Genomic DNA, 72,089 nt, shown 5'->3' with positions numbered 1-72,089 from the left:
CAATGGTATCCAGGCTGCTGGCCATTTCTACTTGGTTCCTCTCTCGGTGGCATTGGCATACCGATATGTCGTTACTTGCACCTCAAAGAGAATAACTGCCTCGACCCCATATACCAGACTGAATGGTGTTTGACCTGTTGCCACTTTGGGGGTGGTTAAATCAGACCACAGTACGAAGGGGAGCTCATCTGCCCAGTTGGCTCCTATCTCCTCCAACCTTCTTTTAAGGTTGTTCATGACTATCTTATTGCTGGATTCTACCTGACCGTTGGACTATGGATTCCTAGGAATAGACTTAAACAGCTTGATGTTCCACCTGGCGCAGTAGTCTTCCGTTCTGTTGGATATGAATTGTGACCCGTTGTCACATATGATTTCTGAAGGGATGTCGTATCTGCTGACTATCTTCCTCTTGATGAAAGATATCACATGCTTCTCCAGGATCTGAGGGAAAGTTTATGCCTCTATCCATTTAGAGAAGTAGTCCGTCATTGCCAGCATGTACATCCTGTTTCCAGAAGCACGGGGTAATGGTCCCCCAATGTCCATTCCTAATTTCATAAAAGGCCAAGGCGAGATGATCAGATGCATATGTTCTGCTGGCTGGTGGCTGACAGTGGCGTGCCTTTGGCATTCTTCACATTTCTTGACGTAATTTATGGCGTCCTTCCTCATGGTAGGCCAGAAGTAACCCTACCTTAGTGTCTTGTTGGACATGCTCCTACCCCTTGTGTGATTTCCACAATCACTACTGTGGATATCACATATAACTGTCTGTGCCTCCTATATGCTCAAGCACCTCAGATAGGATCCTGCCAAGGACTTCCTAAATAGGATACCATCAATGAGTACGAATCTGGAGGATTTCATTTTGAAGCTCCCGGCGTCTTTCTGGTCAGATGCTAATACCTCATCACGTAGCCAACTAATGTAAGGCTTGCACCAATCATCAGTTTATTCCTGAGGTGTGGCAGTACACAGTATCCCTATTTCGTATGTCCACTGGGTGGTTGCAGCCTTACTGGCGTTATGTTGTTCATTCTGGCGTATGGCAGGTTTCATGACATGTATGAATGGTATAGAACCCACTTCCCCTGGAGTGAAGGCTGCTCCTAGGGTGGCGAGAGCATCTACTTCAACATTCTGGTCCCTTGGTATCTCCTGGATGTGGAAGGAGGCAAAGCGGAGTTTGATCTCTTTCTCCACTTCTAAGTAGGCTACCATTTTAGGATCCCTGGTCGTGTACACGTTATTTACGTGGTTGACAATCAGTTGGGAGTCACTATACACCTTGATGTGGTTGATTTGCATTTTTAAGGCTAATTGGAGTCCTAAGATTAGGGCCTCGTATTCAGCCTCGTTATTCATTACTTTGAACTCGCACCGTACTGCCTGTATTATCTGTTCCTCCTGAGGTGATTTCAGGACCAGCCCTACCCCTGCTCCCTTCGTGTTGGATGCCCCATCAACATGTAATTCCCATACCTGCTCCCCTTTAGCCTCACTTAGGGTCAAGATTTCACTGTCGGCTTGTTCTTGAAGGGTGGGACTAAAGTCTGACATAAAGTCAGCTAGGGCTTGGGACTTTATGGCTGTTCAGGTTTCAAATTTCAGGTTGTACCCAATTAGGTGGACAGACCACTAAACCATTCTCCCTGACAGTTCAGATTTCCTCATTATGGTTCTCAGGGGGTAGTTGGTCACGACTGAAATTGTAAGTGACTCAAAATAGAGACGCTATTTGTACGAAGCAGTAACAAGTGCTAAAACGAGTTTTTCTAGAGATGTGTACCTGGTCTCTGTAGGTAACAGAGACTTGCTTATATAGTATACTAGTTTATGCATACCTTCGTGCTCTCGTACCAGTACAACGCTTACAGCTGCCTCTGTTACTGACACATACAAGTACAATGGTTCTCCCTGTTCTGGCTTGGAGAGAAGAGGAGGGGTGCTGAGGTACTGCTTGAGCTCCCCAAATGCCTTTTCATGCTCCTGCGTCCATTCAAACTTCTGGCTCTTCCTCAAGATGTCATAGAACAATCGACACCTGTCTGAGGACCTTGATATGAACCGGTATAGGGCTGCTACCCGTCTTGTGAGCCTCTTTACGTCCTTTGGCTTCTGAGGAGATTCTAACTGGAGTACAGCTTTGATTTGCTCCGTGCTGGCCTCTATCCCTCTTTGCGTCACCAAGTACCCCAGAAATTTCCCCAAGAAGACTCCAAAAGTGCATTTAAGGGGGTTCAGCTTCATATGGTATTTTCTTAGGATCGAGAAGGTATTTTCGAGGTGGGACATGTGTTATTATGCCTTCTTGGATTTGACTACCATATCGTCAATGTAGACTTCCATTGTTCTCCCTATCTCCTCCTTGAACATTCTGTTCACCAGGCGCTGATAGGTGGAACCGGTATTCTTGAGGCCAAAGGGCATCACATTGTAGCAAATACAAGCCCTCCGTCGGATCGAAGGCTATTTTCTCCTGATCCTTAGGGTCCATTTTTATCTGGTTGTACCCGCTCCAGGCGTCAAGGAAGGTAAGTAGCTCATGCCCTGCTGTTACGTCTACCATGGAATCAATGTGCGGCAGGGGGAACGGGTCTTTTGGGCAAGCTTTGTTAAGATATGTGAAATCAACACATACTCTCCACTTGTTGTTCTTCTTGGGTACAACCACAACATTCGAGAGCCATTCTAGGTAGTTAACTTCCCAGATCATGCCTGCTACCAGGAGGTTGTCTACCTCCTGGTTTATCACCTCGTTCCTTTCAGGAGCAAATTTCCGCCTTTTCTGCTGGACTGGAGGAAAGCCTGGGTCTACATTTAACCGGTGTGTAATTACACTTGGATCTATGCCAATCATGTCGCTATGAGACCAGGCAAAACAATCCATATTAGTACGTAGAAATTCAATTATCTACTCACGGATGTTACCTGCACAATCAGCTCCCACCAGCACTGTTCTTGCTGGAAACTGTGGGTCCAGGACTACTTCATCGAGTTCCTCCTGGGGAGGTGCGATAAACTCCCTCTGGACGCATAATTTCTGTAATTGCTATGCTGGACCAGCTGCAGTGGGGTTCAGAGCGTTCTTGTAGCAATCCTGAGCGACATTTTGATCTCCCCGTATCTCATGTACCCCCAGGGTGTAGGGAACTTCAGGCTCTGATGGTACGTTGATGGTACCGCTTTAATTTCATGGATCCAAGGCCTGCCAACTATCACGTTATAAGTTGACGGACCATCAATGACCAAGTACCTTACATGTTTGTTCATACCCCCTACAAAGGTAGGTATCACTATTTCTCCAAGGTATTGTTTAGTTTCTCCGCTGAAGCCTACCAAGGGTACTGCCTTCTGCACCAGGTCTTTCTCGCTGAACCCCATGTTCTTCAAGGTTTCCCGCATTATTAGATTCATAGAGCTTCCTGTATCTACCAATATCTTTTTAACAATGCAATTTCTTATAGAAAGGGTAATTATCAAGGCGTCATGGTGGTGTTCTGCCTCATCGGGTATGTCTGCCTCGTCGAATGAGATTGCTGGTAGATCCTGTCTGCTGACCCTGAGGGAAAACTCTGGTTTATCTCCTTTAGTCTCGGTTGCATGGCTCTTTTCTGCTGAATAAGTGAGACCACATATCTCCGACCCTCCTGTGATGACGCTCACGACCTTTGAGTAAGGTGGACGTGGAGATGGTTGGGCCTAGTCAGCAATATTGACCTCTCCAGATTTTGCTCCCTTGGGGAGCAGGTGATCCAAGCATCCAGCACTGTAGAGGTGCTTCACTTCCTTTCGTAGTACTACACAATCTTCTGTATTATGGCCAATATCGTTGTGGTATTCACACCTTTTGTTGGCATCTCTTTTGTCGTTCTCCATGGGGGTAGGCTTCTTGGGCCACCTGGCCCTCTGCCCTAGTTCCCTGATTGCCTTTAATACCCCAGGAAGTCCAGTGGTGAACCCATACTCGCTGAGCTTAGGTGGAGCCTCGGTGCTCTCTGTTTCTCCTGAGACTTTGTTCACTGTGTTCTTGCTGTAGGGTGTGGCTCTTTCGTTCTTCTTCTCTGTTGTGATTTTTCTGCTGGACGACTTTGTTCTGTACAGGTCCCTTCTATCCTCACCCTCCTCTAGGCGATAAGTAGCCTCTGCCATTTGTTTGATTTCCTCGAAGGTGGCACATGGGTCGCACCTAGGGATATATATTTTTTCCATATTGAATCTGGCGAGATAATCCCTGGTGGACTCCTCGAACCTCTGGACGATCCGGTATAGATCACTGGATAATTTTTCTGGCTTGTGAACATTGGAGTGCGGCTCCTGACAAGGTGGAACCAAATCCTTTGCACATGCATGCCTCCTTTTCAGGCCCTGTTGCTGCAACCACCATCATTTTCTATTTGTACTGGTTGATGTGCTCCAGCGGATCCTCTGTTCCATCATACAACTTCATTGTTGGCGTGGTGAACCCCTTTGGCATGGTGATAAGGGAAATGCTGTCCACAAAGGGGGAATCCGTATAGCACTCCGGGGTTGCCACCTCCATGGGAGATGGTAACCCTGGAACCTTGGTGAGTAGGGACCTGATATCCTGCAACTGTTGTTCTACATGGCTTCCTACCCCCATACCCTTGTTGTGGGGTACTGAGTAGACCCCATATGGATTTGGTGTTCCTCTTGACATGTAATGAGGGACCATGTAGCTTCCAGGTAATGGTGTTAAGTTCACAATAGGCCTGAACTGGCTGTCCTGACTATATGGCATATAGGAACACATCCCGGGATATGCGTTTCTTGCTGACTGTTCCCCTGGATTGCTCCCTTGTACCACTAGCGTACTGATTTTTGTTGGTATAGGATCTGGAGTCAGTGCTCCTAATCCCGCAGGATTGAGTACCATTGGGTACATTTGTGGCATCCTTGGTGGTGGTGGAACCCCTGGTGGTTGGATCGTACCCTGGGTGGCCACCGTTCCTGCTGGATATACTTGCTCGGGTGGTGTAGTTACCCCTGGCGACAGCATATTCTATCGAGCCTGGTTACTAGATTTTGCGGCAGTAGCCTCCCTGAGTACTCCCCTAGCATTCCCCTGGCCGAGTGTTGACCTTGCCATTTGCTGGGTCGTTTCTAGGGGTGACACTGCATCTATCTTTTCCTGCAAGGACTGGCTGTCCCTTTGTAGCCCTATCACCGCCTGCTGCAAGGATGTCATCCCTTGGAGCAACTACTATACCGGATCCGGTTGTGACGCTCCTGGGAGACGGGCTCCTGTCAGGTGTTCTGGTGAGCCTGGGCGCTGCGGACTCCCATTCCTATTAGGCTTGGGTATAGGATTGATAACTGGTGATTTGCCAGCCCTCCCTGCTCCCAGATCTATGATTTTTGGGGAGTAAGGAGGCTTTGCTGATACTTGGGGCTGAGCCTGGCCTGCAGTCACTCTGGTGGTAGGGGCCGCCATTGTTGGAACATCGGAGGTTGCTGGCGCCGCCCCTAGTACTAGAGTTTGCACTGATGTACTCATCGGATCTGATACGTTCTGATTGGATCCTGATATGACCAACTATGGAGATGTTAGGATATTTCGAAAAGCGGTACTTTAACCAAGATTTAACCACAATGCCCCACGGTGGGCGCCAAATTATTTTGGTAAGATTTTACCGACTAAAGATTTGTGAGTCAATGCGGCTATTCCAATTAAAATACGATATTAAATATTTAAGCAGATCAGTAGTAAGAACATAACGAGAACGAAAGTAAACAACTAGTACGAGAGAAAAGCAAACGAAAAAGAGAGAGAGACAAATGACAGCAGCAAAATGGTGACGCGGGAAACCCTAAATGTGGGAAAAACCGCGAGGTGGGGGGGGGGGAGGGGAATTGTATCCCACCAATGATCCACTAGTAATAATAGTATTCGAGGATAAACCTAGCTAGAACAATCAGGATGAACAACATAAAAACTCCAACTGACTAGTACAAATGATATTAATGGTGTATATGATCCTAAGTGTGTTAATTATTGAGTGTTGCAGGTTAGAGAATGATATTTCTTCGAGTGGAGTGAATGAGGAATGAAGAATGCCTTGAATCTGATGTTTGTTGCTCTTTTATAGCCTTTCTTGGGGTGGTTGCACGTGCTCCCTACATATGCTCAACCATATGCTCCACTCCCTACGAAATAGGAAGTGGTTGCTGACTTTGTCAAAGCTTCTGCTGATAATCCGCAATGTTCCTGCTGACCATTTCAATGTTCCTGATGGCTGTTTATTATTTAGTTCAACCGTGGCTTTCATATTACTTGAATGTCCAGGTTCATCCCCCCTTATTCTTCCTTGCGTCTAGTAGCCTACTGCCTTGTCATTAGAATTGATCAAATGGTCCAAGCTCATTGGCCCTACCCGGCCCGACCCGCTTTTTAGAAGGGCTTGGGCCTTTTATTTTAGCCCAAAAAAGCCCATGGACTGGCCCGAAAAACCCAACATATTTTTGGGCCGGGTTTGGGCCAAGCATTCGGCCCAAATTTTGGCCCGACCCATATTTATTAATAAATGAATATTTTTAGCTTATAAAACCTATTAAAATAGTGGTAAAGTTATAAACAACTTTTTAAAAACTCAAGTATATTTTTTTAGATTTATAAACAAGGTGTAAATAACATAAATCATATCACGAATGCATGATTAAACATTCTAAAGTGGCGATGTTTGTCTTTATTTCATTCTGGGGAGCAATTCATAAGCATTTCGTCATACTTTGTACAATTTTATAAACTACGTATGTTTTTAAATTAGTAATTGAAGGTATTATGCTAATTATTTTCTAAGGTAAGTCGTAAATTTTAGGGCCCGAAAGCCTATTTAGGCCCAAAAGCCCGAATTAGCCCATAAGGGTCGGGTTTGGGCTTGCCAAATAAGCCCACATATTTGGCCCTACCCGGCCCGGCCCACACAAATGGGCCATTTTTGTTAGAAAGGCTCGACTTAAGCCCGCACTGGCCCGACCCATGATCACCTCTACTTGTCATTGATCCGTGTGCCTTTGTTTTTCCCAATAGCGAGTTGCCACGTCATGATGAAGATGAGGGGGTATTTTTACCCATACAGGTACCTTTGTCCACAATTGCTAAATTCTTTCGTCAAGAGTAGACTCCCTATGGTGTTAGAAACACTGTAGGATCGCGGAATTCCTCCTCTTGCCTAGACAAGAAGAAGGGTCGTCCCCTCTACACCATGCAACAAAATAGGATCAATGGATAAAAGGGATCAAGATGTTTTGAGTTTCACATTTGTAGTTTGCTTTTTTATTTGTTTTCCCCCCCAATTTCTTGTGGTATTTGACTTTTTGAGAACATTCCTTTTGCCACTTTTGATGTTTGGCATTTTGATACTTGGCAAATTTTTCAATCTTTGCATTTTTTAACATTTTTCAAAGTAACCCCATTTTGTAGCAAGGGTACTTTTATTGAAGCATAGGAGTCTATTTTTGCTCCTCATTTCATTCGATGCATTTTACAAACTTTTTGATTTTGATTTTGGTACTTGAACTCAATTTGGTGATTTTTGTGCCCATTCCCTTTTTGTTGTCAAAATATGATGATAGAAGTGTAAGAACGGTTGCACGGCTTCAAAGGTCACTTTGGAATAAACGGTAGCCAAGAAGTTATCACACCACAAGGTACTCTTGACTATACCTTAGTCCATGGGTCAAAAGATACTAGTATGACACATCCTAGAGTGTCTTGAGGGTATTCTAGCAAACAAATTCTCAAGGAGAAAAATTTTCTTCAAGGGCCTTATATACACACTTGTCAAGCTTCCCAAATAGGCATTTTCACAAAATTTTCTAACCCTGCAACTACATGCCATGATGCAACTAACATATATACAATTCTAATGCATATGCTTCTATTAACTAGTATGCCATGTAATCTAAATGCAACTCCTAACAACACATAGATACACAAACCGCAACAACAAAATACATCACATCCTCCTTGACATGTAAGCCCATCCTCCTCATATGAATAATGAAAATAAATGTTAGGGAAATAAAGATTAGAGCGATCATACCAAACAGTCTTCATATTCCCTTGACAATGCCTCAAATGTAGTGTTGTATCTATGTGAGAAGAGAATAAAAACACAAGTATATATAATTCTACACTACTAAATTAAAGGACATGTTTTTGGATTTTACAATTTTCAAATTTTTATGGATTTTGTTTTTATGAAATTAAAGAACATATTTTTGGGATATTTCGAAATTTTTCAATTTTTTATATATTTTGGAATATAAATTCCCATCTCCCTCTTTATTTTGGACATTGTCCTCAATTTACATGCAGGAGTAAGAATGGAAAAGAAATACATGTTTTTGGATTTTTAAAGTTTTATGGAAATTGAAGTACAAATGCAATGATATGATATGAATGAATGCATGCTTTAATTAAATGCAATTCTATATGACATATATAACAAATGAATGCAATCTACACTACACTAGATGATGCATGTTTTCTAGTAAACTATGGTCACCTATGATCAAACCTCCCCAAACCAATTTAAGCACTATTTCTAGTGTAGAAATAAATAGGTTTGGCCATTAGTGATTATGCATGAATTCTAGTCTATATGCAACTAACTACATGAATCATGTGAGATATACTACAATGCAACTAATCTAATCATGTGAGATATATTACAATGCAACTATACATGAGAGATAGGGAAAGAAAGGGCCTTACAATCACGATCTCAATCAAAGCCTCCATCATTAAGGCTATCATCATCTTCACTTTCTTCTTCTTCCTCTCCTCCTCTTTGATCATCTTTATTCATGCCTTGGTTTGGAAACACAAGGTGAGGTTGCACCCAAGAAGGCATAGGACCATTAGGATCAATAAACCCTTGTTGCGCCATATGGTAGTATTGAGGATAAAGTGCCGAATAGTTGTCTTCTTGCCCTTGGTGGATCCTAAAATCCATTTTGCTCATCGTACCAATCAAGATATTCATGGCCGATGGCGGGGTGCCGGAAGGAGGAGGAGGAGGTGAGTAGGGTCGGTAGACATGGGGGTATGGAGGTATCTCTGCATAAGAGGGTCGAACACCATGAAGAAACGCTGGAAATACAAGGTTTGGTCCTTGGGATGGTGATGGTGCATGGGAAGGAGTAGAAGATGCCTCCTCACGTCTCCTAGGTGGTGGAGCCACAATCCTCTCAATGGGGAGGAGGTAGCTGGGCATAGGTGCAAGGTAGTTCGACCTAGGCATGGTAGGAGGAAGGTCCCAACAAGGAAGGGTGAATGTAGTGCTTCCCTTGGTGTACCAATCAATGCTTCCCAAATCATTATAATTGCACCATTTGTGATGCCTAAAGATAGCCTTCTCATCAATCATAGTGTCTCCGGGTAGAGCCACATACCTCTCATCATTATTAAACCCCGGACATAAAACATTGGCCATCTTAGTTATAAGACCACCCATCACAATTCCCTTTGACTTTGTCATACCCCTTGCTAGATTTCGAAACCTGACAAGTAGTTCAAGTGCGGGATTAAAGTTGTACTTTGGCAAACCTTGGACATTCAAATATGACTCAAGAAAAGTAATGTCAAGTTGACTCATACTTCCCGTGTCACTACTACCATGAATAGTCCCCGCAATAAACTGATGCCACACTCTAATAACCGGATGATGAATGTAGAAAGCATGACACCTCTTAAAACCATTTAATTCTAACCCAGTGATCGCTCTCCACAAGTGTGACTCCGTGAACCCCACGGGTTTCCCAAGGTCGGTCTCGGGTATCAAAAGTCCAAAAATTTCACCAAAGGTACCCAAATGTATTTGGTGGGTCTCATAACACAATCTAAATTACAAAGACACTCCATATCTTTCTCCTTCAAAAACTTTGAGACTACACACGAATTCCAATGTGAGGCTAAGATATGTCTCCTCGTGCATATAAAACAAAGTCTCAAGACCCATTCCTCTAAAGAAAGACTCGGTTTGTCCTTCAATACAAAGTTTATCCAAAATTTGACGACAAATTAAATGAGTAGGCTCAAATTCCTTACCTAGTAGTTTCACAAATCGTCTCCTATGCTCATTTTTGATGAATACTACCTCCAGGAAATCATCAAGTTGTTCTATCACTGGTACTAGCTCCTCTTCTTGCATTTGGAACTCCGGTGGAGCATTAGATTTACTTCCTTTTCTCCTCTTTGATCCCTTAGTAGTAGTAGTAGTCTTACTCTTGCCCCAAAAACTCATTTGTTGTAGTCTTAAAATCCACCAAGTATCACAACTCAAGAATGCTTCAAATCTCCACAAATAAGAGCCAAACAACCTTGAAAATGCCTTATTAGCACACTAGAAGCATTGAAGTGAAGCTAGAAGGCAAAAATCAAGCCCGAAACACAATTATAGCTCACGATTTTTTGGAGCCTCAATTTTTAAAATGATGAAAATGGGTGATTTTGAGTATGTAGAAGGTTGGAAAGTTAGTTTTTATTGTGTAGAAATCGATTAGAATAATTTTTAGAGTAATTTGGTGGTGATTTGGTTAGATTTGATGGACATTTGAGTGATTTTTGTGAGTTTGGTTTGAGCTTGAAGGTAGAAGATAAAGATGGTAGAGATTTGAGTGTAGAGCTTTGTCACGGCTGAAATAAAGAGCAAACACGGGTTTACAGCTCAACACGGGCGGTTTAGAAATGATCTGCCCGTTTCCTAAGAAATTTCTGCAATTTAAGCCTAAACCCGCTCGGGTTGAACTGGACTCGCTCGAGTTAGCTGTTGTCCCGCTCGAGTTAAATTGGACCCGCGCGGGTTGAAGTCTGGGATACGTGTTTTCTTCAGAACTCGCGCAGATTCTTGGGCAGGGAAATTTTTCTCTTTTCTTGGCCCTCAATACGCACGGGTTGATGTCGGGACGCATGGATTTCAAGCAATTTTGACCCAACACCTTTTTGATGATAGAAAAGATGTGCACATGAAAGTGGATCTATTAAAGGGCAGAAATTTTTGACAATATTTTGATTTGTAAAGATCTGGTGAGATTATACAAAAGGAAATCTTGCTCTCCCAGGGGCCTCATGAAAGTGGATTTAAAAAAAGCTTATGATTCTATAGAATGGTGTTCATTGAGCAGATGTTGGGTGCTTTAGGGTTCCCTGAGAAGATTATTAAATTGATTATGGTGTGTGTCACTTCACCATGGTTTACTTTATCTCTCAATGGTTCTTGTTTTTATTATTTTCAAGGCAAGAGAGGGATTAGACAAGGGGATCCCATTTCTCCTCTCTTGTTTACAATATGTATGGAATATCTTAGTAGGGTTCTCATGGCTGCCACTGCTAGGAGGGAGTTCACTTTCCACCCTTTATGAAGAGCACTGAAGTTGTCACATCTTTGTTTTGCAGATGACCTTCTAATGTTCTGTAGAGGGGACAAGAGTTCTCTCACTGTTATTTTGAGAGCTTTTGCCACCTTTTCTGGGTCCTCAGCATTAGCAATGAACCAAGAGAAATCAGAGATTTATTTTAATGGAATGGATGCAGGGGAGGTTGCATTTATTCTACAACTGTCAGGGTTCAAGGTTGGTCAATTCCCTTTCAGGTACTTAGGCATTCCCATTACTTACAAAAGAATGGCTGTGGGAGATTGTTCTAGGCTGGTAGAGAAGATTGTTGAGAGGATTCGAGGTTGGGGGGATAGGAAGCTTATCTATGCTGGAAGATTAGTCCTTATTAAAGCCGTCCTTACTCAACTTCATGTGTTCTGGGCCAGAATTTTCATAATCCCAGTCGCTGTTATTGATAGAATCACAAGCATTTGCAGGAATTATTTATGGGCTGGTAGTGATCAGTATGGTAGAGATCCTACTGTATCATGGGAAAAGCTTTGTATGGGGAAAAAATATGGAGGTTTGGGGATTGTGGATTGCAGGCTTTGGAATACTGCCCAGATTGCCAAGTACACTGCTTGGTTAGCTACCAAAAGTGATCACTTATGGATTAAGTGGGTGGATCACATTTATATGAAAGGTAGGCACTAGTTTGATTATACTCCTACTCCTAACTCGAGCTGGGTGTGGAGGAAAATATGCCAGGTTAAGGATAGGGTGAAAACTGGTTTTGTGAATGATGTCTGGGGTGCGAACCAGGGGCATTATACTCTGGCTAGTGGATATGATTGGCTGCAGGGTGCTCAGGTCAGGGTGAACTGGTTTAATCTCATCTGGAATAGATTAAATTTACCTAAGTATTCCTTTATTGGATGTTTAATGGTTCAGGGGAGGCTTTTCACTAAGGACAGGATGTTGAGATTTGGTGTTATTTCTGATGGTTTGTGTGAGATCTGCAGGTGACACGTCTGTCGCGTACCTGTCAAAAATAACCAACTGGTTCTAACTAATATAGCTAGGGAAGTCGGGTCGAATCCACAGAGAGGTAGGAATTTATCTATTTGAATTTAAGTTCGTCTAAGTAACCAATTTGGGGGTTATAAAATGTGATTTCTAAACTAAGAGAGTAAGGAAAGAGAAATGAAAAGAAGGAGTTTAACAGATAAAAGAGAATAGCTAAGACAAACGGTTCACCATAATTATCTGGTCGAGTAATCTAGGTCCCAGGTCAATGCAGCACGGTCTAAGGGGTAGCGAACGTCGCCTTTCGGTCCTTAATTCACCCTAAAGTGTAAACAGTTTAACTTTCACCCTCATTTGCAATACTCTATTGTTCGCTACTAGTCCGCCTCTTCCAACCTTTCGGTCCAGGTTAAGGTCCATGAGGATAAGGGTCTAATTGCGTCGACTCAATTAGGCAATTACAATTATATGTAGCACTTAAACAACAAAGACGGATGGTATTAACCTAGTGAATCGATTACTCTCCCTTCAAATCATGGATCCCCTATAGTCTTAGCATGGGAAATTAGCTACTCATAATCTTCGGATTAACAATTACAATAACCAAATAATTAAAACTAAGCATGATGAATAAACTATTAAGAGACTGATTGAACAATTATAAAGCAAGGAGAGAAAGGAATTAAAGCGATAAATATGATTAAGAAATAAATTAGATTGATAATACCGAATCTGAGTGACAAATGTAGAGAATAGAAATCCAAAGAACCGTAACAAGAGTAACTTGATCGAAATGTACGTCGTGAAGAGCTATCGATAACGTGATGTTCTCCTCAGTCTTATACTGAGAAATTGTCTTAAACCTAATCTATGGACTGATTACAAAAGCCCATAAAAGATTAGGCGGAAATAAACCAAAAGCATACGAAAACCCCTCGATCGAGGAGATAGATCACTCGATCGAACGCCAAATCACTCGATCGAGCCAGGACAACCTCTCGATCGAGCACTGCTTGCTGAACTTCCTCGATCGACTCCTTAAACTGGTCGATCGACCAGTCTTGAGTGTATAAAGCATTCGATCGAGCAGTAAAACCACTCGATCGAGCTACATAGGCACGTCAGGACTTGAGTTTCTTCCTTTACTCAGCTCATGCGTCCTCCAAGTGTAAGATTCCTAAGCTCCGGCTCCTTATCTCCCATGAATGCGTACAATTGGGACAATTAAGGCTCGATTTAGCTCCTCCTCGGTCAATTCCTGCAAATTACAATAAACGGACCAAAGTAGAATATTCGGGGGTATTTGTAGCCAGATGCTACATAAAAAGTACAGAAATGCGTGTAAAAATGAGGTGAAAACCTTATATAAAAGACACGCATCAGCAGGACACAGTTAGAGGATCATCAACATTTCTTCTTCTTGTGTGAGTTTAGTACCAGATGTTGGAACTTATTGAGGGACTGGATAGGAGTTGCTCTTCCTGCTACTGACACGTTGAACTGGTGTATTAAGTGGAGGTGTAAGTCCCTGTTAAAGAAGCATATAGTCTATGCAGCTGTGGTGGCCTTGATATATCACATATGGATGGCGAGGAATATCTGTAGAGAGGAGAATAGGGTTCCTGCTCGATGGTACATAGTTAATGAGATTAAGAGCTACATTCAGAATTTGTATAGGAGTAGAGAATGGTCTTCTAGATATAAGCCTGTTGTTAATTAGTAATGCTTAGTTTTGCTAGAAGTGTTATGCTTGTGAGTAGTGAGTAACAATGTTGATATACTGGCTGGTTTTTTAATTAATATATATATATATTCACATTTCACCAAAAAAGGAAAAGATGTGCACAAGCCCAAAATCTCCATTTTCTTCATTTATTTACATTTTCTACCTTCTCATTTTCATCAATTTCCTTCAAAAAGCTCACTTAAAAATATGAGATCCCTTTCTTTCATCTCTCATGCAATTTATTAAATGAATGAATGGAAAATTACACTAAATGCATATATACAAATTAATGGTTATTGAGGAACTCCATCAAACCAAAGATTATCAATAAACAATTTAATAGAAGATTATCACTAGCACTCAAAGCACGTAGAAGTCGGTCAAATTCTTGGGAGTGAGATATAAATAAGCATGGATAACAACAAAAGATTATGCAATGAAATAATGCCCATGTAATAGACCGAACAAGCATGTGAAGAATGTTATGACAAAAATTATAAGAGATGTGATGGATGATGGTAGGAACATGAAATGGGTAGTTGGTTGGCAATTCATTCAACTCGTCATCCAAATAGTCAAAATCACCACATTCAGTGTAAGTACTCTCATTATCATCTAAGGTGATTTCAAGGGTGTCTATTTGGGGTTCCCAAATGTCCTCATATTCTTCATCCCAACAAGGTCCATTATCAAAGGGGTTGTCATAACAAGGCTCAGCAAGTTCAACACAATTATCTCCCTCTAATATGTCATCCTAAAAGGGTGAGTTTTCACTCATGCTCACATCCATCTCACTCTCAACTTGCCCATTAACATCAAATTTCATGGAAGTTGGGTTCATTGTTACACAAGAAGAGTAGGATGACGGTATCCAAGAATTTGTTTCACAATCAAGAATGTACTCCTCCTCATCGTCACTCTTTTCATCTATCACACCATCATCCCAAGGAGGGACAAATTTGTGAACATAGTAGGTTGGCTCAAGGTTATAGGAAGGTGTCTCAGTCTCACAAATCTCATTTTCATCATAGTTTTCCTTAATGAATTAGAAATGTGGTTATTATCGCTTCCATACCTTCTGTTTGGCCTGGAAATCCGCAGATGTCCCTGAACGATATTCTACCTCGACCTAACCATCAGGGTGTCAGGACGTCAAGCTACCAGGACACAAGAAGACAGGCGCCAGGCCATGGAGAGGACAACGGTCAAAATATCAGGACGATATTCGACCAAGAGATCATATTATAGACGAATATACGCGCAATAATTGGGGCATTAGTTAGAAAGATTTAGCAATTAAAGACGGCAATTAAAGGAGCAATAATGAGCATTATTCCGGCTAATTAAGGAAGGATATTCAACATTGATGGAGAAAGATCTAGTAGCCGTTCAACATTTGACTATATAAAGAGCACTTAGATCATTTGCACGACACAAGACAAGATCCTAGCAACATACTAGCAATACTGAAATACAAGCTGAATTACAGATATTTGTGCGATTTATTCAATATTATAGTGAAATCCTCTCCTGGCTTGGTGCCCGTGGTTTTTTCCCATTTAAGGGTTTTCCACGTACAAAATTTTTTGTCTTACTGTTATTAATTTACCATACTGTATTCTTCAAATTTTATACCCTGTCATACTTATTCGCAGATTAATTCAAGCTAGTTAACCCTGCCTAGACCTACCCTGACATGATTTTGCCTTGAGCAAAATCCATATAAACTAATTGGCGCCCACCGTGGGACATCTAGCTCTTTAAAATCTTTTTTCTTTATTTCACAAAAATCTAAATAACCTACAAAAATGGCCCAGCCTACCATCGAAAAACAATTGAATGCATCCCTCCAACAAATAGCTGAGTTGGAAAGCTTGAAAGAAAAAGTAGTCCAATTTGAGGCTGAAATCCTTCAGTTAAGAGAATCAGAGTCAGCTCTAAAACAAAAATTGGAAAAAACCCAGGGAGCAGGCTCTAGATTCCAGCAAGGAACGCCATTTGCATCAATTATCAAAAATATTGATTTCTCCAGCTTTGGGAGCACGAGTGGCTCTAAATTCATCAATGTAGATGGCGATGGTGAGCCAAACGATAACAATGAAAAACCTGATGAATCTGCAGCAGCCATCATGATGGCAGTGGTCCAGGAAATCAAGAATTTAAATGAAAAATTCAAGAAGATACCTAGAGTTCCTGCCATTTTAGAAGAAGCTGCCCCTGATAGCTATGCTGATTCGCCTTTTATAGACGAAATAGCAAAAGTGGACTTGCCGAAAAAGTTCGCGATCCCGTCTATGAAGATCTATGATGGAACTACGGATCCACAGAATCATGTGGCTCTCTATAAACAAAAAATGTTAGCTACATCCATTCTCAGCGAGTTCAGGCAAGTTTGCATGTGTAAGGGATTTGGAACGACCCTGACTGGACCTGCTTTACAGTGGTACATCAACCTGCCAACTGGGAGCATCCACTCATTTGACAACCTGATCAACAACTTCAACCAATAGTTTGCAAGCAGTAGGGAGTTGGAGAAGCGGTCTAGTGATCTTTACAGGATTACACAGAAGCCAGAGGAGACTCTCAGAGTGTTCCTCGCCAGGTTCAACAAAGAGAAAGTGTCCATTCCCAGGTGTGACATTAGAACAACAGTGGAGGCATTCAGGAAGAGGTTATTACCTCATAGTGACCTGTATATTGAACTCACTAAGTATCCCTGCCATACCTTCGAAGATGTCTAGGCCAAGACTCTCGCATATATCAGGCTGGAAGAAGACAAGAGCTATAAAGTCATAATCATCCAGCGGGCCAAAGGACTATGAAAAGAGTAATAGGAAAAGCAACAAAGGAAACAATTACAGACCAACTCTATATTCCAGGCCAGACCATTCAGAAGTCAATCTGGCACATAAGTATCAAGGTAAGGCTAAAGTTTTCCCACCTATTTCTGAACATAACTTCAGTGTTGATATTGCAGGATTGATCCAGAGACTTGACAATATGGGATCAGTAGTCAGATGGCCCAGGAAGGTGGAAAATCCAAACCCTAGGAGGGACGACTCCAAATGGTGCGAATTCCACATGAACATTGGACATACGACGGATGATTGCTTCACCTTAAGGAAAGAAGTGGCGTACCTGTTGAAATCCGGATATCTAAAGGATCTGATCAGGGCAAAAGGTAAAAATGCAGACCAGGGCAAGGAGAACCAGGAACAAAAGCTGGACCGCAACCTTCCTCCACCACCACCCATCTATGAGGTGAAATTCATATCTGGTGTATTAGAAATTTGTGGCCTGACCAGTTCAGGAGCAAAAAAGATAGCCAGGACGCCAAGGACCACATCACTTTGCAAACCGGATTATGTCCCGACAATCAGTTTCAGCGATTGCGACCTGGTAGGGATTCCTGATGTTCATCATGATGGCCTGGTAATTTCTATGCATATTGGAACCGCTACAGTAAGGAGGATCTAGTAGATGGAGGCAGCTCGGTGAACCTAATCATGCTTGACGTACTGAAAGCCACGAATATTGGTGAAGATCAAATCACCAAGAAATCCAGCGTTTTGGTAGGGTTCAGTGGAGAAACCAGAAACACATTAGGAGAAATCCATCTTCCAACCTACGTTGAAGGAGTCTCATCCTTTGAGAAATTTTGAGTCCTGGATTGCTTGTCATCCTACAATGTAATTCTGGGCAGACCCTGGATTTATAATGTCAAGGCTGTGCCATCAACCTATCACCAGTGTATCAAGGTACCAGCGGATTGGGGCATAGCCACAATTAAAGGAGATCACAAGACAGCCCAAGAATGCTATACATCAGCCTTGAAACCTCCCAAGGCAGGGAAGTCCCTCACATAGCAATTACCGTACCCTATCAGAAGTACTTATGTAGCACCTCCCAGAATGGAAACAGATCAGGTAATCCTAGACCCTGAGTATCCTGACAGGTATGTTCTTGTAGGATCTGACGCCCTGCATCGTGTCAGCCGTAATCGGTAAAATTCCTTAAAAATAAATCATCTTGGTTTACTTGGTCTCATTTTGATATGACTGGAATTAGTGCTGATATAATTACACACAAACTTAATATTGATCAATCTTTTAAGCCTGTGCAACAGAAGAGATAAAAATTTGCACCTGAAAGAAATGCAATAATCAACGAGGAAGTGGAAAAACTTCTGGATATGGGAATGATCAGGGAAGTAATGTAGCCTGAGTGGCTGACTAACATGGTTGTTGTGCAGAAAAAGATTGGAAAATGGAGAGTTTGTGTAGATTACACTGACCTAAACAAAGCCTGCCCCAAGGATCCATTTCCCTTGCCGCATATTGATGCCATGGTAGACGCCACAACATGGCATGAGATGCTGACATTCATGGATGCCTCCAGTGGATTCAATCAAATAAAAATGCACCCTGCTGAGCAGGAAAGTACTGCATTCATTACAGAACGAGGCATATACTGTTACACAGCCATGCCTTTCGGTCTGAAGAATGCAGGGGCAACGTACCAGCGCCTGGTCAACATGATGTTCAAGGATCAAATAGGTGATATCATGGAAGTTTATATAGACGACATGGTAGTAAAGTCCAAAAATGCAGAAGATCATGTGAAGCATTTGGAAGTAGCATACCAAATATTGGAAAAATACAACATGAAGCTCACCCCTGCAAAATGCCACTTTGGAGTCTATGCAGGTAAGTTTCTTGGTTATATGGTGACAAAAAGAGGCATTGAAGCCAGTCCGGAACAGATAAAAGCTATCCTGGAACTTCAGTCACCCAAGTTTGTCAAGGATATTTAGATATTGACAGGCCAGGTAGCTGCCATGAACCGATTCATATCAAGATCCTCTGAAAGATGTAAAACATTTTACAACCTACTCAGAAAAAATAAGCAGTTCCATTGGACATATGAGCATGAAGCAGCCTTTCAAGATGTAAAATCGTATCTATCATCTCCACCCTTACTGGCTAAACCAGAGAAGGGGGAACCTCTGTCAGTATACTTATCCGTCACTGACACAACAGTCAGCACAGTCTTGGTAAAAGAACAAGAAAACCAACAACATCTTGTCTATTAAGTAAGTAAAAGGCTGCTGGATGCTGAAATGAGGTATGGATTACTTGAAAAATATGTTTTAGCTCTAATTATGTCATGTGCCAAGTTACGTCCTTACTTTGAATGTCACCCCATCATAGTCAGGACCAACTTACCCATAAAATCTGTCCTACGCAAGCCTGAATTGTCAGGTAGGATGGCCAAGTGGTCGGTTCAGCTTAGTACATCCGATATTTCATTTGAACCCAGGACAGCGATTAAATCGCAGGCCTTAGCAGACTTTGTGGCTGATTTCAGCCCTAACTTGGAACCTGAACTGAAAAATGCGGTTAATAAATTAGAAAATAAGACTCCAGACCAAGAATGGACTTTATTCATAGATGGGGCATCTAATGCCGGGGGACAGGGTTAGGATTAGTGCTTAAATCGCCACAGGGGGACATGATAGCTCAGGCTATAAGATGTGAGTTCAAAGCTACCAACAATGAAGCAGAATATGAAGCTCTTATAGCAGGCTTAATGGTATGTCTAGACTTCGGTGTTCAAAACCTGAAGGTAAAAACTGATTCACTTTTAATTGCTAATCAAATAAAGGGAATTTATACGGCCAAAGATGCAAAAATGATTTCGTATTTAGAATATGCAAAAAATCTTACCGCTAAATTTGCTTTATTTGATATACATCAAATATCAAGAGACCTGAACATGCAGGCTGATGCTTTGGCCAGTCTAGGCTCAAATTTTACCCCTGCAGTCTTCGACAAAAGACCAATTGTTCATTTATTAGAACCAGCTATCAGTAAAACCGAACAGGTCAACCCTGTTAATCGAGATAATAATTCTTGGACCAAACCTTATTATGATTGGTTCCTCCAAGGAATATTACCTCAGAGAAGGCATGAAGCAAGGGCTTTTCAGATTAGAGCTTCAACCTATGCTATTATCAATAACACTTTATTCAAGAGATCGCAGGCAGGACCATACTTGAGATGCTTAGAGCCTGATGAAGCTAAACAAGTGCTTCAGGAAAAACATGATGGACACTGTGGCAACCATAAAGGAGGAAAAAGTCTGGCAAGTAAAGTACTTAGGACAAATCTACTATTGGCCAACACTGAGGGCTGATTGCCTGGAATACTGTTCAAAATGTGAAGCCTGTCAAATTCATGAACTAATAAAACATCAGCCATCTGAACATCTTCACTCAATTTCTACACCCTGGCCATTCATGAAGTGGGGCATGGATATTATAGGAAAGCTGCCTATAGCTCTAGGACAGAAAGTATTCATGTTGGCTATGACTGATTACTTCTCTAAATGGATCGAGGCTGACTCTTTCAGGCAGGTAACCGAAAAAGAAGTAATATCCTTCATCATGACGAATATTATTTGTAGATATGGAGTCCCATCAGCGATAGTATGTGACAACGGAACCCAATTTGTGGGGAAAAAGACGAAAGCATTCTGCCAAGAGTGGAATATTAACCTTGTAACATCAACCCCTGGATATCCAAAAGCTAATGGCCAGGCTGAATCTAGTAACAAGGTAGTCATAAGCTACTTCAAAAAGAAACTGAAGCGAAGACGAGGCAGATGGGCTGAAGAACTTCTATTAGTGCTATGGGCAGACAAGACAACTCCAAAGACATCGACAGGCCAAACACCCTATTCTTTGGTGTATGGCTGTGAAGTTGTCATCCCTGCAGAAATTCGGGTGCCAACATCAAGATATAGCCTGAACAACGTTCAAGCAAACAAAGACCTGATGCAAGACAACCTGGTCCGGACAGAGGAACTGAGAGACGTTGCCAAAATCAGGATGGCATCATACCAATAAGCAGTAGCCAGAACTTACAATAAAAATGTCATAATTAGAGTCTTCAGGGAAGGAGACCTTGTCTTACGAAAAGTTTTTCAAAACAAAAAAGAAAAATCAGCAGGAAAGCTTGCCTCTACATGGGAAGGCCCTTACTTAATTGACTCAATTGTCGGACAAAGAGCATACAGGCTCCAAACATTAGAAGGAGAAATGATCCCAAGATCTTGGAATGTAACACATTTGAAATTATTCCATGTATAAATTCTATGTCAAACCCAAATCAGGTAAAAACTATACCTTTAATATCAGTGATTCAACCCGACGTGCTATCTGAAAAATTACGTGTTTCATATGCTCTATGTGCAATCCATGTCTATATATGTAACTAACCCAATTTCTCTTATTTTTGAATCCTGAACAATTATACATGATAAATGTTTATATGCATAAATATTCAGGATTGAGGGCTACTCTACTGTACATAAGTTTTTAAAACAAATTTTTGCACTTAATTGTGCCTAACGAGTTGGTGACCATCACCGGATACAGTAAATGTCAGGAACAATCAGGCAGGAAATAATTGCCTGACCTGACTAAATTTACTGTACACATCTATAACCGGCTGGACGCAGAAAGATGATGCAAGGATGTTTCATCCAGACCATCAGTCTAAATGCTCTCCCGACAGGCCGGATACCAAGCCCTCTAGCCAGGCAGGGGACATAAGCCCTCCTGACAGGCCGGTTTTCCCACCCCTTCAACCACTATGGCATAAACCATACATGGTTGAATTACTTACGTTAAGCTTCAATCACAAGACAGGTTAACAAAGTCAAAATTTATCAGGTCGATAGGATTGGAAGGACAAGGCTCGCAGGTTCAAAGAAAATCAAAAAACAATAAAGCATCAGGAAATAAGCAAACTAAGCCAGTAAAGGCCATTACCATAATAAAGCCCTTACCCCCTAGGGCAAAGGCACCAAAATATTCGTCAAGGCCAGGGATAACCTCCCTGACCAACCCAAGAAACAAGAAAATAAGATTGTTTGTCCAGGGACATCCCCCATGGATGGGCCAATACCATCAAAGAAATTTAAAATTACTGCTCCCCTATGGAGACAGCGTCAGCACTTTCGCTTTTGGCCTGAGCAGCCTTAGCATCAACATTCTTCTCCCCTGGAAAATCGACTTCCTGTTCATTGCCTATGTTATGCAGGTCAGGATACTTAGAAGCAGTGAAGGCCATCTCAGCTTCAGGGTTCCAATTTGCCCTGGCCTCCACAGGCTCTGACATAGCAGCCACTTTCCACTTAATATAAAAGTACAAGGAGGCATCATCAAGCTTTATCTCCAAATCATCCCTCACCAGGATAAGCTCCTCATTCCTGTCCAACGCCTCCTACAGAAGTTGTTTGCTTGAGCCTGCCTCAGCCTTGGCAGCATCCCTCTCAGCCTGCACCTTCGCCAAATCAGCAGCCGTTGCAATCAGGTCAGCCCAAGCAAAATCCAGTTCAGACTTCTGCTTAGCATAGTCAGATCTCATAAGATCAATCCTGGCCACCAAATAAGTAGTCTGGTAAGCGTTTTGAAGATAGGCTGCAGCACCCTGAACAGAAACAAGAATGGTATAAGTATTATTTCATAATAATAAACACCTCTAAGTAAAAAATATATACACATATTACAAAATACATATAATAATAACAAAAACTACATACCTCTCTCACAACAGCCAAAGCACTTGCCAAAAGACTGACATAATGATCTACTGAAGCAACTTCTTGGGTAGCAGTCTCAATAGGATCAAGGGTGAGCATAACATCTGATTTGGAAGCAGCATAATCCCTGATCTTAACCTTAGCAGCCTCCACATTATCTACCCTAGCTCGCACCTCCCTGACTCGGGCAGACAGATCGACCTCCTCCACTTTTCTCTTCTGGGCTGCTGAACTTGTATCAACAGGGGCAATAGGAGTAGCAGAAACCTTGGCAGTAGCAGGCAATTCAGTTAAATAAATGACAGGTTCAGCATCACCACCTCCCTGGGAACTCTCCTCCTTGACCTTGGCCAGCCTGGCAGAAAGGCCAGCCATACCAAACCTAGCAAGGCGAGTGAATGATCTAGTAGCTATAACATGAGACACTATATTAGCAATAAAGACATGATATCATGAAAAAGCCAAAATGAAAAGAAAAGAAAGAACAAAATAGACTTACTGCCTGGAGTAGAAGCACTGGTAGCTTTTGAAGGCTTTGGCACTCTGGCAACGCCTTCAGTCTTCAGGCAACGAGGGAGATGACCAGCCCCACAACAAAGAGGTCAGGTCCTTTCCATTTGAGGAAAAGCAAGAAAAGCGGAAATATTTGCAGCAGGGTACTCAATTTCGTAACCCAATCATCAACTGCGCACAAAGGAGGTATAACTCAATTTAATTTATTTATTTTAAAACTAACGAATAAACATGCAGGATAAAAGGAAAAGCCAGGGTACTCACCACCAACACAAGCATCATAGTTTAAATACGCTAGATCAGGGCCCACAGAATTGGTCCTGATAAACATGTACCCAGCAGCCCAGTTCTTGTCATGGCCGCTATCTAGATTACTGAGAAGAGGAGTAGTAGAAGGCCTAACTTTGAAATTTATGCGGCCAGGGCTATTGGTCTTGACAGCGTAGCAGGCTTTCAAATCTTCAATAGAAAAAGAGATATTATGTTTTTTGTAGAGATATTCAACAGAGCAGACTACTTTCCACACCATAGGCATCAACTCATAAGAAGGCACACCAATTTCTTTGATGACGTCCACCATAAGTGGAGAGAAAGGAAGCTTGCAATCAGCCCTGAAGGCCCAGTCATGAATACAAAACCAACCAGGAGATGCCCAGTCGACCCTGACAAGGGAGTTTTCAGGGATCCAGACTTCAGAATTGGCAGGAATAATTCCCTTATCCTTCAACAACTTTTCAAATTCAGGTTTCAAACGATTTGAAAGAGACTGATAATCTTTCAGATCTTTTGTGGGTTTCAATTCAAATTCACCATGGAAAATTGAAATCATCTCGAGAGGAGAATCAATCAGTTTTTCAGCCACAGGAGGTTGAGCAGCAGAAGATGAAGGGAGATTTTCAGAGGTGGTTTCTTCAGGTGGTTCTGAACGAATGGAGTTCCAGGAGACATCACTCCCCTGGAAGATTTTTTTTTCGCGGCCATTATTGAAAAGTTGTTGAAAATTTATCAAGGAATTAAGAAAGCTTGAAGAAGAAGATTAAATCAGAAGGGAATAGATTTTGGTGAAGATTAATTCAATGAAGTAAAAGGATATTTATACTCGGTGAAATTAGGGTGTCAACCGCAACTTGCAAAGATAATTATTGAGGAAGTTGCAGTAATTGCAACATGTGTCATCAAACCACCAACTAACCGTTACAGAAGCCAATCAACCATAATCCAACCGTTGAGCGGTTTTTTTATAAATTAGAGGTTATCTCCTTATTTCTGGCCTGACTCTGCAAAGATAAGAAGAGAAGCGGCAATTGTTAGGCCTGGAAATCCGCAGATATCCTTGAACGATATTCTACCTCGACCTAACCATCAGGGTGTCAGGACGTCAAGCTACCAGCACACAAGAAGACAGGCGCCAAGCCATGGAGAGGACAACGGTCAAAATATCAGGACAATATTCGACCAAGAGATCATATTATAGACGAATATACGCGCAATAATTGGGGGATTAATTAGAAAGATTTAGCAATTAAAGACGGCAATTAAAGGAACAATAATGAGCATTATTCCGGCTAATTAAGGCAGGATATTCAGCATTGATGGAGAAAGATCTAGCAGTCGTTCAGCATTTAACTATATAAAGACAACTTAGATCATTTGCACGACACAAGACAAGATCCTAGCAACATACTAGCAATACTGAAATACAAGCTGAATTACAGATATTAGTGCAATTTATTCAATATTATAGTGAAATCCTCTCCTGGCTTGGTGCCCGTGTTTTTTTCCCATTAAAGGGTTTTCCACGTACAAATTTTTTTGTCTTACTGTTATTCATTTACCGTACTGTATTCTTCAAATTTTATACCTTGTCATATTTATTCGCAGATTAATTCGAGCTAGTTAACCCTGCCTAGACCTACCCTGACCTGATTTCGCCTTGCACAAAATCCATACAAAACACCTTCCTTGGCACTCTTAAATATGTCATGTATAGTTTGCTTGAGACATTGGGTGGTCATGAACTCAACAAATTCCCAAAATTCCTCACAACTCATCTCACATATCCTACCACCACTCAAGTGAAATGCCAAGTTATGAGTTTCAAGGTTCATGCTATTATAAACAACACAACATGCTTTATAATTTGAAAAAGTAAAACCATGATGCCAAGCATGAGTCATATAATCTTCAAATCTTGCAATATACTTATCAAATGACTCATTTTCATATTGCCAAAAAGTGAATGTAGACATGTTAAACATCTGAAATAATGCAAGTACAAGAATTAAAATTCTCAAGGAACTAAGATCCCTCAAGAAGAAGCACAACTAAAACTAGCCAAAAGAACGATTCAAATACAAAACACCGTCCCCGGCAACGGCGCCATTTTGATGAAGCGGGTCGTTGTCCGCCAACAAACACATTTATACCCAACTACTACCATAGCAAGCAAGTCGGGGTCGATTCACGGGACGGGGGTATTCAAATTGTTCAATCTAATCGTAGTTGTGCTAAGGGTTGTTACAATTGGTTTGGGTTGATGATTCTAAACTAAAGAAGGCAATGGAATAAAACAAGCAATAAAGCAAATAAAGATGTAAACAAGTAATAAAGGATACTAGGATATCATGGGATCATAGGGGAATCATGGTAATATAGCATAAATGAGTTATATAGATGCATTGTTGGATTTTAAGTTAGTTCATGTCATATAGTTCATAAGAAGATTTGGGCCTTGGAGCCGAGTCATTTGTGACTTTAGAACACCTACAAGTCGACTTAATTCTTCCTATTAGACTACGTGCATGATAAACCAATTCCTAGGGAAACTTACATCTCGGAGCCGAGTCGGTTAAGACTTTACAACACCTACAAGTCGACTTGGGTTTTCCCTACTCAATAATATGCAAGGTCTAACAAGGCTTGAGTTGGTTTATATCTTACAATCCTTGTTGAATAGATAAGAGATGGGTAAAAAATGCAAGGTTTCATAGTCTAGCATGTCATCAAACATGACAAGTGTATAAGTTAAAGAACAATAAGCAAGCATTCATATGAACTCATTAAGCATAAATCTATCCCATAATTAACTCCCCTAATCCCCCACTAATCCTAGTTAAGAGACTACTCACTACTCATCATGATTATTATGCTAGCAACGGTGTCAAACATCACAACACAAGTGAACATGATGATTAAGCAAGACAATAAACAAGAGATTAATAAGTAAATAAAAAGGGATTAAGAGTGTTACCAACTTGGAGAGTAAAGATTAACATAAATAAAGAAGAATCCTTGAATAAAGATGAAGACTTGTCACTTAATCTTCAAATACATACCCAAGAGATCCAAATGTAAACAACTTGAATTGAACAAAGGAAATGGAAGAGCAATAGAACAAACCCCTAGATTAATGGTGGAGAGTTGTCAATTCCCCAATACAAACCCAATAATTCTTCAAGTACCAAGCTAAATCTAAGATTGTATGGGAAATTATTGAGGAAAGATTAATGTTTCATTTATGGCAAGATTCAAGAATAATATATTCTAATCTACTCCTAATGAAGGCTTAATCTAATCAAAGGAAGCTTAGTATCTGGATTATTACAAATGGAGTATATATAGTGGTACATCATTAGGTTAAGCAAGGGTAGATTTGTAAATAACATTGCTTAAGTGTTTAATAGAGCTTTGCAAGTCCCGAGGGACATGCGCGGATCATAATGAAACTCCCAAGGAAATCCGCGCATCCTACCCTGAGGCATGCTTTGTCCTGTAACGGAATCCGCTCGTCCCGAGAGAAAAACGCGCATCATTCTTGCTGCACTTGAGCTTGACCCGAGCAGGTTGAGCTGCAGTTTCCCTTTTTCTTGCTTTCAAGCCTATGATCCTTCTATATACTCTTTATTCCTACTTTCTTGGTCATCATTCTTGCCTCCTCTTCATACTAGTCCATCCAAGATCGTCAACAAGCTACCGAATATTCGCGAGAGAGGAATTCCGCCTCATTATCTCTTTTCCTATAAGACATATAAAATGCACTAGGAAAGCAAAATAAGAAGGAATTGACGGATAAAATGGCCATGAAATGATATATTAGTATACAAAATATGTTCAATTAGAGGACTAAATTTGCGTAATTAAGAGTCACATCAATATAAAATGGTAAAAACCGATTATAAATGAAATAAAGAGGAAGATGAGACCAAACACGACTGGATTAAAGCCTAAGAGGGGCTTTAGGCGCGAGCCATACTGCTATACAAGCAGCCCTTGTCTCCCGCTAAAATCCAGTTTCGGCTCATTTATCCCATATTTAAATCATGTTATGCATGCTTTAGCATGTTATAGTCATAAAATAGATGAAAAACATGATAGAAGAGGATTTTTACACCCTCATACTTATATGCTAGGCTTGAGACGAGAAATTGACGAAAGTGTATCAACTTGGTTAGTCGGAAAACTCGGTTTGAAAACCGTTTTAGCAATATAAAAAGAGTGTTTTAAGTTTAGTGATGGTGTAGTTGGTCGAGATGGTCGGTCAAGTAATTTAATGCACGATGACGGTACCAAACAATGTGTAAGGCTTGTGTTTTCGATCGGTAGGTTGAAAACACGTGTCGGTTTATGACTTGAGAAGTCGAGTCTAAAATTTTAAGGGAGAAATGAGGGGGCGGACACTCGTGTAAGGTGTTATAGTGTGTGAAGGTGAGTATTTATAGAGAAATGGGTGGTTGTGTGCGTTTTGAGCGACGTGGCCGCATGGGTTGCTCGAAGAGGTGCGAGCCATTTCGCAGGTCTTCGAGGTGTCTTGTCACTATCACACAATTGAAATCATGATTTGTTCTATCCTATGTTTTAGATGACATGATTTGTACTTGACCATGAAGCATTCCGGGAAATACTTAACATGGAAGTCTTGCAAGGTTTTGTTTTTTGTGTTTGACTCGATTTGACTCGTTGTTGGAGATGGGATTCGAATTTTGAGTCGGTTTTTGGTGTGGTGTCGGTTTTGACTCTAGTTAGTGTCATTGCGACCCTGTCGTCATGCATTAAACACTCCAAGTACTTTTGAAAAGTTTTGAAATGTTTTATTTTCGAAATCGTTTTAAGTTTTCTGACGTATAGTTATAGAAAACTGTCGATCAAACGCTGCGATTCCTAAGCATGTTGTAGTCCGATAATCATCGGGTGTTTGTTGGAGACTCGACAGATATTGGGTATCTACAGAGCCCCCACTTTGACTGAGGCTTGGACAGGGGGAAAGTCAAAGTATAGCCCCCAAGTCAATCGAAGATTACAACCTGGAGACCAAAGCGGCATCGAGGCGGCTCGAAAGGGTTCGGGCCAAGGACCTGTCGTCGGGAAGGGCGACGCCAAAGCGACTTGGGGATACGAGTCATGGACCTATCGTCGGGAACAATTTAGAGTCGGTCGAGTGTTCGTGCGGGTCGTTTAAAGTCTGTTAGACTACGTACAAAGGCTCGCCAGCCATAAGAAGGAGTCATACCCTAGGCATCTTCAGGATATGCGCTTGAGTCGTTCCTTGTTTGCGGACAAAGGCTCGCCAGCTATGTTGCGGATATGAAGGGATTCGCCAGCCATTCGCGGATATGAAGGGGCTCAGCAGCCGCGTTGCGGATATGAAGGGGCTCGGCAGCCGCGTTGCGGATATGATGGGGGGTCGCCAGCCGCTTTGCGGATATGAAGGGCCTCACCAACCATGTTGCGAATATAAAGGGGCTCACCAGCCGCGTTAAATATGCGTTCTGAGGCTAGCCAGCCATGTTGGATGCGCGTTGTGAGGCTCGCCAGCCATGTTAGATGTGCGTTGTGAGGCTCGCGAGCCATGTTGAATGTGCGTTGTGAGGCTCGCCAGCCATGTTGGATGTGCGTTGTGAGGCTCACCAGCCACATTGAATGTGCATTGTGAGGCTCGCCAGCCATATTGGATGTGCGTTGTGAGGCTCGCCAGTCATGTTGGATGTCGATTGATCGATTGTGGGAAATAGCAGCGTTAGATGGGCGTATTTCGAGAAGTTGTTGGAATTAGCGGGCTCCGTGAGGAAGCCTTCGATATCCTACTGGGAAATCTCGGTGTTTATATCGAATGTTTGTGGCGTCGGAAAGGGATAGGCTTGTGAGCCTGGCTCCCGTGGTCGGCGGTGATTTTGAATCTCGAAGAGATATAGCGGTTTTTATTGTCGTTTGTTTTGTAGAGAAAGGACAGATGTATATTTTGCCATTCGACGTGTGTTTGGGGATAACGATTTCGTTTTCGTCTTGCCATGATTTGAGATTTGTGAAGGGTAGTGAATTTTACCATCCCTCTTTGAAGGTTTGACGGTTTTTAATGCCGTTTACCGGAGATTTGAAAATGTTGTTGAAAAGTTTCTGAGAATAGCGAATTTGAACTTCACTATTGATTTTGTATTTGAGAGATGACGGTTTTTAATGCCGTCGTTGAAATTTGTGAAAATAGCGAATTTGAATTTCACTATTTTGTTCTTGTATTTGAGAGATGACGGTTTTTAATGCCGTCATTGAAATTTTATAAAAATAGCGAATTTTGAATTTCACTACTTTGTTTTTGTATTTGAAAAATGACGCTTTTTAATGCCGTCGTTGAAATTTTGTGAAAATAGCGAATTTGAATTTCACTATTTTGTTTTTTGTATTTGAAAAATGACGGTTTTTAATACCGTCGTTGAAAATGTTGTGATTCGTGTGGGGAATTGGGCCAAAGCCCAAAATTCCGCTGAATGCGTAGGGGGCACCCCAATGAGGCGCGAGTAGTTGTGCGAAGGAAGGGAGCTTCCCTTTTTTCTGTAAAAAGACGCGAGAATGGGAAGCTCCCCATTCTTATCATCTTCCTCGAAACAAACACAAAAAACCCTAAAAAAGACGCCATTTTTGACCTTGTTTCTTGCTTGTTTTCATGCCATTGTCATCATGTCATCTCAAGGTATGTAAATCCTCTTGAATCCATTTGAATTTGTTTGTCTTTTTGTAAATTGAATTAGGGCGAAACCCTAAGTTTTCGAAAATTGAATTGGGCGTTTTTGTTTAGCCCATTTTCGAGCGAAATTGATGATTGCATTAGGTTAGAAACTTTTTTAGGAGTATAGGGGTACTTTTAGTTTGCATTTTGGTCTCAGTTCCCGCTCCTTAGGCTCGAAAAACGTGAATGAGACGAAAAAACCGTCTTATTTCTCAAATTCCAAGTTTGTTTGCTTGAGTTGTAGGCCCCCTTAGGTTGTATTGTAGTCGGGGAAGACCGTGTTTGCCATATTGAACCTTCGTTGGGTGTTGTGGGCAAAATTTGAGTTTTTGCCTTTTGCGACGGTCTTATGTCTGATGAAATAAACGTCTGTTTGAGCTCAAATTGGGTCAGTTTGTCTTGAGATGGACCTTAACGGTAGTTTAGGTCACTTTGAGACGTGATTAAATCACATTGTTTTGTCGTGATCCTATTTTGAATTTCTGACCCTTTTGTCTCCGAATTGGCGTGAAATTGCCTTATTGAGCTGCGAAAAAATACCCAGTTGTGTCGGGAATTTTTGTTGCTTTTTTTGCGGGCCTTGTGTGGGCCTTGAGGTGTTGGGCGGTTTTTGAAAATTTTCCTGTTGTTTTGACTCGGCTTTTCCATGATATGAACGGCGAGTTGCTTTTTTTTGTGCGATTTTTGTGAATTGTTTTTGTTGGTTGGGTTTGGGCGGGTTTGCCCTTGTTTTTGATTTTGCATTTGCAGGTGTGTTTTTTTGGATTTGTCCATTTTGTGCCGTCGTCATGCCAAAATTTCGGCTGACGTTTCATTTTGTTCTGATTGCAGGGTAGTGTTCTGGGTCCGTTGCTGAGACCTTAGAGGTCTTGTATGGGACCGGGCTGGTTAGTATTCCGGCGAGTGCGCTTGAGGTGGTGGTGGAGGATGCTTCCGAGGAGGAGGAGCCTAACGAGGAGGATATTAGGGCCGAGGGAGCCACAGAGGTTCGTGTGGAGTGACAGGGCTGTCGTATACCTATAAAAAATAACTAACTAAACTAACTGTATAGCTAGGGAAGTCAGGTCGATCTCCTCAGGGAGGCAAGATATCTGTAAAGGTCCGTCTATTTGGTCACAAATGGGGGGGTTGTAAATTGGTTTTCTAAACTAAAGGTGTAAAAGGAAGAGAAGCAAGGAAAGAACAATAAAGGCAGAAGATGAGATTAAACTATCAATAGAGAGGGGACATGTCTGGATTTCGGTTCACTACGGTAGTGCAGTGACTCAACTGTAAACAACTTAGATAAATTACTGTGAGACGGATATGGAAAGGTGCTTCCGGTCCACTTTCTATCCTAAATTACCACTAACTTAACTTCCGTCCTTGTCAGGGTTGTGTACTGTTCATAGCATGCCTATTTAGTCCAATCTTCCGATCCAGGATTAAATTTAACCAGATTAAAAAGATGACTCAGAAGCGTGCACTCAACTAAGTCGGTAAATACAGTTATATTGTTATGGGGACATAGTCTCACAATTAATTTATCTAACCTATTTACTATATCGTCACATTTCTACCGCAGATCCCCTAATCCCAACATGAAATGATTTAGCTACTCATATCGCTAATGTTGTCAATAATAACAATATTAAGATAACTAATATAAAGCATGATGAAATAGTAATTAAAATGCATAAACAAAGATTAGGGCAGAAATTAAGGAAGAGCAAAACAAGTAATTAAGATGAATAAATGAAAGATTAATATTAAAAAGGGAGAAAGATATTACAATCGCAAGAATCCGGCGTAAAGAACAAACAAATCCGAGCTAAATAGCCCCGAAAACAAAGTTACAGTGGAAGAGAGAAAGCAACGCAGTCTTTACTGTGAAAGATGAAAAGTTGGATAAAACTTAATGCTAATGACCTAGTTATTATGCGTTTATATAGAAAAATTACTAAGTCCATAAGCTAAGACACGTTCACGGACTAATTATAGCCCATGACAGCCAAAACCACTCGATCGAGTAATCTGAAACAACTCGATCGAGTACTTCTCCAAAATATTTACTCGATCAACCAAAATTGTTACTCGATCAAGTAACTCCTAATTCCAGCACTTCTTGATCGTGTTCAATACTACTCGATCGACCAACCTCGGCCATAGAAACCACTCGATTGAGTAACAAAACAGCTCGATCGAGTGTTCTTCCTCCAAAACAGCTCAAACTCGTGACCGACTGCTCCGTAGACCGTTCCTTCACGCATCCCAATGCAAGATCTCACTCTGAACAATCCCATCTCCTCAAAAAGCATGCAAATGGGACGAAACTGGTACGATTCCACTACTTTCACGTTCATTCCTACCAAACGGACAAAACGAACCAAAGTAGCCAATTCGAGGCAAAATGCAATATAAACAGTACAAAAGTACATGGAAATACGTGCTGAAATAGGCTGAAAAGACTATACAAAATGCACGTATCAAATCTCCCCAAACTGAACCTTTACTCGTCCTCGAGTAAACTAAATTGCAACTTATGGAACGGAAATGAAAATTCAGAGCTAGCTTAACTTGTCTACTTGAACCAATTTAATGCAACAAAAATTAACAGTTATAGCTATGCAGTCAATACGCAAACGAGTTATAAGTTGTTTAGAAATATAGCCGACTTATCGACCTTGCAAGACTAACAAAACCGGACTCTCACGTGGTCACTCTTCTCTCATGAAGCAAAGGGTGAATAAAATATGTGAAAGAGAGAAAGAGAAACAGTTACTCACCTAACTGCGACCTACATAGCATGCATGCAACAAAAATGAAAGACAATTCAAGTACTAATGCACACACTCTAACCAATAATGTCCGTCACAGCCGAGGGCTTACAAATGATATGGGAATAGTGAGGTTCAGGTGAGAAAAGGCAAAACAAGTTATGGTAATGTGGAGGTAAAAACGCCAAGCTAGTTCCTAAACAGGACCATATAAGACCGTCCGAATCTCAACTGACTGAAAAATAAAGTACAAGTGCCCTTCTTTTGGCACACAACTCACTAATCACATGCACCATGTCCTCAAAAATATGGAATAAGAACGGAGGAGTAAGACCGTCACAAGAAAGAAACGAATACAGACGGACTCAAAATTAAACCAGCCCAAATATTTTTGATTTTCATTCTTCTGGTTTTTTTCTCACTGTACAACGTGATTTTCTTTTTTATTTTTTTTTCTTTATTCACGTTTTTCCTTTTTTTTTCCAATTTCAAATTTTTTTTTTTTTTTTAAATATTCTCATTCTCCCTTCCTTTATTTACACTAACTCCAATCAAAATGATACGGGCCGAACTGCAGACGGAAAATCATACCACAAAAGCACATGCTAAACTAGCGTGACTAGGCAGGCTCAGTTTGGGATATAGGTAATGGGTCAAAAAGGCAAGTTTTGGCTTAAGTGGAGCTAAATCGGTGAAAAATAGAAGAAAAGGGGAAAATTTGCAAGCACCTCCCTGCATGTGACACCGACCACAAACCCGAATGTGTGCATTTGACAAGAAATCGAATGTCATAAAAGTGCAAAAAATATGAACATGCTATGCAAGGAGTACTACTCTCAATTCCTAATGAACTGGTCATGAATCTCACCAGCTATGGCTCTAAATCTCAGAAATTGTAAGTAGGTTGCCGATTTATCAGGTCAAGTCTAAACAGTCAGCTATATTTGAACAAAAACACGTAGACTATGCGTATGACAAAGCTAATAACCATCAACGAACTCAAGTAAAATGACAAGTTATAGTGCAATATCATCACGGAAATCAACCGTTCTGACTCAACCTATATGCAAAACAAACGTGAATATTTTTTGAATATTTTCTAATTTTTTTGGCTTTTTTGTTTTTTGAATTTTAATGAAATAAATACGAATGTAAGCTGAAAAATAGAAACATGAATGCAAAACAAATGCAAATGCAGACTCAAAAGGATGAAATACCCTCCCCAAACCAAAAAGGATAACGCCCTCGTTGTCCTCCAGCATACACCAGCAGATATATACAGGGGAGCGGGAATATGCAACCAATAAAGAATGAAAAACAATAAAATAAAGAGGAGACAAAATAAATAAAAGAGCGAGAATAAACATACAAAACACGAACTTCCCTAAACCAGCCAGAAAACTGGGGAAGTGAGTAGACCAGCAGGTACTCGTCAGGCTCGTCGTCACGCACGTCCTCCACCGTGTAGTCCGGATCTACCTCTTGCTCTCTCCTCCTCCTCTGCTCAGCTCGGGCTCTCTCCGCTGCCGCCGCCGGGTCCTCGTCCTCCTCCTCCACCTCACTAGCAGACTCCGGGTACCCCTGAGCTGGGTACCGGTAAAAGGAAGGGTGTGGCCAACCCTCTGGGATCGGACGGTGTCGCCTCAAGTGATACTCATATAGAGGGAAAAAAGTCAAAGCTATGTCCCGCACCATACGAGCCTGTCTCTCTGCAATCAAAACTAACAAACCGTCACGACGCCCTTGGTCCATGACCGAGGATGCCTCAAAGGGTGGAGGAGGTACAAAATTAGCCAGTAGGACCGGCTGTGTCTATGTCTGGTCAGCAGGCGCGGGAGTAGGAGTAGGAGTAGGGATCGGGGTAGGTGTGGCCGTAGAAGTCTGGCCACCCGTGGAAGGTGCAGATCCCTCTCCAGTCTCAAGTCTATGCCGCTTCTTAGCGGCGGGTAAGGTAGTAGGTGGGCGGACCTGGAGGTGGAACTCGGGTAGAGGTGGTGGTCGGGCACCATGTGCAACAGTAGGCAAAGGGGCTAGACGAGGCAGGGTGTCACAAGGAAGGTCCACGGACAATGAATCATCTATCTTCCATGTCCGGTAGTCTGTGGTCAGCCAAGTCTGAGAGTGCATGGCACCTAGGCTCAGATATCTATCACCGTCTATGTAAGGTAAGTCACGAGGCAAGACGGTGAGGAGAGAACGGGGAAGAATGGTGGCTATGCCACCGTATACAATAGTGCCCATAAGCTTCTCTCCCTGAGCCTGGAAGTACTTGGCGGTAGAATAAGCAATGTTGAGGGTATAGGGACCCTTGCCGTCGATGTTTAGGTAACCGCCTAAGATAGAAAGGTCGTTGTTGTTGATGTTGTTTGGCTCCTTTCGGCCAAAAATAGTGCTCCCCATCAATCAAAGAAAGTAACGGGCGGGGGGTAGGTGGACCTGAGCGAGCTTTCGCTCATGAAAAGGAGTCTGTGCCAAAGCCCGCCAAAGCAGACTAATGACCTTCCTAGGGGCAATAGTGGCGCCCGTAAAGGAAAGGCCGAGTCGGGTACCAAACTCGTCAAGTGTCATAGAAAAGGTCCGGTTATACAACCGGAAGGACACAAAAAGACTAGTGGGGACAACGTCGTGTGCCCCTGAGGAGAAGGTAAAGGAGCTGAAGAACTCAAGGCTCAGCTCCCTGAAAGTGTGGCCACTCATAGTGATGAGTCCGGCCATCCCCTTGCCCCATAAAAGCTCACAAACTGGCTCGTAGAATCCGAGCCTCTGAAGTGACGTACGACAAAGAAAGCGCGTAGGGAGAAAGTCACAGTCAACTAAGTCATAAACCCTCTTACGATGAACACCGTTAATAAAAGTTACCTGGGGGAACATAGGGTGGGAGTCAAGAGTGTCGTCCACTCGGATCATAACACAGCCAACAGCGGGTGTAGCACGACCACGACCGCGACCCGGCCTCTAGAACCTGAAGTAGAAGACCGTCCACTGACGGTACGAGGAACTAGAGCCGCGCGTAAAGCAGCTGCGACTGCGGGTGAGTCCGCCACAGGTGTGCTCACTGTGGCTAAAGTAGAGGCCGTGGGTCGCACCGGTGACCGCCATCGAGGAAGAAAGGCTAGCAGCAGAAGTAGCAGCGTAGTAGTGGCCGTGATCGAGGTGGTAGTCGAAATAAGGCTAGCAAAGGCAGTGCTAGGTGAGCAAAAACAAGATCAAGAAAAGAGAGACTAAGAACACAGGAGCTGTGGTACTAACAGAAGTGGAGGTGGTGGTGACAGCAGGGACCACCGTCTCAGACAAGGACGGACTAAAAAGTCGAGCTAGTAGAAGGCATAGAGCTAGAATCCATCCTAAACAAATAGGGCAGGGGAATTTGATAAGAAAACAGCACGAAAACAGCGTGAAAATTCCCAAAGAAAGTCGAAAAATTCGACTAACAGCCCAAAAATTCCCAAATTTTCCCAAAAATTCGAATGATAGCAGGTAAACAGCGAAAATAGGGGAAAGGTAGCAGATGATAAAAGCAGCAAATTAAGCAACAATTGAGACAAATTAAGCCTAACCAGTTGTGTACAACCAAAATCAGTCTAAAATGTCGATTAAGATGAACCTTAATCACAAATTCCTCGAAAATTTTTGAATTAAACATGTTAATCATCAATGAGGCGAGGGAATTAATCATCAAGTAGGATAAATTAAGCATAAGAACACAATAATAGTCGAAAAATTCGACCCAAGATGAATACCGAACCCTAATTCCTAATTCACTTCAGAAAAGGCAAAATTATTGAAATTAAAATGCAAAGAAGTGTAGGAATTACTTACTTGATGATGAGGAACCTACAAATAGCAATTAATCGACAATCAACAAGCAACAATGGCAATTTTTGATCGAAAAACCGCGAAACCCTAGAATCCTCAATTGACCGTGTAAAGTAGCGTAAATCAAAGGGAAAACAGAGGGCAAATGACGATTAATTTGCAATAAACAAAATTTAGGTGGTAGATTTGGTAAATGGGCAAGAAAATGGAGGATTTTGGGGGGTTTTGATCGCAAATAAGGTTGAGGGAGACGATATAATGAAAAAGAAATGAAATAAAAAAACAAAGGAGGGAGTTAAAGAGACTCCTTGCGTGTAATTTCCAATTTCACTCGATCGAGTGGTTTAGAACTGCTCGATCGAGAACTTCTTGTATTCATCTACTCGATCGAGTAAAAAGTTACTCGATCGAGAACTCCCCTTTTCAGCTTTTGTCGATCGATCAATAGGAAACCATTCGATCGAAAAAATTCCACTCGATCGAGTACAAAAAGTACTCGATCGAGCTCCTTTCCTCGTGTAAGCTCTTGAATTTGCGTATAATTACCCAAACCTGCATAGAAACACTCACAAAAATATCCCAAAATACGAATAGTAACAGTCTATAGTCTTCTAATCTATGCTAAAAATGTCTAAATTCTAATTGTCCTAATTAAAAGCAATAAACAAATCCGACGGAAATTAAAAATTGTTTTTACAAATTGGTACACGGGGCATTTCCCCGCTCACTTCTGAAAGCAATTCAGTAGCCCCTTGGAGGGCTCCTGACTGGAGGACGCCATCTCGACAACATTAATCGTCCTCTTCACTTTCCACGAGCTTGAACTTGAATCGTTAGGAGGAGAATAGTTGACGTCCACATACGCGCGAACTTTTCTCGTCCTTACTCCTTTCTCACCAGCTTTAACATCATCGCTCCCACTTTGACTGACATTAATTGAACAATAATTATTGACAGCTCCTGCATTATCTTCATTTGTACCTGCAGCAAGGATAACAGACAAACTTTCCTCCTTTTTACTCTCAATCTGAGACGGAGGGGTCACGATAGCAGCATAATATTCCAAATCTTCATTTGGAGTGTCAATAGAAGGGTTAGTAGAAGAGAGGACATTACAAGGCTGAGCTTGCATGGGAGCCCTTCGGAACTTAGACTGATGGAATATCAATTCCTCGTCCCCAACCTAGAAAGTCAATGTCTTGCCCCCGACGTCTATTACTACACGGGCAGTAAATAAAAATGGTCTCTCTAAAATGATAGGGGTATGGGTATCTTCGGGGATGTCAAGTACAACGAAGTCAACGGGAATGAAGAACCTCCCGATCTTAATAGGTATGTCTTCAATGACACCTAGTGGCCGTGATATACTACGGTCGGCCATCTGAACAATCATATTTGTGCAATTAAACTTGGTCAAACCAAGTCTCTTAGCCAGAGACAGCGGTAAGACACTCACGCTAGCGCCAAGATCGCATAACGCGTTATAAATTAAGTGGGTACAAATATGACACCGGAATTGAAAAACTACCGGGTCTGACTGTTTGGGAGGTAACTTATTCTGAACTAGGGCCGTCCCTACCTCGGTCAAAACTACTGTCTCATGATCATTAATGTGCCTCTTACGCGATAAAATTTCTTTCATAAATTTAAGGTAAGAGGGTACCTGTCTCAGCAATTGGGCGAATGGCACAGTGACTTGCAAGCTTTTCAGGAGTTCGGCAAATTTGTCGAATTGTTGATTAGCCTTAGTACTTTGCAAACGCCTCGGGAAGGGCACCATGATGGGTATCTCGAGCCCTTTATTCCTCTCTTCCAATGTATCAGCTGGATCAAGCTCTAAATCCTTCGATCGAGACTTCTTTTCTCTCGAACGTGGTCTTTCAGGTGATTTTTCACTCAATCGAGCACTAGCAGGCTCTCGATCGAGTTGTTCTTTATATGCATTACTCGATCGACCAAAAGTATCATTCCATCGAGCAGATTCTTCAGCAAATTCACTCGATTGAGCAGTTTTATTTACTCGATCGAGCTCTTATTTTTTCTGTTCACTCAATCGAGTAGAAATTCCACTCGATCGAGTACTTTCTTCAGCATTTTTACTCGATCGACCCCCAGAAATTAGTCGATCGAGTAATTTCTTTGACGTGAGCTATTTTTCTTCGACAGTGCACTATTCATCAGCAGCAATTTCCTTCCCCGGGTTTGATTTCGGTCCTTCATATGAATAACCGCTCCTCAAATTAATTAAATTCACCGTCTCATGTGAATTCTTATCAGCTTGTGACGGTAAAGGTCCCGGTTTCCTTGTCGACTGGATCGCGGCTAACTGGGCAACTTGAGTTTTAAGTGCCTTGATAGATGCATCTTTTTGTTGATCACTTAGCTGCCACTGCTTTGTCAACGACTGCAACATCGTCTTCAACTCACCTATCTCACTTATCCCACCAGAAGATGATGCACCTTGATTAGGTGTAGGAAAACAAGGAGGCTTCTGAAAGCCTTGTTGAGCCTTATGAGGAGGGACATATGACTGCTGCTGCTGCGGAGGAGGGGTAGGATTGAGCACATTTTGACTTGTCCACCTCAAATTGGGATGGACTACCCCTTGGTTATTATAATAGGAACCCTCTCCTTGCCTGTATTGTTGAAAAGCAAGGACTTGTTCCTTATCTATAAGACAGCCAATGGCAGTGTGACCGTCGTTGCTCCCACACCTCTCACATGTGACAGTCTCCCCTCTAGTAAGCAAATGGACCGTCTGATGCTCCCCAGCAGAATGCAACTCTAACTTATCAAATCTAGCATTCATGGCTTCCAGGTGAGCCACAACTTGCTTATCGACGGCATGAAATGTTCTAATACCATCCCTCGGGTTTCCATACTCAGCACAGTGGGTCGCCATTTCTTCAATAAGAGCCCATCCCTTATCATCGTCAGTGTTCTTTTGGAATCTTCCGTTGGATGATGCATCAAGTATGGCTCTGTGATCATCGTATGGCCCATTGTAGAACTAATTGGACAAGAACCACAGATCAAAACCATTGTGAGGAAGAGACCTCACCAACCTCTTGAAACGGCACCAAGCTTCATAGAATGTTTCATCCGGTGCCTGTTTGAAACTGGTAATCTTGGCCCTCAGCTGATTAGTGCGCTGCGGAGGGAAATATCTCTTATAAAAAGAAAGAGCAAGGGTCTCCCAGTCTGTGATCCCGCGGCCGCATCGTCTTGTCAAATCATCGCCCACTGGCCGAGTCGAGTCAAAGAAAAAGGAAACAGAACCTCCTTAATCTTGTCTTTTGTTACCCCCTTTGTGGCGGGGATAGTAGAACAGTAGTCCGTAAAGACCTCCATATGCTTCCTCGGGTCTTCACCTGCCACACCTCTAAAGAGATTTCTCTCCACCAGATTGATATAGGACGGACGGATGTCAAATGTATTCTCACCCTCAGTCTGGAGATTGAAACCTTTAGGAATAGGTTATGCTTTAGGCTCCGAATGACTAGCAATATTCGGCATCTTTACTGGTTGGTTTGCAGAACTGAAAATGTCTTCTTCAAAAGATGGATTCTCTGTAAATAAGAAATGATGAAGTTCAGGTTCGAAAGTACTCAAGGCTTCCTTTCAAGATTCTCTTTGCAGACGAAGTCGATGCCTGAACAGTCTCTCTGGTTCAGAATCAGCTGGAACTAACTCCAACCTCTGTGACCTGGGCATATAAAACACTGAAATAAAATGAATATGAACTGCCTCAAGGAATAAAAAATCACTGAGACGGATAAAATAAACGAAACAAAGACAGATGGGACTATTGCCTCCCCGGCAACGACGCCAAAATTTGATAGGGCTGTCGTATACCTATCAAAAATAACTAACTAAACTAACTGTATAGCTAGGGAAGTCAGGTCGATCTCCTCAGGGAGGCAAGATATCTATAAAGGTCCGTCTATTTGGTCACAAATGGGGGGGTTTTGTAATTGGTTTTCTAAACTAAAGGTGTAAAAGGAAGAGAAGCAATGAAAGAGCAATAAAGGTAGAAGATGAGATTAAATTATCAATAGAGAGGGGACATGCCGGGATTTTGGTTCACTACGGTAGTCCAGTGACTCAACTGTAAACAACTTAGATAAATTACTGTGAGACGGATATGGAAAGGTCCTTCCGGTCCACTTTCTATCCTAAATTACCAGTAACTTAACTTCCGTCCTTGTCAGGGTTGTCTACTGTTCATAGTAGACCTATTTAGTCCAATCTTCTGATCCAGGATTAAATTTAACAAGATTAAAAAGGTGACTCTGAAGCGTTCACTCAACTAAGTCGGTAAATACAGTTATATTGCTATGGGGACAGAGTCTCACAATTAATTCATCTAACCTATTTACTAAATCGTCACATTTCTACCGCAGATCCCCTAATCCCAACATGAAATGATTTAGCTACTCATATCGCTAATGTTGTCAATAATAACAATATTAAGATAACTAATATAAAGCATGATGAAATAGTAATTAAAATGCATAAACAAAGATTAGGGCATAAATTAAGGAAGAGCAAAACAAGTAATTAAGATGAATAAATGAAAGATTAATATTAAAAAGGGAGAAAGAGATTACAATGGCAAGAATCCGGCGTAAAGAACAAACAAATCCGAGCTAAATAACCCCGAAAACAAAGTTATAGTGAAAGAGAGAAACCAACGCAGTCTTTACTGTGAAAGATAAAAAGTAGGATAAAACTTAATGCTAATGACCTAGTTATAATGCGTTTATATAGAAAAATTACTAAGTCCATAAGCTAAAAGAAATTCACGGACTAATTACTAAGCCCATGATTTAGCTACTCATATCGCTAATGTTGTCATCGAATAATCTGAAACAACTCGATCGAGTAACAAAACAGCTCTTCTTGATCGACCAAAATTGTTACTCGATCGAGTAACTCCTAATTCCAGCTCTTCTTGATCGAGTACAATACTACTCGATCGACCAACCTCAGCCATAGAAACCACTCGATCGAGTAACAAAACAGCTCGATCGGGTGTTCTTCCTCCAAAACAGCTCAAACTCATGACCGGCTGCTCCGTAGAGCGTTCCTTCACGCATCCCAATGCAAGATATCACTCTGAACAATCCCGACTCCTCAAAAAGAATGCAAAAGGGACAAAAATGGTACGATTCCACTACTTTCACGTTTATTCCTACCAAACGGACAAAACGAACCAAAGTAGCCAATTCGGGGCAAAATGCAATATAAACAGTACAAAATTACATGGAAATACGTGCTGAAATAGGCTAAAAAGACTATACAAAATGCACGTATCAAGGAGCCCGTTGTTGGGGATGTTGGTGTTGAGGGAGCCACGGGGGCTCGGGAGGAGCCTGCTGATGAGTCTGTTGGTGCTGGGAGGGCTCAGACAGGGTCTGAGGCCTGTATTTCTGGGCGGAGGGTTAGTACTACTAGAAGGAGGGGTCCTCGGCCCACTAGATGGGAGCTTCAGAACGTCGTTAGGGTCGTTGAGAGGCCTTCTCCCCGTCGCGTGGAGTCTCACGGGCAAAAGATGCAGAGAGCGGAGACGAAGGCGGATGACGCTTTCGTCGTCGGCTGGGATGTTACACGGGTTATAGCTCCGCGGGGGTTGAACTTGCGAGCGGCGCCTACTTGGGCTGAGGGTTTTGACAGTAGCCAGCTAATGCTGCGGCTAGACACTCATATCTGCTACCGTGTACACGAGGGCTTGGTGAGTTTACTGCTTTGTCGAGGTTTTGCTGTTTTTGTTGTTACAGACCTGTATAAGCATTCTGATGCTGTTTGTTTCCCAATTTAAGGAGATTGCTACCATGAGGACTTTCTCAGGGTTTTCGACTTGTCTGGGTTTCTACGATGTTCTCCGGGCTGGTACGAGGGCATTGATGGAGAGGTCGAATATGGGCCGTTGGTGGCTGATTGCCGTGACATTCACAGGACTTCGATTAGGTTGAACCTGTGTCTGATCCGTGCCATGTTGGACCGTTACTGGGACACGACGTCGTTGTTTCACATGGAATTTGGGGAGGTCGGTGTGACCTTGAAGAACTTTGCCTTGATATCGGGCCTTCCCTGTGGCGAGACGTCTGTTGAGTTCCCGGAGACGCTGGAGAGATTGTCTTCTGCCGTGATTACGGGTTTGATCGACAATGTTTTGCCTGCACTGACTGACATCACTCCTTTCATGATTGCGAACTCATATATGAGGGATCACTTCAGGGGGAGAGTGGCGAGCTTTGTTCCGGTGTCGTTGGCGAGTCTGGAGGCTGAGGCTGAGGCTGACGTGCAGGAGGCGCGATTGTGGTTGTGGTACTTCTTGGGTACCACGTACTTTGGTGACAAGGGTGAGCGCGTGTCGACCAAGGTACTTCCTTTTGCTTACTAACTTGGATGCCTTGGGTTAGTTTGACTGGGTGACGCCAGCTTTGGCGAGTTTCACCCGTTACCTACACGCTACGGTTCATCCGGAGGTGATGAGGGATGGGAGTTCCCTAGCTTTGGTTGGTCCCAGCCTCCTCTTGGAGGTACGGGCGTTCTCATGTTTTTTTTTATTGATTTTGATTTTGATTTTGATTTGTGGTTGATTTTTGGATTGATTTTGAGTTTTGGCAATTTATGAAAAATTAGCTAATTTGCGGTTGTTGTGTTTTGTTACAGGCTTGGCTGTATGCTTAGTTCGTCCCCTTGCGTCCGACGACGACTCGTGACGTGCCCTCGGCTTATCTTGCCGTGAGGGCTTGGACGGTGGCTTGGAAGAAGTCGACCAAGTTGACTTACGAGGACTGTAGGCGTCGGGTGAATGCCCTCCGAGTTGGTGACGTAAGTCGTTGCTTCTTATCTCTTTTGTTTTGTAGAAACGGATAGAGATAGGATGACTAGGTAGCCTAGAAAGCCCCCAGTTAGATGATTAGCTTTGACTTGAGAGCAGTTTGTTGGGTGGCCTTAGGAGCACTACACAGGCGTGCCGGCTGCTGTCAGGGAGCGTCTGCGACCTCGCAGTTCCCAGCGTATGTACCTCGAGACGGTGATCGAGCTGGTTTGGTAACTGGGCGAGCGTCTGGCTCGTCAGTGTTTTAGTGAGACCTTTGTGGTCCCGTTCGATCCGCCTAGGGTGTTGTTCCAGGAGTCGACACCCGATGAGGTTGAGGAGCACCTTCATGGCCACGGAGGTGAGGAGTTGTTGTTACGGGAAGCCGACTACGACACCTTCTGCTTGTCGAGGCTTGCTTGGTACCCGATTGAGGTACGTTTTCCTCTGTTCTTTGTTTTCATTGCCTCTTTTTGATAGAAGGGTTTGTTACCTTCGATGCAGATCCATATTGTAGGGTGTCGACGTGTTGATGAGGACCCAACCCCCAGCTTTCCCGACACAGAGCACTTTCAGGGGCCGGGTGATGAGGAGCTACAGCTGCGTCTGCCAGAGCCTGCAACCGCTGAGGTGACCGATGCCGGTATGTAGTGGAGGTTGACGGTTCTGAGGGTGAGTTTCTGATCGGAATAATCCTCCTCGTTTGTATTTTGCCTTGCATTTTTACTGTATTGAAGGACTTTTCTGGTTGTAGGTGTCGACCGCTAGTCATCAGGCTTTGTGGCGGATGGCTAACCGGTGGAGGGCACTTGCTGGTGACTTGGTTGCGAGGGAGTCTCGGCTTGCACAGGTACTTTTTGTTGGTTATTTTCTGTGTTTTTGTGATGCATTTCGCGTTTAGATCTTAACGACCTGTATTGTGTTTTGCAGGGTACTGCGGATCCGGTAGAGCTCGCTCGGGTCCGTGCTGAGTTGGACGCAACGAGGTCGATGATCGAGGCACAGGAGCAGGGGATCATCAGTCGGGACCAGGAGCTGAGGCGTCGTGAGGACAGGTTGTGGAGCCGAGATGCGAAGATTGCCTCTCTTAGGGCTCAGTTGGTTGCGGCGGACGAGCTTCGCGTCACGATGGACTACGAGACCTTGGAGAGTTCTCCGGAGAGGAGGCCCGAGTAGGAGGTTGTGTCTGCCTTGGCCACGACTCCTTGTGAGACCTAGACTGGTCCACTAGGAGGTGCTGAGAAGTTGTAGTTGTTTGTCCGTGTTTTAGACTTTTGTTTGTACATATTTACATTTTGCGTGAGGCGGTTTGTATATATGTGTTTTTGAATTGTGGTTTATTTTGTTTGGCGCTTTTTTGTGTTGTGTTTCGGAGAAGCAGGGTCAGCTGCTAGTTCCCCTTTGCTTTGCATTTGTTCCTGCATCGTTAGTGTAGAAAAAAGCAACAGGTAGCACGTATGCATAAACGTAAACACGCAAGAGCATTTGATGAAAGCAAAAATAACCACTATGACTGGAAGTTAAAATTTGAAATTAAATTTTGAAAATTCCGCGAGGTCGTCACGTTTGGATTTTTCAAAACAAATTGATTTGAAATTTTGAGCAATTAACTCGTGTTTGCATTAAATTGCATTGAATTTTGCTAAAAATTGATTTGTAACTCGAAAATCTAAAACTCAAACCACCATGGATGAATTTTTAAAATATATTTTTGCGAGTGTATTTGATTTGTTTTTGTGAGATCAAGCCTCGGATTTCCGAGATCTTGAATTTTTGAAGAAAATTGGCGTCGTGTTATCAATTCTCAATTTTTGCTAAAAAAGCGAAAAATTTTCGGAATTTTCGACTGACATGGAAACGATCCCTCGCGGATCGGGGCGACTAGCCCTTCCCCCTAGAAAAGAAGAGAAAAAAAACCCCGTATGCTTAAAGCTGCGTCATGGAAACCGTGTCGGATTTCGTAAAACACGAAAACAAGGAAATGTGAGTGTGAGAGAAAAACAAAAATTCCTGGATAGGCCCAAAGAGGCGCGAGCCTTGTGGCGGGATGATTTAGGTGTCAGGAAGATACACAACTTGCTAGGGATAAACCAAGGTGCGGATCCTGAGGACTAGCCCAAAGAGGCGCGAGGCCAACAACGAGGCAAGTGAGCTTCCCTTTTTCGGATAAAAGCGCTGATTGTTTTGTATAAATAGGGACGTTTGTGCTTCATTGTTTCATCATCCGAAACACGAAAAACATCTCTAAAAAACCTTTCTTCTTCTTTCACAAAATTATTCATGGATGCTTTCGAAAATAGGTTGCGACATTGGTGTCGGGATTTGTCGCCTCCCGAGAAATATCAACTTGTTGTAATGGGAGTTGGTTAATTGTTGGTGCTTCATCAAGTCAAGGTGCAATCCTCATTCCTTGAAGCATGCTCTCGATTTTGGGATTCAAAACATCATGTTTTCGTCTTCCCGAAAGGTGAAGTTTGTCCTCTTGCCGAAGAAGTAGGCGCCATTGGTGGGTGGCCGGGTTGTACTCCGATGCTTCCCCCGACTCGATTGTGTTACAAAGAGAAGTTTCGTTCAATGTTGGGCTTGTCAACAAGTCAAGTCAACATTCTCCTTGCTTCCCATAGTGTGGATATGTTAGCTCTTATCAACATTTTCTCAAACCGGTTGGATGTCAATGTCTCGGAGGTGGCTAGGAGAAAGGCTCTTGCCTTTTTCCTAGTGCATGCATACCTCTTCGTCGATGCCTTGAAGAAGGAGGGGCCAAAGTGTTATGGTAGCATGACCCTTGTGCATATAGTTGAGCAAATGGAGCATGGTAGGGACCCATCATAGTTAGTGCTTGGCAAGATCATCCAAGCTTTGGACAGGAAGGGCTCTTGTAGAGAAGTTCCCTCGTTCGGATCTCCAAGGATCCTCCAAGTGTGGCTATTGGAGAGGCTAAGGTAGGTAGAGTCTCCGGCCGATTCTTCTTCTTACACCTTCCGTCACCTTACTATGAGGAAGAAGTTGTACTCGGATAGTTTTGCATCCACCGAGGCCTATTGGACCTCAAGATTGTTGGAGGAGGGTGGTCCTCATATCCGTTGGGTGGTGCCATGTTGGCACTTGAGGTCCTTCACGGGGTTGCCCGCTTCGGTTGTTTGTTCTTGTTCTTTGATGGTGGTGGGTTTGAATGTTGCTTCCTTCATCTATCCCGAAAGGCTTATTAGGCAAATGGGGCGTCAACAAAAGGTGCCCACTCAAGATACTCTCGTCCAAGACAGTGTTTTTCGAAACTCCGAGCTTGTGGAGGTCTTCGAAAGATGGTGGGCCACTCCGCCGATTTGGGAGGTACCAAACCCCGTTGCCATGACATAGGTGACTCCCGCTTATGTCAAGTGGTCAAGAGCTCAAAGCTTGGAGGAAAGGTCCAAATCTCGTAAGGTCGACATCGTCGACTTGAAGTATAGATAGGTTAGCAAGGCCAACCGTGCCTTCTTTGACGACTTTGTCAATGATGTTAGCCAGGATGTAATAAGGCCACCAAAGAGGAGAAGCTCGGGTCCCAAAGAGGTAGTGGGCCGTCCATGGGCTCGTCTTGGACCGAGTATGGGGTCTTGCAAGAGACCGGAGGCCATCGCCGTTGTAGATCCGTTGAGAATCCGTTCCGAAGAGGAAGTTCAAGCTAGGCGGGCCAACAAGAAGAGCAAGGGGAAGATGTACCCCGACGGAAAAGGCAAGGGTAGAATGGAAGAATGAAGACCTCCATTACCGACTTTATTATTATGTTGTGTTACTGTTGTGAGTTTTTATTATGTTGTACTAGCTATGTATCGTGTATTTTGTGCTAGTTTTATTATGTGAAATGTCTTAGTCGACACTCTTGCTTCGACAAGTTGTAGACTTTCTTAGCTTTATTTGTTGTCAAATTTGTAATCCTTCTCATTAGTAATTAAATAAGAGGATTGCTTGTGTCAAAAGAAATTGTGAACGCTTGTTCCCTCCATCTATTTTGTAAAGGATAATTCGATTTGAATTATCCTAAAAATTACACTTGGGAAATGAGATTTTTGTGGGAAGGGAGAAAGCCTTCCTTTTTGTATTTTTGTTTTGTGGAAAGGGGAATGTTTTTCCTTTTCTTTTTTTGAATTTGAAGTTGATATGGGTGATTGTTTTTGTATGTGGGGATGGTTTTATCCTTCTTGTGTAGGAAAAGACTGCCTACTATCCACTTGAAAAGGAAAAATCAAATCGTGATCATAGTTCAAAATATTTTGTAAAGTTTTATTTGGGTTTTGTTGTTGTATCCTTCTTGTGTAAGAAAGGACTGCCTACGTATCCACCTGAAGAGGTGAAATCAAACCATGCTTGTAGTTCAGGTGTTTGTTTTGAGAGCAAATGGATGTCCTCTTTGATAGATCAAAGGACGTTTGAAACGTGGCAAGGTGCCGCAACTTAGACTCGATAAAACATACAATAATTTCAAATCAGAACGTGTTGAGGAACTTGACTTAAAAGGTATATGGTGGTTGCTAGCTGTAAAACTAGGGCGAGGTTTGTTGGTTGCTAGGTCTCAAGGGTAGTATTTCTTGAGTTGGTCTAGGTTGGTCGGGTTTGTGAAATACTTCCCGTCTAGGTAACTCAGTCTCACTGCGCCCCCCGAAAGTATTTTCTTGACCAGGTATGGCCCGGCCCAATTGGGTTTGAATTTCCCCTTCGGATCAATGGGTAATGGTGCTCGAACCGACTTGAGGACCAAGTCGCCTTCTTTGATGTTCCTGGGTTTGACCTTTTTATTGAATGCCCGTTGTATACGTCGTTGGTATAGCTGGACGTTGTGCAAGGCGTTGAGTCGTCGTTCGTCTAGAAGCGTGAGTTGTTCGAACCTTCGACGGGTCCATTCTGCCTCGGGAACTTGACTCTCTAGTAGGATGCGTAGAGCGGACTTCCAACTCTACTGGTTGAACCGCCTCCATACCGTATGTTAGGTAGAAGGGTGTGGGTCATGTGGGTGTTCGAATGGAGGTTCGGTATCCCCAGAGTGCGAATGGGAGTTTGCTTGGCGAATCGCGGTAATTATCTTACATCTTCTTGATGATGGTGACAAGTGTTTTGTTTGCTGCCTCTACCACTCCGTTGGTTTGGGGACGATAGGGGGATGATCGATGTCGCTTGGTTTTGTATTTGTCAAGCAAGGCTTGTGTTTCCGCCCAGAAATGGGAGCCTTGGTCGCTGATGATTTCATGGGGTACCCCATATCTGAAGATGATGTTGTTCTGATTGCACTTGGCCCCTTGTTTGGCGGTCAAAACTGCATAGGACTGTGCTTTCACCCATTTAGTGAAGTAGTCGATGGCGACGAGGACGAAGCAATGCCCTTTGGTTCCCACAGGGTCGAGAAAGGCCAGGGTGATGTCATAATGTATAAAAGGGATGGTGGTATGTGTTGTATGTTGGCGAAGATTTGGCAATGTGGCAATGTTTGACGTAGTTTCTGCAATCGGCTTCCATGGTGGTCCAGTAGTAGCCTAACCTCATGATTTTTCGGGTCAGCATCATTGCGCTCATGTGAGGGCCACATTCTCCGTCGTGGACCTCTCCCATGACTTTTTGGCTTTGTGGTGATCAATGCAAAGGAGAAGAATCCCTTGGGTTGTTCTTTTGTATTGTTGTTCTTGGTTTATCACGAATTGTGATACAAGTAAACGGATGGCTCTTTGTCCTCTTGTATCAGAGTTGGGAGGGAATTCGTTTTTGGTTTTGTAGTTGAGGATGGCTTGGTACCAAGGTTCGACATGGTTTTCCTCGTCGTTGTTGATGGTGCAGATGTGAGCTGGCTTGCTCCTTCTCTCGACACATAGGGGCATCGATGTCATGTCGTCAGTTATGTTGACGAGCACGACAAGTTTTACCAGGCGTCAGCAAATTGATTTTCCTCTCGTGGCAAGTGGAAGTAGTCGATTTGGTTGAAGAATTCGGCCTCCTGATTTAGTTTTGCTCGGTAGGGTGCTAAGATGTCGCTTCGGATTTACCATGATCCGGAAGCCTGATTGATTATCGGTGAGGAATTGCCGTGGACCCTGAGTCTCTTGATGCCAAGTGTTATGGCTGCCTGTAGGCCGATGAGGCATGCTTCGTATTCAGCGACATTATTGGTGACGGCGAAGTCTAGTTTGACCAAGATTGGAACATCTTCCCCTTCTGGTGATATTAGAAGGATTCCTACCCCAAAGCCTCTCAAATTTGATGCAACATCGAAGTATAGGTCCCATGCGTCGGTGTCGGCACAAAGGATGTCTTCGTCAGGGAGTGACCATGTGTCGGTTGTTGGATCATCATTGACGGGATTTTATGCTAGGAAATCGGCGACTGCCCTTCCCTTGATAACCTTGAGGGGTATGAATTTGAGATCAAATTCAGATAACATGAGTGTCCATTTAGACAGTCTTCCGTTTAGTACGGGTTTTTCGAAGAAGTATTTGACCGGGTCCATCTTGGAGCAGATGTGAACCGCGTAGCTGAGCATGTAGTGTCGCAGCTTCTTTGTTGACCATACTAGGGCAAGGCATGTATTTTCCAGTTAGGTGTACCTTTTCTCATACTCGATAAACTTTTTGCTGATATAGTAGATAGATCATTCTTCGCCGTCGACGGTTTGTGCTAGCATTTCTCCCATGGCTGTGTCGGTGACACTCAGGTACAGGGATAAGGGAATTCCTATCGAAGGCCCTTTGACAGTTGTCGTCCCAATCGGTGTGATCGGAGGCGCGAAGCTTCTTGGACATTGGTTCGCAAATCATAGTGAGTTTGGCTATGAAGCGGCTGATGTATTGGACTTGACCGAGAAATCCCTGAATCTCCTTCTCTTTCTAAGGCCGAGGCATTTGTTGAAGAGCCTTGATTTTGGTAGGATCAATTTTGATGCCTCTTTTGCTGACGACGTGTCCCAGGATTTTTCCGGAGGTGACCCCGAATGCACACTTCTGAGGATTCAGTCTCATGTTATATTTCTGCAGATGAGCGAAGAATTTCCGGAGGGCGTTGATGTGGCTATCCCGCTCTTTTTATTTGACGATCATGTCATCGACATATACCTCCACCTCCTTGTGCATAATGTCATGTAGGAGTATGGTGGCGGTTCTTTGATAAGTCGCTCCGGCATTTATTAGACTGAAGGGCATGACAGTGTAGCAGTATGTACCCCACTGTGTAGTGAATGCAGTCTTGTGCATGTCTTCCTCAACCATTTTTATCTGGTTGTACCCAGCATACCCGTCCATGAATGATAGTAGGGCATGCTCGGCGGTATTATCCACCAGGATGTCAACGTGTGGTAGAGGGAAGTCATCTTTTGGACTTGCTTTATTCAGATCCTTGAAGTCGATGCAAACCCGAATTCTCCCGTCTTTCTTGGGTACAGGAACTATGTTGGCCACCCAGTCACAGTATTCGGACACTTTGATGAATCCGGCTTTGAACAGCTTGTCTACCTCTTCCTTGATTTTCAAGGCCCATTCAGGACGTATTCGGCACAACTTTTGTTTCACGAGTTTAGCTCCGGGTTTAATGGGTATTCTGTGTTCTGCAATCTCTCTGTCGATCCCAGGCATGTCTTTGTAGGACCAAGAAAATACGTCCTTGTATTCGTATAGGAGGTCAATAAACTGCTGTCTTTCTGAGGGGTCAAGGGTGGTCCCTATCCTAAGTTCTTGAGGTGTGTTGTCGGTTCCTACCTTAATAGGTTCGGTCTCCTCAATGATGGGTATCCTCTCATTTGTCAAGTTCTTTGGCTAGGTGAGGTGGGTAGTCACTCAAGTCAAATTTCTCATATTCGTTCAGAATTGCATTGTAGTTAAATTGAGACGAATCGTAAGCAAACTTAGCGTTCATTAAGTCGACTTGAGCGAAAAGCTCGGATAGGACATACATCTCATGGGCAGTCAGAGGCGACACAACAGAGGAGGTGGTCCCTGGAACAAGCTCTAGGTTGCTACCTTCCATGGGAGTGGGGATAACCTTAGTTGACTTGGCCTCTGAAGCAGCCACAAGTTTGTGATAAAACAGTGGAAAGGGGACTTTAACAGGGACATCAGGAATGCTAGGAGCTAGGACAGACTCCGAATCTGACTTAGACTCAGACTCTTTTTCACTTTCCTCTTGAACATAAGGCCTTCTCTAGTTGTGACCTTAAGGATGCGGCCTTGGCGATCGGTCCACTTGACAATTTTCCTCCAGCCTTGTGTAGCTTTCTCCGGGTCTGTATCGGAGATTAAGGCGGTGGGGTCGAACTGGTTGTCTTTTAGAGCAATGTTGATGATGTCCTCATAGCCGAGGTGCTTGATATTGTCCTCTCCGAAGAGGACACTCACGGCTTGTCCATTGAGGCATGGGGTCGACTCATATTTGGTCGACGCAGCTTTGGTGTTGTCGGGGATCAAGTAGCAGTCTTGAAAGACCTCTACGCCTGGGTGTTTGACCTTAGCTATGGAGTCATAGATTGGCTCAGGAAAGCCGTTGTAGAGCTCGGATTCTCCCTCGGGGACGAAGTATCCATTGAGAGTCAAATGGTATGAACGGAGGATGACTCCGTGCTTTTTGCGCTTCCGTATTAGGAGGTTCATCTCCTGGATGTCTTCATCGGTAGGTTCATAGCCTAGCCCAAAGGGGATGTTGGGGACCTTAGCCTGTTTCATAGGAGGCAAGGTGTTCTTCAACGGATTGAGGGGCAGGTCCGAGAAATAACCCTGGCGCATCAGAATGTGATTGACTGTGAGGTTGGAGAACGGGTCACAATCAAAAGGTGTTGATTCATCGGTTAGGGCATTCACAGCTTGGAATCCCTACATTTTGGTGTCGTCTTCCTCAATGACTTGGGAGGCTATCCCCTTTTTCATGATAGTCTTGATCGGGGAAGCGGAAATTGTGATTGTTTTCCCGTTAAAAGGGACCCTGATTTTCTGATGGAGGGTTGAGGTGACGGCCTTGACGGCTTGAATCCAGGGGCGTCCTAGAAGCATGTTGAAAGAGGCGTCGATGTCGACCAGCTGGAAACTAGCCTGTCTTTCCAAGGGTCCAGTTGCAATGGATAAGGTGATGAGCCTTACGACCTTACGACGAGTGCCGTCATAGGCGCGTACTCCTTGGTTTGTTGGGACCAAATCAGCTTCTTTGATACCCAGTCAGTGAGCCGTTTTGAGGGGAATGACATTAACCGTAGATCCGTCATCCTATAGAACCATAGGCACATTCTTCTTGGGGCATTGTACGGTGATGTACATGGCCAGGTTATGGTTGGCTCCGAATGGAGGGATATCTTCGTCAGAGAAGATGACCAGGTTGCTCAGGTCGGGGACATCCCTTGTCATATGTAACACTGCTTCTTCGGGAGAGGAGGTAGAGGGAACTGTCAGCTTTCCCAAAGCTTGTAGTAAAGCCCGCCGATGTTCGAAGCATGTAGCGATCAGTTGCGAAATTGAAATTTCGGCCTTTGCTTTTTGCAGTTGTTTAAGGATCGAGTTTTCGGGAGCCTTGGGTTGGGTGTCCGTGTCCGGGACAACCTGGTCATTCCATGGAACGACTTTTGAATTGTTCGGGTTTTGGTAGGGGTGTCCGGACCGAGTAAGATGACCGATCTCTTTCGCTTCTTTGCCCTTTCATGGGACTATGTAGACATCCTCCGCCTCGTCTCTCCAGATACCATTGATTTAGGGATCTCGAGGGTACCTTAGACGGCGGGTATTCTGAAAGTTTCATAAACCCCTATTAGACTCTTCTAATAGTGTATAAATTAACTCATTAATTTAGTGATCCTAGATCTAGTTACATGCAATCAAAATAATGAAATAAGAAAGAAAATCGAGTTTCCTTACATTGTAAATGGTTCGAAACTTTGGGCACAAACAAGGACACCTTTCTTAGTTGTTCTTGAGCTAAAAGATTATGGATGATCCTTCAAACCAAATCTCAAGTGTAGAGATTCTTCTCTTGTTGTAAAAACTACTAATATAATTAACAAGATTATACTAGTAGTATACCTTAAAATATATTCTATATAATATATTACTACTTCTAGTAATGTTTTTATGTAATATTAGAATGAACAAATTTTGTCTAAAATAATTTTTAGAGAGATGAGAGAATAATGTAAGAATTTTAATATTGCATAAGAGAAAAATGATTTCATTTTTCTCATAATAGAGAAGGGGAGCCAGGTGGGGGAGGTGTCCCAAAGCCAATGCATGGCTTCCACTTTCTCGTTTTCTCTTCTCAAAAAAATAGGTGTGTAAGGCTAGTAATTTTAGGTTATGATTGTGTCTTAATTTAACAATTAAAATAAAAACAACCACTAACCCAAAACCCTCCAATTTCGGTCCATCCATAAAATGGACAACCATTTTATGATTGTCAATTGTAACATTGTCATACAATATGTCACATGTAGCATGTAACATTTTATTAATGAATTTAATGCATATTTCACAATTAAATATCATTATATAAATTAATTAAATTACAAATAACAAATTTACTTGTAATTCATAATTACTTGTGTATAATATTGGTCAAGTTAATATAATTCACAACATTTTGTAATTATAATTAACTATTCATTCTTATCTCAATTTGTTTCATAAACAATAATCAATTTTAGTAATAAAAACAATTTAATTACTAAAAAGAATCCTATTTAATCAAATTACAATAAGATATATATATATATATATATATATATATATATATATATATATATATTCTCACTCACTATTATAATTTGTTCAATTTTAAGGAATTAATTAATTTGTATCGTTATACAATTAATTAATTAATCTATTAAGGGAATTGTCCTATAGGTGTGATCTTAAGAGATCAACTGATCACCACCGTCAAACGACAGTAATGTCAAACTCTAGTTAGCCAATCATTACCAATTAATGTTGATCAGTTGACTATATAATTGAATCATCCCTTACGTATTCTTATATGAGATTTATTAATGTGATCTCACTATTGTTGAGGACACTATCTCCAACAATCTCCCACTTGTCTGAGACAAGTGTGCGTCACCAATTCTCTTGTCCTATTACATCATCTCCCACTCAATGCAAGGTGTCTTGCAGGTCGTGTTGGAGTAAGTGTCCTTAACAATAGTGCGATCACATGTTTAAATTTCATGATAAGAATACATAAAGGAAAATTATTATATTTGGTCAACTGATCCACATTAATCGATAATGATTGGCTGGCTAGAGTTTGACATTACTGTTGTATGACAGTGGTGATTAGTTGTTCCCCTTAAGGTCATATCTCCATGCAATGCAACCTTAATAGACTAATTAATTAATCATATGTCGATACAAGTTAATTAATTCCCTAAAATTGAACGATATGTTTTACGACTGAGAATTTGTATCTTATTGTAATTCGATTAAATAAGATTCATTTTTGTAATTGAAATGTTTTAATTAATAAAATTTTATTATTGTTTATGAAACATTAAAGTTGGAATGAATGGTTTATTGTAATTACAAATTGTTGTAAATTACAATTGGATGGTCCATTTTAAGTATATGTAATTATGAATTACTAACTAAAATATTGTATATGATTTATTTTATGAAATAATGATTTTTAATATGTTAAAAATTGCATTATTAGACACATGACTTAAGATGTGTCACATATTACAAATGTATACAATTGACAATATTTTACAAACTTAAAATGGATCCATATTATATATAGATAGTAGCCGAAAATTGTGAGGGGAATGGAGTTAGTGGATTTGTTATTTTATTGTAAAATTAACATAATCATGACGTACCAACATAGGCATGCAAAACCTATGTTTTTGGGAAGAAAAATATTAAAAGCATGAGCATGCTTGTCCCCTTGTTGTCCCCTCCTTTCTTCTAATACAAGACTCCCCTCTTCCATATGTGATAAGTTTTTCTCATTTTTTTTCATTCCAATTTGCACAATATTCTTATCATCATTCTCTCTAAATTTTTTTTGAGAAAACTTAAGGAGAACATATTCAAATTACTAATATTACAACAATATTACTAGTACGTAGTAGTAATCTAAATATTAGTGTATTTTTATGGTATCATTTACTAGTTCTAGCATACAATTAGTATATGATTTAAGGTTGATTCCATGATACAATCCTTGAGGAGGAGTTCTACTTTGAACACTTGAAGACTTGGGAGCACAAGGAGCACTTGGAAAATTTTACGAAGACTAATTTCGAAGGAGTCCAAATTAGTAGTCTATTTCGGCATTCTCAATGTAAGATAATCCGAATCTTTTCTCAAGTATTTTGTCATTTTGATGATTTATGGTAATTTATTGCTCTTTAAAACGATTATTTGTATTTTTATTACATTTTATTGAGTAAAATGACAATTAAAATGCCAAAAATAGTTAGACAATTATTCTGACCAGGAAAATTTTACACGACCTCACATGCATATTTTAAAAATTGTATGTAAAATTTCATATAAAATGGTTTTATATAGCATGATTTATGATTTTTACATGTTAAAAGTCGATTAAATAGAGGTATTTATGTTAAAAATGGTTAGACTTTGTTCCTGCCCGTGAAAATTTAGTATATTGTCACATGCAATATGTACACACTGTATATAAATTGTTAGATAAAATGGTTTAATTTTGCATGATTTATGATTTTTAGATGTAAAAATCGAATAAATAGTGACTAATTTTGGCAAAAATAGCTAAAGTAAATTTTATGGCATGAAATTTTTTCCCAATATTGTATATATGATATGAGCATCATATCTAAAGTTGCATGTTAAATTTCGTATGATTTAAGTGGTTATTAATTTTTTATGAGATATAAATTGATAAATAGCAACTTTAATAGTCATTAAAATAAAATTCGACTTTTAGGCTTAAAATTTGTCATTTCCAGGTTCTAGAAACTTATTTAGAATATTAAAAATTTTAATTTTGATTTATTGCATAATTTTATGTTTAATTTGGAATTAAAGGGATAAAATCATATTTTATACAATTTATTTGTGAAATAAATTAAAATAATATAAAGGCAAATTTTTTTAAAGTTTTCGAATGTTGGGAATTTCCCAGAATATACAAAATTATGATTTTGAAATTTTCGAATTTTTTATGACTTAGTTGGGAATTATTTATTTATTATTATGAATAATAGATGTTTAAAGAGCAATACTAAAATATCGAGTTGAATTATTGTCAAATGTTTAGTGAAGACTAAATTTTGAGTCCTAAGAGGTTGGGGTAATTAACTTGGACATAGATGTAATTTATGTAATATTTTGTGATTTTAATAGGTTAATTGTCACAATAATCCATAAAACCGGACCATATATACGATATTAGCTTAAATAGGGCGATTTGGTACATAACATGGCATGTTTTATACAAGTTTTCTTACCTAATCAAAAAAAAATGGCATGTTTTATACATATATTAATGCTGCATTTTTAGTATGATTGTCATATTTTATTTTATATAATTTTAAAGTATGTAATTTGTACTTAGTATGGACTTTGTTTTTAATTGGTATTTCCCGAAATGAATGGGGATATCGATTTGGTTGCAATTAATGTGATCTCGTATCACTTTTATTTTATTTTATTTAGTTTTGTTTTTCTTTTTATATTGTATAAAGTAGAAAATCTATGTAATTTATTTATTCTGGAGTTCCTTGAAGACAGTGCCATTCAAGAAGGCGGTCCATCAAAGACGGTGTTGCCTTGAAGTATTGCCATATGAAGTTCAAGGGACCAAAGTAGTTGGTTTCCGAATTTGTAAATAGTTTATTTGATTTATTATTTTAGGAAGGCCATACTAGGATTTTATCGTTTTGCTTTGTATTTGTTTTATATGTTTGCATGCATAGCTAAATCGCCATAACTACACATGCATATCATTTTATCGAGTCATCGACCATGTATTATAATTATCGTAGTTCACCGCTTTAGTTCACTTAAAACGTGATAGATAATAAATTGACAAGACCTCTCACTAAATAATAATTGAGGATTAGCCTTACCAAATAGTAGAACCATGAGCCCCAATTTCATAAGGAAGTAGGCTCGGCTCACCGGGGTGCTAAACTTGTTATGTTGGGTAAGTGGGTGGTAAATTGTTACTACATCGAAATTTGGATTGAGCTCAACAGAAGTATTCGTGACCGTAGTCGCATGTGTTCTGGGCTAAAGATAAATATTAAAGTAATTTTATCGACCGAGAGTTCTAGAAGTAGAATCGATTAAAGAGTTAATCCACCGAGTTATATTGATTAGGGATGAATCGGCTCACCGTGCCCGAGTTGATATGAATTTGGATCTCGGGATCATTTATAATAGTTTGGTAGAGGTCACTATATAAATGCTAAAACATTCTTAAATGTTTTATATATAACGATGAATGTTTGATTTTCCCACTATTTCATTGTTTTATGTTGTTCTTCATTATCGCTCCTACTCATATATGATATCAATTCGATTGTAACACGAGTCTCCGCTAAACCACTATTCCTAACGACAAAGAATTTCTATCTAAAATTGAACCGTATCATAGGTTGTGGACTAACTCCATAGGAATCATTCTATTCCATAGAACTCGATAGGAGTCGTCTTATGCAAATGCAAGATTAGCATCTTAAATTCCTAACATACCTATGTATGATTTCTTGTGAAGAAATATGAATACAAGTAGTACTTAGTCAAAATATGTTTTAATAATATCTTCATTGCATACATGGTTCAAAAGTTTTATTGCTCAATCCAAACATATGTCATCAAGCACTTAAGTTGTTAAGCACATGACATTGTAAAATTGGTAAATTAATTTATTAGAAATTTTGATTAACCAAATACCACAATAGAGTTCATCCCTGCAAAGGATTAACTAGGAATTTATATGAAGATAAGTCTTCATCAAGTAGAAATTCTTGAAGTGAGTGGGAGCAATAAGAAGTAAAGTATCTATCTTAATGTTAAGGATAGAACTAGGCTTGAAAGAGAAAGTGTTAGACACTAAAAATAGAGACAAATTCCTAAATAAGTAAAGATTAAGGAAGTTGGTTGTGTGACCCCAACATAGTCCTTCGTAAATATGTATGACATTGTCATAGCCTTCTTGCCAAATACCACATCATGAGTATTTGATACAAATTAGTGGATTTCATCATCATATTTGGCATTATCATGTGATGACTAGCAAGAATAACTTCAAAAATTTGCATGAATGGAACTAGGGTAGTTTCCATTTCATCAATAAACATATGAATGTTGTAGTGTACTCATTTTAGTTTTTTATTTACATATATACCTCAATAATTGTTATGATGTATAATATGTCTAATTAAGAATATAATTTGTAGTTTTGCACAAAAGGTAAAGGGTTTTACCATTATGCAATTAAAACAAGTGTTGTACCCTTACATACCACGATTAAGTTTATTGTGAGACCATACAAATCAAGGTAATTATATTCAAACTAAAATAAATGTCATACATATTGTATAATACTCAAATTGGTGAACCCCATTATTTCTCGATTCTCGATTGAAATTGCTCATAGAGACTAGTTTTGACTAGTGTCTCAAACCACTTGATTGAGAATCTCTTGGTATGTCTGAATCTTGTATTCAAAGCAAGATTAATTCATGACTTCTTTCTAGAAAAGAATTATGAATATAGCAAGATATTCGCCTTATTTACACTTTGAAGTGTATGGTCAAATATAATTTCAATCAAAAGGGGTTATTACTTCTTCATCTCTTTTACCAACGAACTAGGTAGATACTTGGTATCGACTTAATGAGGTAAGAAGAGAAATTCTTTGAATAAGTTCAATGAACGTTTAAAAGTAACATAACCTAGAGATTATGACCAAAGTATTAGTACTTTGTTAATATTCGGAACAATAAAGTGAAGACATTTATATGCACCAAAAGGAGTGTGATATGGTATCACAAGTTCACCTTCATAATATTAGAACGTGACAAAGAATCCTATACGATATGATTCAATCTTTACTATAAAATTGGAACTTGTTCCAATCACAATTTGTCTGGTATTTATTTATTCCACTAAAACAAAACATAGTTAAAGCAATCAAGTACAATTCATATATGATATGATTAGGCATGGTACCTAAGTTGTAGCTTGTTTCGAATGAAAATATGTGGTTTCTCTTCCTATATGATCACGAGAACAGAGGGTTTGTGGCTCGTGATGATGTTTATTAGACAAAAGAGGATTATCTCTTATAGACAGAGTGGGAGAAAATGTTCAAGAGCCACAAACTGAGTATAAGACGTAGGAAGACGTTCCTTCCTGGTCAAAATCAGTAAATATTTCTTCGAAATCTAAGTGGACAGGCTGAGAATAAGACGTAGGAAGACGTTCCTTCCTGGTCAAAATCAGTAAATATTTCTTTGAAATCTAAGTGGACAGGAGTTATGTTATTTTAGAAAATAACAAACCTGTAACTTATTATGATGATTTATCTAGTTTCAACTCCGCAAAATTCCGAAGCAAGCATAAACATGAAAATGTTTATTTAGCTTGGTTGGTTGGTGGCAAGAGTTTTACACGCAACAACAATACTTCATTTTATTCGGATATGATTTGATATAGTTGGATTTTAAAATCATCTTGCATGAGTTTTGTAAATCGCAACTATCCTAAAGGAGGATGCCAACTTGAGAGGAAGTCTTAGGTAAATATCAGAGAGTTGAATTGTATGTTTTGATCATGTGATAAACATTTCTCGAATTGTCGAGTAGTTCTGTTTATACATGGAGTTTAGTGGGAGTAATGTGGTATTATTAGTCTTATATGAAAGGAACATATTGATCATTGTGAATGATGGAAGACTTAAGAGAAGAATAATACATCTCTAAGGTATCCATACCTATAAAGATAGTTTTGAGAGGATATTAGCGTTAAATGAATATTATTATATTGATAAGAGTCTAGTCAAGTTCAGAGGTATTGAACATATAGAAATTGAATCCACTTGCTTCCGCTGCTGGATTAATTAATTACGCTTAGATGTATTACCATTCTTAAATTTCGTATAATTGGAGTATGACGAAAAGTTACAAATCGAATTTTTGAGAAAAGTCACAATATATCCATATAGTTCATTGGTTAGTTCTCTTAGAGCACTAAAGAAATGAAGCTAAGTGATTAGAACTGATATGGATTTATGTACAAGCAGTTACACGATAACCATATTCTAATCACACTAGCATTGTTAGAGAACCATCTTGGCTATATTAATTAAGGAGGATATTTGCAAGATATACTCTAGGCAATAGAACAATGAGAGATTTACAACGAAAATTGAGTACACTTGCAATTATGAAAAATGCAAGTAACAAGGGATGTTATTAGGATTCGGTTTTATGAATTGGAGGAACCATGGTAGTTCGTTCCAACAACCGAAGGTCATATCTCTGCACACTGTGAGGACAGTGGGTGTGATTCCAAGGCTAAGGAACCTATCTCTAGATTGGATCTAGACATGTACTCAAAAGGTTGTTATGATAAAGATTATACAAAGGGAAATGGTTCAAGGTTAGGGAAAGTGCAAAGTGTTACTAAAACTTGCTAACCAAGGCCTTTTCATAGGCTAAGCATGATAAGTCATGCCGTTTCAATTGAGTTGAGATGTATAGTTGTATTCAATATTGAGTATGGATTATAGATTATGTAGTAATTTATAGGGTATCAATTTTATATATGTGATAATGCATTCATCGTTTGAGTTTTATTAAAACTCTTTTATTACTTTGTTATATCCAAATAGATTGTAAGGACAAGGTTGAACCCTATTAAAGTGAACTGGATTAGCATAGTATTGGCCCTTAGTTACTTATATGAGGTGACGTCTCGAAGTAACTAGAGTGTGATGCGATTGATGGAAAGTTAAAGTGCCATAGAGTCATGAGAGTTGACTAGTCGATCACATAGGCAGACTGTATGGGACACTCTGTCGAGCAATGACCGCTTATAGGGTTCTGGCATTTTTATAGCCTGGTCGTGGCAAGAGCTGCTATAGTATTCTTATGAGTCGATTCTTTGACTAAAAACTATTCGCCAAAGATGGGACAGTTTCATAGTGACTTTGATTTATGTTCTAGGATCTTCGTAACTGGGGTCAAATGGGAATGTTTTGGGTCATGATGGGCTATAGATATTCGAAGGGAAGAGTGCAAGAAGAATTGTCCATCCCCGTCAGGGTTATCTTAAATCTCAAGGCCACTCGAGGAGAAGTGAACTGAAAATGCGTGGCAACGCTCGGAAGGTATCTATGGTAGATAATTCCTGTCAGACAATTACTCTTCAGATCGAGGAAACCACTCAAGAGATGATCAAATGCAAGTACGACCTTTGAGACACCTTGCATTGAGTTGGAGATGATGTAATAGGACAAGAGAATTGGTGACGCACACTTGTCTCGGATAAGTGGGAGATTGTTGGAGTAAGTTTCCTCAACAATAGTGCAATCACATGTTTAAATTTCATAATAGGAATACATAAAGGAAAATTATTATATTTGGTCAATTGGTCCACATTAATCGGTAATGATTGGTTGGCTAGAGTTTGACATTACTGTCGTATGACGGTGGTGATCAGTTGATCCCTTTAAGGTCATATCTCCATGCAATGCAACCTTAATAGACTAATTAATTAATCGTATGTCGATACGAGTTAATTAATTCCCTAAAATTGAACGATACGTTTTACGAGTGAGAATTTGTATCTTATTGTAATTCGATTAAATAAGATTCATTTTAGTAATTGAAATGTTTTAATTACTAAAATGTTATTATTGTTTATGAAACATTAAAGTTGGAATGAAAAGTTTATTGTAATTACAAATTGTTGTAAATTACAATTGGATGGTCTATTTTAAGTATATGTAATTATGAATTACTAACTAAAATATTGTATATGATTTATTTTATGAAATAATGATTTTTAATATGTTAAAAATTGAATTATTAGACACATGACTTAAGATGTATCACATATTACAAATGTATACAATTGACAACATTTTACAAACTTAAAATGGATCCATATTACATATAGTATCCGAAAATTGTGAGGGGAATGGAGTTAGTGGATTTGTTATTTTATTGTAAAATTAACATAATCAGGACCTACCAACATAGGCATGCAAAACCTATGTTATTGGGAAGAAAAATATTAAAAGCATAAGTATGCTTGTCCCCTTGTTGTCCCCTCCTTTCTTCTAATACACGGCTCCCCTCTTCCATATGTGATAAGTTTTTTTCATTTTTATTCATTCCAATTTGCACAATATTCTTATCATAATTCTCTCTAAAATTGTTTTGAGAAAACTTCAGGAAAACATATTCAAATTACTAATATTACAACAATATTACTTGTAGTAGTAATCTAAATATTAGTGTATTTTTAGGGTATCATTTACTAGTTCTAGCATACAATTAGTATATGATTTAAGGTTGATTCCATGATACAATCCTTGAGGAGGTGTTCTACTTTGAACACTTGAAGACATGGGAGCACAAGGAGTACTTGGAATATTTTACGAAGACTAATTTAGAAGGAGTCCAAATTAGTAGTCCATTTCGGCATTCTCAATGTAAGATAATCCGAATCTTTTCTCTAGTATTTTGTTATGCATGCTAAGATCCACATAGTTTATGAGTAAACTTAATTAATAAAGTTAATAAAATTTTTATTAAGAGGACTATGAATCCTTCAGGTCGTACTTGCATTTGATTATATCTAGAGTGGTTTCCTTGATCTGGAGAGTAACTTTCTGACCGCAATTATCTACCGTTGATACCTTCCGAGCGTGGCCACGTATTTTTAGTTCGCTACTCCTCGAGTGGCCTTGAGATTTTAAATAACTCTGATAAGGGGTGGACAATTCCTATCACACTATTCCCTTGAATAGCCACAGCTCATCATAACCCAAAAGATGCCCATTTGACCTCAGTTACGAAAGTCGTAGAGCAAAAATCAGAGTCACTTAGAAACCGTGCCACCTTTGGGGAACAGTCTTTAGTCTATGAATTGACTCAAAAGAATACTATAGTATCTCTCGCCACGACCAGGCTTTAAAAAAATTGCCAGAACTCTATAAGCGGTCACTGCCCGACAGAGTGTCCCATACAGTCCGCCTATGTAATCGACTAGTCATCCCTTATGTCTCTATGGCTTTTGAACTAGCCATCAATCGACTCACAATCTAGTTACTTGGAGACGTCACCTCATGTAAGTAACCAGGGGCCAATACTATGTTAATCCAGTTCACTTTAATGAGGTTCAATATTGTCTCAACAACCCATTAGGATATAATAAAGTAATGGACGAGTTTAAATAAACTCAAACAATAAATGCGATTATCATATATGAATAGTCAATACCATATTACCACTTCATATCTCATAATATAAAGTGTATATTTTCACTTATCAAAGTGCAATAAAAGCGTGGCTAGTGGATATACCATGTATCCATTCATTCCAAGTTTATGAATCGCTTAATTCCTTCTAATCAATTCAATGTCTAACAATCATGATCTTCTCTAAGTACATGTCAAGACTTCATAATAGACATGAGCTCTTTAACTTGAAAGACACTCCCACTGTTATCACATAACTTGTGATGAAATCCTTGGTAGAGGGATCTACTCATAGTCCTTATGTTAACCATCCTTTCACGATGTACTCAGATTATGTTTGTAGAACTTGCAATGGTTGATAATAAAACATTTTTCTAGCCATTTACTCCTAAGTCAATAAAAATAACTCATTAGGTTTAGTGAATGACTATGACTTTACCATAGTAATTCCACTTTCATCAATATCAGTAACCTCCTCAACCTTGTTGATATTAAACAGATAAAGAATCTTTTCAATATAAGATACTTATCTAAGTGCCAATCTAAAATTCCGTATGTCATAATAGATTTTGAATTTTAGAATGCATCATGTCTTCTTTCATCGAGAATTGAAAACCAAAACACTCCTTCGTAGATGGTATGTCATCCTCAATGAGTAATATGACATTAATATGGAAGACAATTTATCCCACTGAACTTCATGTTTAAACATGACAATTTTGACTCCCACTCATATTCATGTATACACATGGCTTCTCGACAATTCGAGTGAACCCATTCTCTTATCACATGATTGAAATGATCATTGCAATCTTTAAGTGTTAATTAAAACCTTGTGCTTATGTCGTACACACACCTCTTTCCAAATACACATTTAGAAATTGGTTTTGACATCTAACTTGTTCATACACACTATGAGGTGTAGTAATGATGACATGGATCTTAGCATAGTTACATGTTAACTTAGCTTTGTAGACATCTTTATGTATATCTATGCAACTTTAAATAAATCAATTCTTTTGCACATATTTCACTTTAGTTCATAAGGCTCTTATGTAAAAATTGAATTGAAATTACTTGATACAACCACTTTATAATCATATTATATGAAGAACATTTTCTTTTGGTCTCCTCACTAGTCTTAACATTCACCTAAGAAAGCTTTCTTTTGTTCTCCTCACTTGTCAATAGTTTCACCTAAGAACGCTTTCTTTTGGTCTCATCACTAGTTCCTAACTAGTTTTATATTTGTTGCTAATTTTCTCCCACTCTATCTTTTGAAAAATACACCTACTTTTCTCAAAAGATAGCCTCATGAGCTACAAAAAATATCATACTTATGATTGTGAAGGAAAAAAATATCGCACATGATAACCTTAATTGATGACCCTTTTGTAAAGACACTTTATTCTAGCTTCAAGATAGACTAGTCCTTATAAGGTAAAGGATTGGACTCATATCCATGTCTTATACAATATTTAGGGTCTTAAGCCCTCCCATAGCTCGTATGGAGTCTTATAAGTGGTGTAGCCAATTGGTTTGTAGAATTCCCTACTTTGAGTTCAAATAACTCTATTTGACTTTACAATCGTTCTTTTTTATATCAAATAAGATGTGATATTTAGTCATGAAAGCATAAGGGAGAATCAAATTCATGGCTTATGAACTCATTACAATGATCCGTTCGTTGTAATTCTTTTATGATTAATTTAAGTCAATACAACTTATGTTTTTTATGTAAATAATGTATAATGATAAGTTTTAGAACAAAGAAATTCCATAAAAATAGTGACTTGGGTTGAAAACCAAGTCACCAAAATTCAAATACAACCCTTGTCTTTGAAAACAAAGGAAATAAACTAATTCCCATGTCAAACAAGAAAATTATAAGAAGTTCTAAAATAACATTTCAAAATACAATAATAAAGAGAAGACAATCAAAATAAGGGCCAAGCTTCCATAGGTCTTCTACTATGGGCGGCTACTCTAGCTTCCCTTGAAGAGCCTCCTTAGGCTTGCTTGTCTTTGCCTTTGTCTTTGCTCGGATGCCCTTAAATACAATTAAAAAGGGTCAGAATCACAACTTGTATCCAAATACCAAAGTTGAGATTGAAATCAAAACATGAATGATAGGGAGAAATATATATTACCTACTGGAACAATCTTTCCAGTTTTGAGATCTCAAAGATACTTCGGGCAATTCCTCTTCCAATGTCCTACGCCATTATAATAATGGCATTTGTCCTCGGAAGTAGCCCCTCTTTTGGAAGAGATTTTCTCAATAGCTTTTCCTTTCTCCTTGAAGGGAGTGAGCTTCTTACTCTTGCTTGCACTCTTTTTCAACTTCCGTTTGCTCTTATTGTTAATAACGAGCACATCCTTGGTTGAGCTAACATTTAGACCCATGTCTCTCTCGGCTTGCACAAGCATTTTGTGCAACTCGTGGAGAGTAGTCCTCATATTTTGCATATTGTAGTTTACCCTAAACTGTACATATGCTTTGATTTTGTTCAAGGAATGTATAACTCGGTCTATAATGAGTTATTCGGGAATATCAACCCCTTGCATTTTAAGTATCTCAAAAACCTCAATCAACTTGAGCACATGAGGGCTAACCTTTTGGCCCTCTTTGATGTTGATCCCGAAAAATGCGGAGGCCGCCTCATATTGGATGATCCTTGGAGCTTGCGAAAACATGGTCACAAGCTTGGTGTAGATCTCATAGGCCGTGCTTAATCTTAATAACACTCCTTTGGAGATCGGCTTCCATTTGAGAAAATCAAAACGTTCTTGATTGCGGCCGATTATTTTAGGTAAGCCTCATAGGCTTTCCTTACGGTGGGGGTAGACCTAGTAGTAGGTGTAGTGGGAGCGGATTCAGTAAGGTAACGAAGCTTGTCGTCACCTTCCGCGGCCAAGCGGAGTTGCGCGTCCCAATCGGCGAAGTTAGACCCATTCTTTTCAAGTTTAAATCGATCCATAAAGGATCGTAGCCAAGAAGCATTGGTGAGTTGCTGAACGGTTGCACTAGTTGATGCGGATGAATTAGGAGTTGTCATTGCTAATTAATCAAATTGACTTCAAAATAGAAAAATGAAGGAATCATAAACATTTATCATTTTAAATAATATTGCAAACATTTTGAACAAGTTTAGCATTTATATAGTGACCTCTACCCAATTATAATAAATGATTCCGAGATCCATCTTTATACAAATATGGGCACGGGGAAACCGATATATCCCATACTTATGTAAATTTGGTGAATTAACTCTTTAATTCATTCTACTTTAGAACTCTCGATTGATGAATTTCATAAAACCCATCCCTAGCCCCGGAACATAAGACTAGTCATAATATCCCGTTGAGACCAACCAAATTTCGTGTGTCATAACGTTTTATTACCCCACTTACTCAATGAAAAATGAAAGCACCCCGGGAAAACCGAACCTACCCCAAATGTCACGGGGATTCATGGGTCCTACTATTTGGTAAGGCTAATCTCAATTTTTAAATTTACTGAGAGGTCACCTCAATATATTATCTATCTCGTTTAGTGAACTAAATCGGTGAACTATCGATAATTGTAATTGACACGGTCGATGACTCGATAAGAAAAGATATGCATGTAAAGTTATGGCGATTTGGCAATGTATGCAACATATTAAAAGAAATGTAAAGCAAATAATAAATTCCTAGTATGGCCTTCCTAAAATAGAAAATCAAATAATCTATTACAAATTCAGAAACCAACTCCATTGGTCCCTTGAATCTTCAAGTAGCACACCTCCCAATGACACCGTCTTCGTCGGAACACCTTTCTGAATGGCACCGTCTTGAAGGAACTTCGGAATTACAAATAATAATAAAATACATAGCTATTCCTATTATACATTTGTAATATTAAAAACTAGTAAAAATAAAAGTGATACGAGATCACATTAATTACAACCGAATAAATATCCCCTTACATTACGGGAAATATCGATTAAAACTAAGGCCATACCAAGATAAAATTACATAATTAAAATATGACATTCATTAATTAAACATGCAGCATTATAATATGTATCTAACATGCCAAGTTATGTGCCAAATCGCCCTATTTAAACTTATATCGTAAATATAACCCGGTTTTATGGATATTCGCGTTTTTTAACATATTAAAATCGCAAAATGACACTAAAATCAAAGTTTAGCCCAAGTTAATTATCCTAACTCTCTTAGGACTCAAAAATTAGTCATCACTCAATTTTTGACAACAATTCAACTTGGTATTACAATTATGCTCATATATGACCCTAAAATCATAACTTTTTATGAAATAAATCCAAATTAAATTACAATAATTTCAAAATTTTAATTTTAAATTTTTGAACATTCTGGAATATTTCTATGACACTTATAATGTCAAAAATAAAGGTTAAAATTTTCGAATTTATTTCGAGAAAAATATAGTTGCGATTTATCGGTTTTATCAAATAAAACATCTAAAACATATGAAAATTAATCTAATCAATATTTCAACTTTAGATCTGATATGTGGGATATAAATGAAACCTAAAATAATTTTATCATGCCATGAAATTCGTTTTAGCTATTTTTGCTAAAATAGTCACTATTTTTGTCATTTTTACTCAAAAAAATTCATAAATTTTTCAAAATGAATCGTGTTCATCTTAAATTTTACACACAGTGAGTAAAATGTGCATGTGAACACATATTAAAATTTCATGGCATGTTTCGAAGTTTAACTATTTTTAACTATTTTACCTTTATTTATTCCATTTTTATCATATAAAAATCATAAATCATGCAAAATAAATCAACTTTATACGAAATTTTACATAAAATAAGCAAAATATGCATGTGAGGTCATATAAAAACTTCAAGATCAGAAACTAAGTCTAACTATTTTTAGAATTTTAAATACCATTTTAGTCAATAAAATGTAATAAAATCACTAAAAATCATTAAAATGAGCAATAAAATACCATAAATCATCAAAATGACCTAAATCCATTTTAGGACCAGAATATATTAACATGAAAATGATTTCATGAATTTATCTAATAAATCACAAAAATACTAGTTTTATTTAAGTTACTAATAACTCAAAAAAACTATAAATCGATTATGCATGCAACATCTTATGCTCTGATACCAATTGAAAGTTTTATAAACCCCTATTATACTCTTCTAATAGTGTATACAATAACTCATTAATTTAATGATGCTAGATCTAGTTGCATGCAAATAAAATAATGAAATAAGAAAGAAAATCGAGTTTCCTTACATTGTAAATGGTTCGAAACTTTGGGCACAAATAAGGACACCTTCCTTACTTGTTCTTGAGCTAAAAGATTATGGATGATCTTCCAAACCAAATCTCAAGTGTAGAAATTCTCCTCTTGTTCCACCCAAAACAAACCCTTAAAACTACTAATATAATTAATTAGATTATACTAGTAGTATTCCTTAAAATATATTCTATATAATTTATTACTACTTCTAGTAATGTTTTTATGTAATATTAGAATGAAAAATTTTTGTCTAAAACAATTTTTAGAGAGATGAGAGAATAATGTAAGAATGTTAATATTGCATAAGAGAAAAATGATCTCATTTTTCTCATAATAGAGAAGGGGAGCCGGGTGGGGTGGTGTCCCAAAGCGAATGCATGGCTTCCGCTTACTCTTTTTCTCTTCTAAAAAAAATAGGTGTCTAAGGCTAGTAATTTTAGGTTATGATTATGTCTTAATTTAACAATTAAAATAAAAATACCCACTAACCCAAAACCCTCCAATTTGGGTCCACCCATAAAATGGACGTCCATTTTATGATTGTCAATTGTAACATTGTCATACAATATGTCGCATGTAGCATGTAACATATTATTAATCAATTTAATGCATATTTAACAATTAAAAATCATTATATAAATTAATTAAATTACAAATAACAAATTTACTAGTAATTCATAATTACTTGTGTATAAAATTGTTCAAGTTAATATAATTCACAACATTTTTAATTAACTATTCATTCTTATCTCAATTTGTTTCATAAACAATAATCAATTTTAGTAATAAAAACATTTTAATTACTAAAAAGAATCTGTTTTAATCAAATTATAATAAGACATATATATATATATTCTCAGTCACTATCATAAATTTTTCAATATTAAGGAATTAATTAATCTGTATCGTTATACAATTAATTAATTAATCTATTAAGGGAATTGTCCTATAGGTGTGACCTTAAGGGATCAATTGATCACCACCGTCAAATGACAGTAATGTCAAACTCTAGTTAGCCAATCATTACCGATTAATGTTGATCAGTTGACTATATAATTAAATCTTCCCTTACGTATTCTTATATGAGATTTATTAATGTGGTTGCACTATTGTTGAGGACACTTACTGCAACATATTCCTCGGTGAATAGTTTTTGTGAGGGAAGTTTTTGTGGGGGTAATTTTGTGGGCGTAATTTTTGTGGGGTTGATTATTGTGGGGTGCATGCCAGAATGGTTGCGGGAGCAATCTTTCCTGGTGAGGGTAGTTTTAGGTGTTTGGAGGACCCCCCCTCGGGTGCGGGGTTGGTGTTGGTGGGTTGAAAATTAACCGGTGGTAAGCGTCCTCAAGTCGGGTAATCATTTCGGAGAGACTGGCTATGGCTTCTTCAACCTGTTGGAAAATGGTGAGTATGGTTGCAGCGCTGAATAAGAATATCCCGTCTGGGGTATCCTTCTCCAAGGCATTCACCTTGTCATCGATTGGCAGGATGAGGTGTGAGCAATCCATGGTTGGCTCGTCATCAGAGATAGCGTGGATTCCCAAGGGGTTTGTTTTGTTGTTTTGTTTTGTTGGTGGAGGTAACTCTCCTTTCTCGATCATATCTTGGATGATGTGTTTTAGTTTAAAGCAGGCTTCTGTGTCATGACCCTTTCCCTGGTGATACTGGCAGTAGGCATTGGGATTCCAAAAGCGGGTTTTCTTAGCCTCGGTGAGGTCCGGAGTTGGCCCAATTGGTTGTAGTTGCCCTTGGTCCATGAGTCTTCTTACGACACTGGCATAGGTTGATCCCAAGTTGGTGAATACCCTTTGAGGATGCTCAGTTTTCTTTGTGGTTGGTTCGAGGAGATTGATCTCGTCAAATTTGTTTGTTTGACCATAAGGGCGAGATCTAGTTGATGTGGATCCCTGATAGACTCTACCAGTGGTTTTGGCTAAGACACCCTTGCGGAGGTCATCTTCAATGTAGGTCCCGATGATCTGTGGGTCCTGGAAAGTTTTGATGTTTTGATATCTTAGCAGGTTGGCATAAACCGGGCGGAGGTTGTTGACAAATTTCTCCACCAGAGGTGATTCACTTGGCTTACTGACCAATTGAGTACTTACCCTCCTCCAACAGGTTAGGAATTCCGTGAACCCTTCCCTATCATTCTGAGTCAGGACCTCAAGAGTGCAGATGTTGGCTTGGATTTGGACGTTGTCGGCATACTATTTGGCAAATTCAACGGTGACCTCGTCCCAAGTAGTGAGGTTCTTGGGGTCTAGGGAATAATACCACTGGCGGGGAATCAGTTCCAGGGATGATGGAAAGATCCGGGTAAAGAGTACCTGTTTGACCCCCTTGATGGACATTTAATCCTTGAAGGCTCGAGTGTGATGAAGTGGGTCCTCCACTCCCTTAAACATGGGTACATCAGTCAAGGTAAAGTTGTCGGGTAATTGATCTCCAACAAGTTCGAATCTTTGATTGTTCTCAAGGTGGATATTGTTACCACGGGCTAGGAGTTGTTCTTCCAAGAGCTTGAGCCTTTTCTCGGTTTCATTCAAAGGCAGAGTGTTGTGTTCTCCGGTTTCCTTATTTTCTAGGGTATCGACAAGGGTCTTAACACGGTCCAGGGTGACATTAAGAGCGGTGAGCAGGCTGGCTAGCTGAGCAGTCGTGAGATCTCTGTTGTCATCGTTGTTGTTAGATTAAGCTGAAGACGGGGCAATGGCTATGCTAGGCTGAAAAACGGCTCACGTTACATCTCAATCCGACACGGTTTAAT

General features: G+C 40.2%; 1 long non-coding RNA gene and 1 other non-coding gene across 2 annotated transcripts; both read left to right on the top strand.

The window, feature by feature from the left end:
* Positions 1–39,822: 39,822 nt before the first annotated feature.
* On the top strand, positions 39,823–39,928 carry LOC141636465 (small nucleolar RNA R71). The gene has a single exon (XR_012541073.1). It is a non-coding gene; the product is annotated as a small nucleolar RNA R71 (small nucleolar RNA).
* Positions 39,929–55,545: 15,617 nt separating this feature from the next.
* Positions 55,546–57,537, top strand: LOC141627431 (uncharacterized). The gene is made up of 2 exons (XR_012536997.1): positions 55,546–55,883; positions 57,314–57,537. It is a non-coding gene; the product is annotated as an uncharacterized LOC141627431 (long non-coding RNA).
* Positions 57,538–72,089: the final 14,552 nt, after the last annotated feature.

The sequence above is a fragment of the Silene latifolia genome, chromosome Y (assembly GCF_048544455.1).
Source record: "Silene latifolia isolate original U9 population chromosome Y, ASM4854445v1, whole genome shotgun sequence".
NCBI classification, from domain to species: Eukaryota; Viridiplantae; Streptophyta; class Magnoliopsida; order Caryophyllales; family Caryophyllaceae; genus Silene; species Silene latifolia.
The sequence above is the reverse complement of the archived record's forward strand: the minus strand, read 5'-3'. Positions and strand labels throughout refer to the sequence as shown.